This window comes from Phodopus roborovskii, unplaced genomic scaffold, assembly GCF_943737965.1.
Source record: "Phodopus roborovskii unplaced genomic scaffold, PHOROB, whole genome shotgun sequence".
Taxonomy (NCBI): domain Eukaryota; kingdom Metazoa; phylum Chordata; class Mammalia; order Rodentia; family Cricetidae; genus Phodopus; species Phodopus roborovskii.
This window is the reverse complement of record NW_026125538.1, coordinates 2108436-2170000: the sequence shown is the minus strand read 5'-3', so window position 1 is coordinate 2170000 and position 61565 is coordinate 2108436. Positions and strand designations below refer to the sequence as shown.

The 61565-nt window shown below is 39.8% G+C and overlaps 2 protein-coding genes across 2 annotated transcripts; one reads left to right on the top strand and one right to left on the bottom strand.

Moving 5' to 3' along the window:
* The first annotated feature begins 15541 nt into the window (after positions 1-15541).
* LOC127216263 (olfactory receptor 4E1) lies at positions 15542-16483 on the top strand. The gene has a single exon (XM_051176885.1). The coding sequence runs from the start codon at positions 15542-15544 to the stop codon at positions 16481-16483; it is 942 nt and encodes a 313-aa protein (XP_051032842.1).
* Positions 16484-35373: 18890 nt separating this feature from the next.
* On the bottom strand, positions 35374-36300 carry LOC127216262 (olfactory receptor 1509). Its single transcript, XM_051176884.1, has one exon. It carries the CDS (start codon positions 36298-36300, stop codon positions 35374-35376), a length of 927 nt encoding a protein of 308 aa, XP_051032841.1.
* Positions 36301-61565: the final 25265 nt, after the last annotated feature.

Here is a 61565-nt window from a genome sequence, read left to right as displayed (position 1 = left end):
CATCACTGGTGTTTCTAATTTTAGCCATTCTGGCAGGGGTAAGATGGTATCTCAAAGTTGTTTTGATTTGCATTTCCCTGATAGCTAAGGATGTGGAGCATTTTCTTAAGTGTCTTTCAGCCTTTTTGATTTCCTCCATTGAGAATTCTTTCTTCAGTTCTGTGCCCCATTTTTTAATAGGGTTATTTGGTGTTTTGTTGACTAGTTTCTTGAGTTCTTTGTATATTTTGGAGATCAGCCCTTTGTCGGATATAGGATTAGTGAAAATCTTTTCCCAGTCAGTGGGCTGCCGTTTGGTCTTGTCCACTGTGTCCTTTGCCTTACAGAAGCTTCTAAGTTTGAAGAGGTCCCATTTATTAATTGTTTCTTTCAGTGTCTGTGCCCCTGGAGTTATGTTCAAGAAGCGGTCTCCTATACCAATTTGTTCAAGGGTACCTCCTACTTTCTCTTCTAAGAGGTTCAATGTGGCTGGATTGATGTTGAGGTCTTTGATCCATTTGGACTTGAGTTTTGTGCATGGCGACAGACATGGGTCTATCTGCAGTCTTCTACACACCCTCATCCAATTGTGCCAGCACCATTTGTTGAAGATGCCGTCTTTGCCCCATTGTATAATTTTAGCTGTTTTGTCGAAAATCAGGTGTTCATAGGTGCGTGGATTAATATCAGGATTTTCAATTCGATTCCATTGGTCTACCTGTCTATTTTTATGCCAATACCAGGCTGTTTTCAGAACTATAGCTCTGTAGTAGAGCTTAAAGTCAGGAATGGTGATGCCTCCTGATGTTCTTTTATTGTATAGGGTTGTTTTGGCTATTCTGGGTCTTTTGTTTTTCCATATAAAGTTGATTATTATCCTTTCAAGGTCGGTGAAGAATTGTGGTGGGATTTTAATGGGGATTGCATTGAATCTGTAGATTGCTTTTGGTAAGATTGCCATTTTTACTATGTTTATCCTACCTATCCAAGAGCATGGGAGGTCTTTCCATTTTCTGGTATCTTCTTTAATTTCTTTCTTTAGAGTCACAAAGTTCTTATTATATAGATCTTTTACTTGTTTGGTAAGCGTTACACCAAGATACTTTATGTTGCTTGTGGCTATTGTAAAGGGTGATGTTTCTCTGATTTCTTTCTCTGCCTCTTTGTCGTCTGAAAAAAATAGGGCTACTGATTTTTTTGAGTTTATCTTGTATCCTGCTAGTTTGCTGAAGGTGTTTATCAGCTGTAGGAGTTCCCTGGTAGAGTTTATTGGGTCGCTTATGTAAACTATCATATCATCTGCAAATAGAGACAGTTTGACTTCTTCCTTTCCAATTTGGATGCCCTTGATCTCCTTTTGTTGTCTTATAGCATTAGCTAGAACTTCTAGTACGATATTGAAGAGGTATGGAGAGAGAGGACAGCCTTGTCTTGTTCCTGATTTTAGAGGAATTGGCTTAAGTTTCTCTCCATTCAGTTTGATGTTGGCAGTTGGTTTGCTGTATATTGCTCTTATTATGTTTAGGTATGTTCCTGTTATCCCTGACCTCTCTAATACCTTTATCATGAAAGGGTGTTGAATTTTATCGAAGGCTTTTTCTGCATCTAGGGAGATAATCATATGGTTTTTCTTTTTCAGTTTGTTTATATGGTGGATCACGTTGATAGATTTTCGAATGTTAAACCATCCCTGCAATCCAGGTATGAAGCCTACTTGATCATGGTGGATGATTTCTCTGATGTATTTTTGAATTCGGTTTGCCATTATTTTATTGAGTATTTTTGCATCGATGTTCATCAGGGATATTGGTCTGTAGTTTTCTTTCTTAGTTGTGTCTTTGTGAGGTTTGGGTACCAAAGTTATTGTGGCCTCATAAAAAGAGATTGGCAATAAACCTTCTGTTTCTATCTTGTGGAACAGTTTGAGGAGTAGTGGTATTAGTTCTTCCTTGAATGTCTGGTAGAATTCTGCACTGAATCCATCTGGCCCTGGACTTTTTTTCGTTGGAAGGCTTTCGATGACTGCTTCTATTTCATTGTGGGTTATAGGTCTATTTAAGTTGTTTGTCTGTTCTTCATTTAATTTTGGTAAGTGATAGTTATCCAGAAACTTGTCCATTTCCTTTGAATTTTCAATTTTTGTGGAATACAGATTTTCGAAGTATGACCTGAAAATTGTCTGGATTTCCTCTGTGTCTGTTGTTATGTTCCCCATTTCGTTTCTGATTTTGTTAATTTGCATGTTCTGTCTCTGCTTTTTCGTTAATTTGGATAAAGGTTTATCAATCTTGTTGATTTTCTCAAAAAACCAACTCTTTGTTGTATTGATTTTTTGTATTGTTTTCCTGGTTTCTATTTTGTTGATTTCAGCCCTCAAGTTGATTATTTCCTGGCGTCTGCTCCTGCGGGGTGAATTCGCTTCTCTCTGTTCTAAGGTTTTCAGTTGCGCTGTTAATTCATTTATGTGACTATCCTCTGTTTTCTTCATATGGGCACTTAGTGCAATGAACTTCCCTCGTAGCACTGCTTTCAAGGTGTCCCATAAGTTCGGGTATGTTGTATCCTCATTCTCGTTGAATATTAGAAAGTCTTTAATTTCTTTCTTTATTTCTTCTTTGACCCAGGAGTGGTGCAATTGCACATTGTTAAGTTTCCATGAGTTTGCAGGTTTTCTGCTATTTGTATTGTTGTTGAATTCCAATTTTTTAAAGCATGGTGGTCCGATAAGATACAGGGGACTATTTCTATTCTCTTGTATCTGTTGAGGTTTGTTATGTCTCCTAGTATGTGGTCGATTTTAGAGAAGGTTCCATGTGGAGCAGAGAAGAAGGTGTATTCTTTTGTCTTTGGATGGAATGTTCTATAGATGTCTGTTAGCCCCAGTTGAGACATAACTTCTGTTAATTCTTTTGTTTCTTTGTTGAGTTTCTGATTTGTGGTCCTGTCTAGTGTTGAGAGTGGTGTATTGAAGTCTCCCACTATAAGTGTGTGAGGTTTTATATGAGCTTTGAGTTTTAGTAGTGTTTCTTTTACGAATGTGGGTGGCTTTGTATTAGGGGCATAGATGTTCAGAATTGAGACTTTGTGTTGATGGATTTCTCCTGAGATGAATATGAAATGACCGTCTTCATCTCTTTTGACTAGTTTTTTTTTTTTTTTTTTATTTTTTTTTTTTTTTATGTGGGCAGGCCCGCCTTTTTTTTTTTTTTTTTTTTTTGATATTTTTTTTTTCAACCCTTTCCCCTGGGGTTATTTTTTTTTTTTGGGCTAAGGTGTTTTTTTTGTTTGCAGCAGAAGGGTGGATTCTGTCTTCGTATCCATTCTGTTAATCTGTGTCTTTTTATAGGTGAGTTAAGACCATTAATGTTGAGGGTGAGTAAGGACCATTGATTGTTGATGGTTGTTTGATTTAGGTTTGTTGTTGGCAGTGGTATTGTGAATATATTTGTTCTGCTTCACCCTAGGTTTCTGGTGTAGTTGGATTATCTGTTGCCTACATTTTTGTGGGCGTAGTTACCTTCCTTGGGTTGGAATTTTCCTTCCAATACTTTCTGTAGAGCTGGATTTGTAGATACATATTGGGAAAATCTGGTTTTGTCATTGAATATCTTGTTCTCTCCATCTATATTGACTGAGAGTTTTGCTGGATATAGTAGCCTAGGCTGGCATCCGTGTTCTCTTAATACTTTTAGAACATCTATCCAGGACCTTCTGGCCTTGAGGGTTTCCATGGAGAAGTCAGGTGTAATTTTGATAGGTCTGCCTTTATATGTTACCTGTCCTTTTTCCTTCGCTGCTCTTAATATTCTTTCTTTATTCTGTATGCTAGGTGTTTTGATTATTATATGTCGAGGGGTCTTTTTTCTTTGGTCCAGCCTATTTGGGGTTCGGTATGCTTCTTGTACTTTCATGGGCGTGTCCTTCTTCAGATTTGGAAAGTTTTCCTCGATGATTTTGTTGAATATGTTTTCAGCACCTTTGAGCTGGGCTTCCTCACCTTCCTCTATGCCTATTATTCTTAGGTTTGGCCTTTTCATGGTGTCCCACATTTCCTGGATATTGTGTGTTAAGGATTTGTTGGATTTATGGTTTTCTTTGGTCGATGAATCTATTTCTTCTAGTTTATCTTCTGTGCCTGAGATTCTCTCTTCCATCTCTTGAATTCTATTGGTTATGCTTGTGTCCGTGGTTTCCGATTTTTTGCCCAGCTTTTCAATTTCCAGCTTTCCTTCCATTTGTGTTGCCTTTATTTTCTCAATTTCGGTTTTCAAATCTTGAACCGTTTCCTTCACCTGGTTAATTGTTTTTTCTTGGCTTTCTGTACTTTCCTTAAGGAATTTGTTCATTTCTTCCACTTTTTTGTTTGTTTTTTCCTCTATTTCTTTAAGGGATTTTTCTCATATCTTCTTTGAGGGCCTCTATCATTTTTATGATGGTGATTTTTAAGTCGTACCCTTCTGCTTCCTCTGCTTTGTTGTTGTGTTCCATTCTAGTTGGTGTAGATTCCCTAGATTCTGGTGGTGTCATGTTTGTCTTTCTGTTGTTAGGTGTTCTCTTGTATTGCCTTCTTCCCATAGTTTCTTCCTGTAGGTGTTGGTGGTGTCTCTTCCCTCTCTCTATGGTCCTTCCCAGATGGGCTTATGTGGATCAAAGATTCAATGTCTGTATCTCTCTGTGGTCCAAGCTCTCTAGGAGGCTTCTCTCTGGCCAATAGCCGGCAGAAGAGGACGAGGGCTGGACTGGAACTTGAGAAGGTTTTGCAGGGTAGTGGGATCTCACTGGAAACTGGCGCTCTCCAGCTGAGACCTCGTTCTTTGGCAGGGGCCCGGATTTGGGGGTCAAAGATCTTGCCTGCAGGAACTCCAAGTGGACCCGCAGAGATAGGCGGATCTCTGGGAGGGGGCCTGGGACTCCAGCAGAGGACTGGAGGCGGGGTCAGGGACCAAGCTGGTGGAAATTACAGGTGGTCCCACGTGGATAGTCAGGTCTCCTTTGTTCGGAGTTGCTCGGAGAGGTCTCCGAAGTAGGGTGGACTGTTGGCTCCACCCTCTGTCCCAGTGCTCAACCTGAGCGGCAGGACCGTAGGTGGGGTAGGGCACAGGGTGGGGGGGGGGGGGTAGGCTGGAGGTTGGGATGGGTGGGGGTGTATCAGAGCTCCAAGGGTGCTCTCAAAGGGGACCCGAGACAGGAGCAGCAGGATCAGGGGCCAATCCAGGGAGTTCAGGCGGAGGAGGGGGGAAAAGAGGTTGAAGGGGACAGGCAGCCCCAATTGGGCCCAGACTCACCTCTGGCCAATAGCCGGCAGAAGAGGACGAGGGCTGGACTGGAACTTGAGAAGGTTTTGCAGGGTAGTGGGATCTCACTGGAAACTGGCGCTCTCCAGCTGAGACCTCGTTCTTTGGCAGGGGCCCGGATTTGGGGGTCAAGGATCTTGCCTGCAGGAACTCCAAGTGGACCCGCAGAGATAGGCCGAAAATTTTCTTTTATGGTTTTGTTGAATATATTCTCTGTGCCTTTGGGCTAGTATTTTTCTCCTTCTTCTACCCATATTATTTTTAGGTTTGGTCATTTCATGGTCTTCCAGATTTCCTGAACATTTTGTGTTATGACTTGGTTGACTTTAATGTTTTCTTTGACTGATGAATTGTTTTCTTTATTGTATCTTCAACTCCTGAGAGTCTCTCTTTTCCATTTCTTGAATCTGAAGCTCCTATCCATTTACCCAGGTTTTCCATTTCCAGAGTTCCCTCAGTTTGTGCTTTCTGTATTGCCTCCATTGGTTATACTTTCCTATTGGGTGTTTAAGACCTTGCCAGTGCCCAAAATTATTTTCAGTTGCTGGTGTTGATGTTGTTGCTAGTTGTTGATGACAATGTTGTTGTTCTCTTTCCTTTTCTTCTTCCTCCTCATCTTCTTCTTCTTCTTCTTCTTCTTCTTCTTCTTCTTCTTCTTCTTCTTCTTCTTCTTCTTCTTCTTCTTCTGCTTGCTGGGGACTAGAACCTTCAGCCCACCTCCACTGCCCTCACTCCCCACCTCTTGCTTACAGTTTTAGAGGGTTAGTCTATGATCTTCATGGAAAGAAGCAGACATATATGGAACTAAAGAAGTAACTGGGAGTTTTACATCCTGATCCATAGGCAGAGAGAGAGAGAGGGGGAGAGAGAGAGAGAGAGAGAGAGAGAGAGAGAGAGAGAGAGAGAGAGAGATTAGGCCTGCTATGGGCTTTTGAAACCTCCAATCCTCAAGCAGTGACACACCTTCTCTAACAAGACCAGTCCTACAACAAGGCTATACCTCCTAATTTTTCCCAAACAGTTCCACTCCCTGGTACTAAGCATGCAAATATATAAGCCTATAGGGGCCATTCTCATTCAAACTCCCACATTCGTGGTTACTTTTCTCCTCTGGTAGTGTGCATAGCACTATGAAAACTAGCAAGTAGGTATGTTCTATGATCAAGCATGTGATATCTTCAGCCATAGGATATTACCACCAAATTGTGGACAATAACCAAGAACATTGTCAATAGCCTATAATGGTTGAGGGTCTATGGACCCTCCCAACAACTTAGCAACATCTCCAAAAGGCTTAACCCATTTCTGGCACTCGATTTGTTTTTCTGTTTGTTTTGTTGTGTTTTTTATTTGTTATTCTGTCATGAGTAGCAGGGATATTGTTACCCCCATTAAAGGCCAAATCTGTTTAAATATTTGTATGTGTGTTTGTGTTTGTTTTAGGAAGTTTCTACAGTAGTTAATTTCCAATTGAGTATTTCAAAATATCTTTAGTGCTAGTAGTCCCTTCTCTACCCTACCCTACTATCCCCATCCCCATCCTCATGAAATTATCAAAGAATAAATAAAAACATTGTTAAAAAATAAGCCAAGTGGTAGTTTTTAATCCCAGCACTCAGGAGGCAGAGGCAGGCAAATCTCTGATTTAGAATTCAGCCTGTTACAACAAAGCAAGTTCTAGGACAGCCAGGACTGCACAGAAAAACCTTGCCTCTAAAAATCAAAAAATAAAATGTAAATATAAAATAAAACAAAAATAAGAAAAGAAACAAAACAAAAACTATGAAATCCTGTCTCGAGAGATTATTTCTAAATGCAAATAAAAGGTATTGTTATTACTACAGAAGGAAATAAGTTTTCTCTCCAGTGCCATATACACACATAAATAAATAAATAAATAAATGCTGGCAAAGATGTGGAGAAGCATTTGTGTGGTGGTTTGGAAAAAGAAATGGTCCTCAAAGAGAATGGCACTATTAGAAGATGTGGTCTTATTGGAGTAGGCATGGTCTTGTTGGAAAAATGTGTCACTGTGGAGGCAAGCTTTGAAGTCTTATATATGCTCAACATACTACCCATACTACCCAGTGTCACAGTTCACTTCCTGTTGCCTTTGGATCAAGATGTAGAATCCTTCAGCATCATGTCTACCTGCATACCATAATATCCCGCCATGATAATAATGACAAAACCTCTGAACTGGAGGCCACCCAATTAAATGCTATCCTTTATAAGAGTTGCTGGGAAGCCAGGTATTGGTGGCTCACACCTCTAATCCCAACACTTGGGGGCGGGGGCAGGTAGATCTCTGTGAGTTTAAGGCCAGCCTGGTCTACAGGGCTAGTTACAAGACAGGCTCCAAAGCAATACAGAGAAACCCCCGTCTCAAAAAAAAAAAAAAAAAAAAAAAAAAGAGTTGCTGTGGTCATCGTGTTTCTTCACAGCAATACAAAGGATGGAAGGGGAATTGCAGTTGGTATGTAAAATAAAATATAATTTTTTAAATAAAAATAATAAAAACTATAGTCCAGGCAATGGGGAAAAAAGCTTGTATAAATCATTTGTGTAAAATGTTCATAGTATTATTCATAACAGCCTGAAAGTCAAGACAACCCAAATGTTCATTACTTGATGAATAGATAAGTAAAATGAAGGTATATCCATACAATGGAATATTTTTAAATATTAATAAAACAATAATGATACAAAAAAGAAATGCTAACTAAGACAATTTGCATATTATTTTCTTAAGCCATTGTGGAAAACAGTTCCTCAACATTAAATATATAACAACCATATGATTTTTCAGTCATACGGTGGGTATATGAAATGAAACAAATCATTAAGTTAAAGAGACAATTGTCCTTACATGTTTACTACTCACTTTCATCAAAGCCAAGAAATGAAACAACCTAAGTGCCCATCAACTGACAAATATTTTTAATGTGGCATATGTATAAAAAGGAATACTCTGTCAGCCATTTTTGAAAAAAATGACATATTGTTGCTGAAGACAACATGGATGGAAATGAACATGATTGTGTTAAATAAAATCATACATGCACAGAAAAACAAATAATGTGTTATCTCACTCACAATTAGAATATTTCTTGCAATGTTTATCTAACAAGAATTGAGAATAATGGAACCTTCCAGAGGCTGGGAAAGAAAAAGGCTGAAGGGGTAGGGAGATAATGATCAACAGTAACTAGTGTGCATAGGAGAGCCGCAATCAGTAATTCTATGTATTTCTTAATTGCTAAGAGACAAAATTTTGAATCCTTTAACTGTAAGGAAAGGATAAATAATTGATGAGGATGTGGATATAATCTGACATAAACATTATGTAAAATACACATATCAAACATGGCACAGTAACATAGAACCTGTATAATTTGTGTGTGTCATGAAAAAGTTAAAAATTACTTTAAGGGGCTGGAGAGATTGCTCAATGCTTAAAAGCACTGGCTGCTCTTGCAGAGGGCTTGGGTTCAGTTCCCAGCACCCATATGGTTGCTCAGAACTGTCTGTAACTCCAGTTCCAGGAGATCTGATGCTCTTCTGGCCTCTGTGGGTCACAGGCCTGTATGTGGTGCACAGATATACAAGCACTCAAACACTTATATGTATATAATAAATAAATCTTCAAAAAATTGTCTCAGTTTTTAAAGATCAGTGCAATCTTCATCTCTCCAATTTTATTCTTCTTCATCAATTTAAGCACCAGCCTCATATAAATAAAACAAAGAGAAAGCAAAAGAAGAAGCAGGGCAAGAGGTTCTAATTTATATGTAAGATTTATTATTAACTAAAATAACAAATACTTGAGGACAAAAATATTGATAGTAGGTCAATATTGACTAGACAAGGGCTCTAGGATGGCATATGAGGTAATCATCAACCTCATTATCAAGAAAGGGCATTTAAGGTAGCTTCTCTAATACTGCTCAGATTGTTAGTTGGGGTCATCCTTGTAGGTCTCTGGACATTTATATAGTGTCAGTTTTCTCTTCAAATATGTAATGGCTCCCTCTATTATGGTATCTCTTTTCTTGCTCTCGTCTATTCTCCCCCGACTCAATCTTCCTGGTCCCTCATGTCCTCCTCTCCCCTCCTCTTCTTCCCTTCTCTTTCTCCTAACTCTCTCCATTCACTGCCTCCCCACCCCCACCCCTGGCTCCAAATATGCTCAGGAGATCTTGTTCCTTTCCCCTTCTGTGAGGGACCTTGTATGAATCTCTTAGGTTTCTCCTTGTATTCTAGCTTCTCTGGCTGTGTGAACTGTAGGCTGGTGCTCTTTAGCTCTATGTCTAAAATCCATATATGAGTGAGTATATACCATGCCCATCTTTTTGTGACTCCATTAACTCACTCAGGATGGTTTCTTCTAGTTCCATCCATTGGCCTGCAAATTTCAATATTCCATTGGTTTTTCCCAATGAGTGTACTCCATTGTGTAAATGTACCACATCTTTATCCATTCTTCAGTTGAGGTTGTTTTTGGGTTCTATCTATTATAAATAATGCTGCTATGAACATACTTGAACAGATGTCTTTGTTGCATGGATGTGCATCTTTTGGGTATATGCCTAAGAGTAGAATCCCTGAATCCTGTGGTAGACTGATTCCCATTTTCCTGAGAAACTGCCATACTGATCTCCAAAATGGCTGTACACGTTTGCACTCTCTCCAGCAGTGTAGGAGTGTTCCCCTCTCTCCACATCCTTTCCAGCAAAAACTGTCATTGCTGACAGGTGCAAGATGATATCTCAGAGTTGCCTTGATTTGCATTTCCCTAATGGCTAAGGATATTGAGAAATTTCTTAAGTGCCTTTCAGCCATTTCGGATTCCTCTATTGAGAGTTTTTTATTCAGTTCTGTACCCTAGTTTTTAATTGGATTATTTGGTGTTTTGGTGACTAGCTTCCTGAGTTCTTTGTATACTTTGGAGATCAGCCCTCTGTCAGATGTGGGATGCCAGAAAATGGAAAGATCTCCCATGTTCTTTGATAGGTAAGATCAACATAGTATAATTGGCAATCTTACCAAAAGCAATCTACAGATTCAATGCAATCCCCATCAAAATCCCAGCACAATTCTTCACTAACCTTGAAAGGATAATACTCAACTTTATATGGAAAAACAGTAGGCCCAGGATAGCCAAAACAACCCTTACAATAAAGGAACTTCAGGAGGCATCACCATCCCTGACTTCAAGCTCTATTATAGAGCTATAGTCCTAAAAACAACTTGTATTGGCACAAAATAGACTGATAGACCAATGGATTGAATCAAAAATTCTGATATTAACCCACACACATGTTTCTCTTATTGGTTGGCCAATTGGAAAGGAAGACAGGAGGGACAAGGAGACAAGGAGGAAAGAGGAAGTAGTAAGGAGGAGTCAACATGGAGAGACTGGAGAGAGCAGAACCACTATCCCCCTCTCTCTGGTAAGATAAGACCATGTGGAAATACTTAGATTAATAGAAATGGGTTAATACTTAAGACAGAGCTAGCCAATAAGAAACAAGTAACTGGCCAACAGAATTATATCAAATACAGAGTCTCTGTGTGTTATTTGGGGCTGGTGCCATGGTGGGTACAGACCAGCTGTTTTTGACAAAACAGCTAAATGTGTACAATGGAAGGAGGAAAGCATCTTCAACAAATGGTGCTGGCATAACTGGATGATGGTGTGTAGAAGACTGAAGATAGACCCATGTCAATCACCATGCGCAAAACCCAAGTCCAAATGGACCAAAGACCTCAACATAAATCCAGCCACACTGAACCTCTTAGAAGAGGTGCAAGAGACTGCTTCCTGAAATTAACACTAGTAGCACAGACACTGCGATCAACAATTAATAAATGGGACCTCCTGAAACTGAGAAGCTTTTGTAAGGCAAAGGACATAGTCAACAAGACAAAATAGCAGCCAACATACTGGGAAAATATCTTCACCAATCCCACATCTGACAGAGGGCGGTGTTGTTTTGCTTCAGGTTTTTTCCTGAAATGAATATTTTACATGTAACAGAAAATGCCAGTCACTTGGCAAATATCTCAAAAGCTTTTTTAAATTTGTATTCTATTCTTTTTTAATTTTGCTTCATTATTATGCATGTATATGATATGTGGTTGTATTACATGATATAACATACATAAGATTAGAGTGTTCCAACTTTGTGGAATTGGTTCTCTCCTTTCACCTTTAGATGTGTTCCATGGATGACATTCATGTAGCCAGCCTGGCACTTGAGAGCCAGAGGCAGGCAGATCTCTGTGAATTCAAGGCCAGCCTAGTCTACAAAGTAAATTCCAGGGCAGCCAAGGCTACACTGAAAAACCTTGTCTCAAAAAACCAAAAATAAATAAATAAATAAATAAATAAATAAATAAATAAATAAATAAAAATTCATGTAGCCAAGCTTATATGGCAAGCCTTTACCACACTAGTGTCCTGGCCCTACTCATTTTTATGGATAAAAGAAACTAAGGATTGGAGACATGACATATTTCCAGAAACTCATATATAGGACTTTTAAAACTGCACTCCAACTACACTTACACTTTCAGAGGGCTGACCAAACCTCACTTTGCTACACTTTTCATATCTCTGTCCACATGTGAATTCAAAAAGAAGATGCAGAACCACCCCCTAGTAATTAGCTCTTTGAGTAGGATCACTAAATACTACTAGTTAATTTAATTATATACAATATGCCCCAAAGAGTTAGGAGTTCAAGTCCTATTTTTCATTAAGCTCTCTTAACAACAGATGTCAAGACTATTACATCAGCAGTCACAGAATTAACTTTTCCTAACTATCACACTTGGCAAGCTGATGTCATTGTTGGGATGTTTCCTTGGAAATAAAGCCTGGATAGTCAGGTAGAACAACACAAATGCAACAGCTGCCAGCCACAGCTGTTTGCTTCCTTTATGATTCCCCTTCAGAACTTAAAAGTAGAATTAATGGTAAAACTTGCACCTAAAGTGTGCAATAAAGCAAACAAGATGATTGGGGCCACATTGTTGTACTGATTAAATTGGTGATGTTTGGTTTTTAAATTGTCCTGATAAACTGACAGAACTGTGAATCTGATTGCTCCTCACTCTCAATGCCTATTCATCGTTGGGTCTGACAGAACACAAGGCATACTGCTCTTACACCACATCTTCAGTCAATTGGAAGAACACCATCCTAGGAAATCTTACTGTAGAATTATTTGCACAGTGGGGAAAAAAGGACAATAGTATAGATACAAAAGTATGATGTTGGCAAAGATCCAGAAATAGTACCTTTCTGCCTTGACTTATGACCAACTGTGAAAAGGCTCTCCAAGGAATTTCAAGGGCTCTCATACTCTTCATACAAAAAAGTCAATACATACATGCTTCTCTGACTACCTAACTTCAAATAAGTCCTCCCTTCTGCTGGAAGGACATTATACTCAAACTACAGGACAGAAGATCCAAGTATTTCTGAAGGGACTGGGAGCATCAGAAAGCACTCAAGTGAGTTTTATAGATATTTTCATTTTATTCTTACTTTTCCCTTATTCATCATCTTCTACATTTTCCTGAAATGTGTACTTCTGCTTGCCATATATTTTTAGATTTAGTTTATCTTATGTGTGTGAGTGTTTTGTCTGCACATATGGATGTAGTTTGTGAATGCCTCTGGTGGCCTTGTAGGTCAGAAGGGGGTGTCAGATTGCCTAGAACTGAAGTTACAGGTGCTGGGGCCCAAGACCAGGTCCTCTTACAAGAGTGACAAATGCTCTTAACTGCTGATCTGTTTCTCCAGCCCATATTTTTGACACTATGCTTTCCAAAACCTTTTTTCCTGTGAGTTCACAGAAGTAAAAGGAAAATACTGATAGGAAGAAAAAGTTAGTTAAAAGTGTGTATCCCCATCCTATGAAGAGGGAGCAAAGTCTTCACTTCAGGAAAAATTTCACTTTATCAATTTAAAGTCAACCCCTGGCCCTTCAAGTTTCAATTTTAGAAGAAGGCAATAGCTGTAAGTCATTAACTAAACAATTGAAATAGTTTTCTGTAGCAAAAAACTGTGAAATGCATGTTCTAAAAAAAAATGACAAACTGTAAAATTAATCCATAGCTATGTAAAGATGATTCTGTAAATTCTAACAAAATACTAGTTTGTTTGAGTTTTTGTTTTTTTTTTTTGTTTTTGTTTTTGTTTTTTGGGTGTTAATAAAAAGACTTCTGTCCAAAAACTCAATTTTGTTAGTGCCTCAATTTGGCCTTACTGTTAATTTTTATTTTGACAGGGACAGCAGAAGTGATTATTATTTGCATAAGGCTGGCATGGTGAGTGACAGGGAATATTAGAAATTTCTGAGAGCAGAAGGGAAGTTTTCCATAAGCAGTATGGGGAAGGCTCATTTGTTCACAGAATGTAATTCTAAGGAACATTATAAGGCAGACAACACAGGATGAGGGAGCCCAGGGTACAAAGAGACAAGTTCCCAGGGTGAGACACTGCTAGAAATCTGTGTGCAAAGATGGCATGAGGGGGCAAGCTTGAGAAATGGGGTTCCATGATGATCACACCCCAAGCTGACTCAGGACACCTAAGGGAAGAAAGAGATCATAAAAACACCTCTGCTTAACTTCACCACAGATATTCAGTGTGATGATAAGGTGGGTGAAGCCAGGGCAGGGAGACAAGAACTCTAGACCCAGCGGTGACTCCAATTCTGTACAAGTTTGAGCCTAGTGCTTTACCTCTGTATGCCTCAATTTTGTCATTTGTAAAATGAAAAAAAAATTCAAACTCTCAGCTCCCTTCAAGAACTAAAATCCTGTGACTATTAAAACATCAAATCTTTATTTTTAAAAAAGAAACAGAAGTATGGGTGGAAAAAGGTCTCATCAAGTAAGAGTACTGATTGCTCTTGCAGAGGATCCAAGTTCTGTTTCTAGTACCCACATGAAAACTAACAACTATCTGTAACTCCAGTTCCAGAAGAACCTAAAGCCCACTTGTGGCTTCCACGGACACCAGGCATGCACAGAGTGCACATAAATGTGTGTAGGTAAAACACCCATGCATATGAGAGAGAGAGAGATGATAGATAGATAGATAGATAGATAGATAGATAGATAGATAGATAGATAGATAGATAGAGATGATAGATAATAGAAAGACAGATAGGATAGATAGATAGATATAGATGATAGATACATACATAGATGCATAGATAGATACATAGACAGAGGTTAGATATGTACATACATACAATCTTTTAAAATAGCAGTGATACATGCATCAGAGGAAAGCTAATGTAAAAGAAAACAAAACAGCTTCTTTGGATTATTTGTAGACCAGTAAATCAAGTGACAGAATAAGGATCTGAAGTACTGGAGATGATCTAGTCATCACAAAGATGTGGCTACATCTGGACCTTGACCTCCAGGTTAAGGGCAGGTTCTAGGTTTTGTGCAGCCTGCTCTAAAGAAGTGTTCAACAAACCTCACCACCAACTGTCCAGCAGCATGGTGAACTGCTGCAGCCTTCTGTAACTGAAAATTAAGCCCTCAGAACCTGGGAAAAAAACAGCAGAAGAGAAGTGACTTAGGCTTAGTGAAAAAACAAAGGAAACTGTATTCAAAGGCCAAGTTTATGGACCTTACACAAAGTAACTGTTTAGGGTATGGGAAACCTCAATCCATAACATAGCTGGATACAGTGACACATACAAACAAATTCAACACTTTGGAAGTAGAGGCAGAAGAATCAGGAGTTCAAGGACATTCTCAGCTGCATAGCAAGACTGGGATGTTTGAGATTCTGTCTCCAATACTGTACATTTAAACACTGATACATTGCTACAGTAAGGGAGAAATACCTTGTTTGGGCTCTCCACTCCCTTCTTCAAGGTGATCCTTAATTTCCTAGTAAATCAATGTCTACTGTTGCATTATTCTCAAAGTGTGGGTTTAGCATCTAGTGGAGATGCTGAAAGACAATATGTTTGTAAGAAACACAAGACATAGGTTGTAGCTCAGAGTTAAAGCAAGCACTTAGTATGTGTGAGCTGCCATCAAATCTCCAGCAGCAATGGAGGAGAGACAGGGAGAGAGAACAGAAAATAAACACAAAATATTTGACCCATGATTTCTAGATAAAGTCACAAATGACCAAGAAATTAAGTGACCAAATGGTTGATGCAAATGCTAAGTGTTTGGTTTCTTTCATGCTTTTTTTTCTTTAATTTTTACAGAGCACTGAAAGAATGGAAAAGGCTGTCCTTGTCAATCAGACTTCAGTGATATCTTTTCGTCTTCGAGGTTTATCTGTAAATCCAAAGGTGCAAATGGCTGTATTTTTCATGTTCCTCATTTTCTATATCCTGACACTGATTGGTAACATCCTCATTGTCATAACTATCATATATGACCGCCGGCTACATACACCCATGTACTTTTTCCTCAGCAATCTGTCCTTCATTGATGTCTGCCATTCCACAGTCACTGTTCCAAAGATGCTGAGAGACACCTTGTCAGAAGAAAAGCTCATCCCTTTTGATGCTTGTGTTGTCCAGATGTTCTTCCTGCACCTCTTTGCCTGCACAGAGATCTTCCTGCTTACTGTCATGGCTTATGATCGATATGTGGCCATTTGTAAACCCTTGCAGTATATGACCGTGATGAACTGGAAGGTGTGTATGCTACTAGCAGGGGCCCTTTGGACAGGGGGGACCATCCACTCTATCTCTCTTACCTCACTCACCATCAATCTACCCTATTGTGGTCCTGATGAGATTGACAACTTCTTCTGTGATGTACCTCAGGTGATCAAACTGGCTTGCACTGATACTCACATCATTGAGATTCTTATTGTTTCCAACAGTGGGCTGATCTCTGTGGTATGTTTTGTGGTTCTTGTAGTGTCCTATGCAGTTATTCTGGTGAGTCTGAGGCAACAGATCTCTGAGGGGAAGAGGAAAGCCCTGTCCACCTGTGCAGCCCACCTCACAGTAGTCATACTGTTCCTGGGACACTGTATCTTCATCTACTCACGCCCATCAACCAGCCTTCCAGAAGACAAGGTTGTGTCTGTGTTTTTCACTGCTGTCACCCCTCTGCTGAACCCTATAATCTATACCCTTAGAAATGAGGACATGAAGAATGCCTTGAACAAGTTAATCAGACGGAAGGAAATAAAAGAAAAGTGAAAATATTAAGCCCTGAGGATTCTTGGTGATTCAAATCAAAGAAGCAACTATATATTTTATTTACCAGATGATATATGACTGGCAACATTTTCTTCTGACCATATATGTAACAAACATAGTAACAGCTGTGATTGGTAACATCTTCCACATTCTAGAAATTGTCATAGGCACTGGGCACTTGCTTAACTCTCTCAACAGCAGTAGACTACATGCTCATCTAATGACAATGGAACAAAAGCTCACACTGAGCAAATAGCATGCTGAAAGTCACCCTGCTGAAAAATCATGAAGACAGGACTCAGAGGGCCTGAATGTAGCTTAGTATAGAATGTGAGCTGGGCATACAGGACACCCTGGTCAATTCCCTAATTCATAAAAGAGAGTCACAAGACTGAATTTCAAATTGAATCCCTCAACCCACTATTGCTCCAAAAACTGGGAGAAAATACCAACTTGAATTCATTATCTCATTCTGCTGGCCCTGCTTCTCAATTAACCAGCAATGTAATCTATATTATTCATTCTGGTGTTTGCCTAATTGACTTACCAAATTCAGGTAAATGAAACAAAGGACATTTGAGTATGACTGGTGACTTTGAACCACTGAGGTTACTAATCCTCTTGAGAGTTCATCTAAATTTGCCATCCAAGTAAGGAAATGGGAATATTTTATTGTTTCTTTAAATACTTCCTGAGCACCAAATTTGAGCTGAATTTATAGTTGAAAGTAGAACTAATATATAGACACTCCTATATAGAGTATACAGTCTACTACAAAGAAAAAGCAAAAATCTGAACAACTAAATGTAGTTATCGATGCAGCAAATGCTTTCAAAAAATAGAGCACATGAACATGCAGCGCGGGGTTGGGGGGCTACACCAAGCATTCCAGAGGAACCTTTTTGAGGAAGTCACATTTCTCCAAGGTGTGAAATATAAAAAGGAGCCAACCACAAAAAAAGGAAGCAGCAGCAGCAGCAAACACCCCAGGCAGAGGAAATGGAAGGCACAAAGATCTCTGATGGGAGAGATAGCTTGTTCCAAGAAGTGACAACCACTATGGTTGCAAATTAGAGAATTTTTGTACAAAATAGACAACAATGGGACTGAATATTAGTGCATGTAAATGTACACAATATAAGATAGATTACTCTTCAAAATTCTTTTTTTTTTATTACTATTTTTTGTATTTTTTTTTACATTCCAATCCCAGGTCCCCTTCCCTTCTTTCTTCCCATTTCACCCCCACAATTCCCCTCCCCACCTCCTATCTGCTCCTCAGGAGGATAAGGCCTCCCCTAGGAAGTCTACTAAGTCTGTCCCATCATCTCATTGAGGCAGGACAAAACCATCTCTCCAAGGCCTCCCCTAGGAAGTCTACTAAGTCTGTCCCATCATCTCATTGAGGCAGGACAAAACCATCTCTCCACCCTTACACTCCTGTGTCTAGGCTGAGCAAGGTATCTCTCCATATAAAGTGGACTCCACTGAGTCAGTTTGTGCATTAGAGTTAGATCTTGAACCCACTGCTAGTAACCACATGTGTTGTCTCAGTCACACCATTGTCATATTAAGAGAGTCTAGTTCGGTCTTATGCAGGTTCCCCATTTGTCAGACTGGAGTCAGTAATCTCTCACTAGCTCAGGACAGCTGATTCTGTGGGTTTCCTCATAATAGCCTTAACTCCTTTTTTCATATTATAACTCCTCCCTCACTTAAATTGTACTCCAAGAGCTTGGCACAATGATTGCTTAAACATGAGTTTAGAAGTGATATCTAGACTTTTTTTTTCCTCATCCTATTTCATATAAGACTTATTTTGACTTGAGTTTTATAAGAGGATTAAGGGGTGGACACTATTTTGTACATTCTCATCAACTAGAGAATAATGGTTTTCATATTTTAATACTTTTGTGAAAAGCTCCTCGTTGACTTAGACTATATCTTTGCTCTCTCACTTCAATCACTGTTTGCTTTTTGGTTGCATCTGGTCAGTCTGTATCATGTGTATCTGTGGTGTACCTATACATCACATACCTAATGCACCACACTGTCTGGTGTCTAATTCTCTAGAGTATAGTTGTGTATTATATCTACAAGTTAACAGAATGTCAGTTAATATCATTGAATCCTAAATTCCTTTCAAAATAAGCAAAACCCTCCATGGGAGCCTCAAATTTCTGGTCTTGTATCTCAAACTGCATCATTAAGCCTATTCTATACAGATCAACAAGTTCAAGAAGTCAGACTCTGAAACAGTACAAATCTAAGCTCTCCTTTTAACTACTTTTATTGATTGACTTTTCCCAATCAAACTTTAAACTGTTACTAGAAATGTTATCCAAAACGCTGTTTGTGTTCTTATGTTAATTACCAGCCCTAGCATTTGTACTGGTGCTACAATCAACTACTACAACCTAGTGCTTTATACACCTTAAACATCGCTTTGTAGTTCTGTGGTTCAGACATTCAACATACACCACCCCAGCCTAGCACCAGATGTTAGTAGGATAGCATGTTTTCTGCAAGTTCAGGTTCTGCAATTTCTAGAGCCCATTTGCATTTCAGGTTGGTGATCTCTTCATCTTCAAAGCAGACAGTGTTGATCCTCCTTGTATCTGTCCTGGTTGCATCACACTCTGAAGTCTTCTTTCTTCCCCCAGCCAAGAGCACATGTGCTCTTGTGGAAGACCTAGATTCAGTTGCCAGCCTCCACATGGTGGCTCACAGCCATCTGTAACTCCAGTTCAAAGGGACCCAGCAACCTCTTCTGGTCTCCACAAGCACCAGGCACTTGGGGCACATATACATTTGTGTAGATAATGACATGCTTATGTAAAAATAAATAAATCTTTCTAAAATAACTAGAAATGGAATTTAAATATGACACTTCTGTAAAACTCTTGGGCATATACCCAAAGGACTTTACTACAGAGACACTTGCACATTGATGTTCATCAAGGCTCAACTCAAAAAAAAAAAACAAAAACAAAAAACAAAACAAAAAAGGAATCAAAATAAATGTTCAACAACTGAATTGATAAGAAAAAATATAGATAGATAGATAGATAGATGATAGATAGATAGATAGATAGATAGATGATAGATATTGCTCAGCTGTAAAGAAAATGAAATAATGAATTTCTTTTGTAAATGGGTGAGACACAATTATACAAAGTGAGTGAATCAAGTCTTGTAAGACAGATATCTCATATTCTCTCTCATATGTGAGTCTTAGTTTCAAATCTTTTGTTCTTTGTGTTTGGAGCACAAATTGACCCTTGAGGAGGAAGACACAGTAAGGGAAGGGGAGTATTAGATTATAAGTTAAAAGATGAAGGGATAGAACACTGGATATGGGAAAGCTTTTAAACATTTGATGGTTTGAATAAGAATGGCCCCCATAAGTTGATATGTTTTAATGATTAGTCATCAGGGAGTGTCACTACAAGGAGGTGTGGCCTTGTTGGAGTTTGATCTTGTTGGAGGAAGTGTGTTATTAAGGGTGTGCTTTGAGGTTTCAAAAGCCCATTCCAGGCCCATTAGCTCTCCTTTTTTCCTGCTGTCTGTGGATCCAGAGGTTCAGCTTTCAGCTACTTTACCCGCACCATGTCTGCCTGCATGGTGCTATGGTTCCCACCATTCTAAAAATGAACTAAACCTCTGAAACTATAAACAAGATCCAATTAAATGTTTTCCCTTATAAGAGTTACCATGTGGTGGGAGATGTCATTCTGTAAATATGTTTCTTGTATCAGTTAATGAATAAAGCACTGTTGGCTAATAGGAAAGCAAGATAGGCAGGACTAGGAGACAAGGAGGATTCAGGAAGTAGTAGTAAGGAGTTTCAAGATGTAGGACCAATAAGGTAGTATGCTGGGCCCTCTCTCCAGTGAGATAAGACCACGTGGAAATACTTAGATTAATAGAAATGGGTTAATATTTAAGACAGAGCTAGCCAATAAGAAATGCTAGTAACAGGCCAACAGAATTATATCAAATACAGCGTCTCTGTGTATTATTTGGGGCTGGCACAGCCATGGAACCAGGCAGGCGGGAAAACAGCTCATAACAACCATGGTTATGTTGTCTCTTCACAGCTATAAAAGACTGACTAAGACAGAAGTTGGTACTAGAAGTACCAAAAAATGAATTATTGCTATGACAGGCCTGACCATGCATCTTGGTGGAATGTAGACTCTTGAACTTTGGATTAGGAAAGAAGTTGGATGATTTAAGCAGGGCTTAATGGCCCATATGCTGAGAGCAATATATATTATGACAGTCCCGCTCAAGGGGTTTCAGAGGAGAAGAATATTAGTAAGTTATCTAGATCCCATGATTGTGAAGTTTTGATGAAGAATGTGGATTCTTTCTGCCCTTGTCCAGAAAAAATAATCTGTCTGAGGCTAAACTGAAGAGTTTTTTATTAAGAACATAGGCAGAAGAGATTTCAAGACAGTCCAGTATTGACTGTGTTACTTGGTTATTAGTGACCACTCTTATGGAGATCTATAATGAAAAGGAGCAAACTGAGCAAGGAAAAATACAAAAACTACTGTTTGAAAAGAAAAGAAACACCAAGAAGTGTAATGAAGCTTAGTTCAGGTCTCAAGGAGTTAAAAAGCTTAAACTTGAAGCTAAATGGAATAAAGGAAGTGATAGTCTCAGAGCAAGACCCCACTCAGATAAGCTCCCAACTTATGAAAAGGAAATAAAAGTTTAAGCAGTGAAAGAAACAATTGAAGACAGGTACATGCTAAAAAATGTATTTGAATGAAGAGGCCATGTTCCAGCCCCAGCAAACATCAGAACTTGGCATCTTTGGCCCTATGGTTCTATATTTAGGGGCAAGGATACAAGAAAGGGGTTGTAGAATCCCACCTCCGCCCCCCCAAGTTAAAGAAAGCTCCTGGGACCACAAATGTGTCAGGGGTGTCCCTTCATGAAGGTCCAGAAAGGTTATTGTGTGAAGCTGTGAAGGTGAAACCTGGATTGTATTGAATTCCCCAAAATGTTGGAGACTCCAGAGTTGTGGGATACTGGCCAAGGGAAGCTACAGACTAAGTGTGGAACCAGCCCAAGAGAGAGAAGTGTGCTGCAGCCAACAAAGCTGAAAGAAATTGGAGATCTGAAGAGCACTTTGACATCAGACATGAAGATGCAGAATTTAGAATTTGTCCTATTAGTTGTAAGTCTTGCTTTGGTCCAGCACTTCCTCACTATGCACACATTCCTCCCTTTTGGAGCACGAGTATATATTCTGTGTCACTGTATGTTAGAAGCACATGATGTGCTTTATAATTTTGATTTTAAAGGAGGTTACTGTTAAGATTTTTCCATGAATATTAGAGACTTTGAACTTTGGACTTTTGAGCAGTGTTGAGAATCTTATAGTGTTATATAGACTGTGGGAACTTTTTTTTAATCATTTTATTTAAAAAAAGATTTATTTATTATGTATACAGAGTTCTGACTGCGTGTATGCCCAGAAGAGGGCACCATATCTCATTACAGATAGCTGTGAGCCACCATGTGGTTGCTGGGAATTGAACTCAGGACCTCTGGAAGAACAGTCATTGCTGTTAACCTCTGAGCCATTTCTCCAGCCCCTGTGGGGACTTTTGAAGTTAGACTGAATGCATTTTTTAATTATGATATGGCTACAAGCCTTTAGGAGCTATGGAATAGAATGTGGTGGTTCAAATAAGAATGGCCCCCATAGGCTCTTATATTTGAATAATAAGTCATCATGAAGTGTCAGTACTTGGGAGGGATTAAGAAGTGTGACCTTGGTGGAGTACTGATGGGAGATGTCATTCTATAAATATGTTTCTCTTACTGGTTAATGAATAAAGCACTGTTGGCCAATAGGAAAGCAAGATAGGTGGGACTAGGTGACAAGAAGAAAAGAGGAAGTAGTAAGGAGGAGATAGCACGTAGAGACTTGAGAGAGCAGAATGCCGGGCACCCTCTCCGGTAAGATGAGACCACGGGGAAATACTTAGATTAATACAAATGGGTTAATATTTAAAACAGAGCAAGCCAATAAGAAACTACTAACTGGCCAACAGCATTATATCAAATATAGCTTCTGTGTGTCTTATTTGGGGCTGGGGCAGTGGTAGGCCCAGACCAGGTGACAGAAAAACCTTACTCATAACAGAGTACATATTGCCTTTTTGTAACGAGTACGGTTTTTCTGCCTGCTGCCGCTGGTCTTGTCCCGCTGCCATGCCGCCAGCCCCAAATAATACACAGAGACTTTGTATTTGGTACAATACTGTTGGCCCGGTTACTTGTTTCTTATCGGCTAGCTCTGCCTTTAATTATGAACCCATTTCTGCTGATCTATGTATTTTCACATGGCCTTCTCTTACCGGGGAGGCGGCTGGCGTCCAGCACTCTCCAGACTCTCCATCTCGACTCCTGCTTCCTCCTTCCTATTTCCTCCTTGTCTCCTAGTCCCTCCTATCTTCCTTTCCTATTGGCCAACAGAGCTTTATTCATTAACCAGTATGAGAAACATATACAGAATGACATCTCCCATCAGTGTGTCACTGAGGGATCGGTTTTGAGATTTCAGATACTCAAGCCAGGCCCAGTGGCTGTCTCTTCCTACTGCCTACCAATCCTGATGTAGAGCTATCAGCTTCTCTCCAGCACTGTGTCTGTCTGAATGCTGCCATGCTTCCCACCACGCTGATAATTAACTAAACTTCTGAAACTGTAAGCAAGCCCCAATTAAATGTTTTCCTTTACAAAGAGTTACCATAGTCATGGTGTATCTTCACAGAAATAGAACATTAACTAAGATAATGATTTTTTTTATTTTACATATTAATCTCAGTTCCCTCTCAATCCCTCCCTTCTTCCCGTCCCCCTCCCTCCCTTTACCCCTCTCTCCCCCCTTATATGCACCCCGACCACCCTCCCCTCCCATTCCCCATGTAGGGTGATGCCATCCAGTAGGGGTCATCTAAATCTGTCAAGTCATTTGAAGTAGGGACTAGGACTTCTCTCCTGTCCCTACGTTAAGGGATTATCCCTCCATGGAGGATGTGCCTGCAAGGTCCTTTTGTGCACCAGGAATACATCCTGGTTCTACTATCTGAGGTCCCTTAGACTGCTCAGGCTTTCTAGCTGAGACCCATGTTCAGGGGTTCTGAGTCAGTCCCATGCTGGATTCCCAGCTATCAGTCTGGGGGACCGTTAGTCCTCCTTGTTCAGGTCAGATGGCTCTATGTGTTTTTGCAGCATGGTCTTGTCCTCCCTCCCTACATCTGGATTCTAGTTCAGCTCAGTGTTTAGTTGAGGGTGTTTGCTTCTGTTTCTAATAGGTACTAAATGAGGGCTCCATAGTGGTGGATAAGTTAGTGGTTGATCTCATTATCAGGGAAGGACATTTATGGTAGCCTTTCAACTGTTGCTCAAATTGTTAGTTGGAGTCAGTATTGTAGGTCTCAGGACATTTCTTTAAGTTCAGTTTTCCCTTCAATCCTATAATGGCTCCCTATTTTATGTTCTCTCTATATATCTATCTATCTATCTATCTATCTATCTATCTATCTATCTGTCTCTTTCTTCTCTCTTCTATTCCATCCCTGACTCAATCTCCCTAGTCCCACGTGCTTTCCTCTCCTTTCCTTCTCTTTCTCCTAATTCCCTCTCAACTCACTGCCCCCCCACTCCCCATGTGCTCTGGAGAACTTCTCCCTTCCCCCTTCTGTGAGCCACCTTATATGAATCTCTTAGAATCCACCTTGTGAATTATAGGCTGGTGATCCTTTGCTCTAGGTCTAAAATCCATATATGAGCAAGTACATACTATGTTCCCCTTTTTGTGACTGGGTTACCTCATTCAGGATGGTATCTTCAAGTTCCATCCATTTGCCTGTGAATTTCAAGATTCCATTGTTTTTTTTTTCCACAGAGTAATATTCCATTGTGTAGATGTGCCACATCTTCATTATCCATTCTTCAGTTGAGGGACATCTAGGTTGCTGCCAGGTTCTTGCTATTACAAATAATGCTGCTATGAACATAATTGAGCACATGTCTTTGTTGCATGGATGTGGATCATTTGGGTGTATGCCTAAGAGTGGGATTGCCAGATCCTGTGGTAAACTAATTCCCATTTTCCTGAGGAACCGCCATACTGATCTCCAAAATGGCTGTACAAGTTTGCACTCCCACCAGCAGTGGAGGAGTGTTGCCCTTCCTCCACATCCTCTCCAGCATGAGTTGTCATTGGTGTTTCTAATTTTAGCCATTCTGTCAGGAGTAAAATCTTATCTCAAAGTTGTTTTGCATTTCCCTGATAGCTAAGGATGTGGAGCACTTTCTTAAGTGTCTTTCAGCCTTTTTGATTTCCTCTATTGAGAATTCTCTCTTCAGTTCCGTACCCCATTTTTTAATAGGGTTATTTGGTGATTTGTTGACTAGTTTCTTGAGTTCTTTGTATATTTTGGAGATCAGCCCTTTGTCAGATGTAGGATTAGTGAAAATCTTTCCCGGTCTGTGGGGTGCCATATTTGGGGCATAGATGTTCAGAATTGGGACTTTGTCTTGATGGATATCTCCTGTGATGAATAAGAAATGACCACCTTCATCTCTTTTGATTAATTTTGGTTTGAAGTCTAACTTATTAGATATTAGGATAGCCACACCTGCTTGCTTCTTGGGTTCATTTGATTGGAAGATCTTTTCCCAATCCTTTTCCTTGAGGTAATGTCTATCTTTGAAGCTTAGATGTATTTCTTGTATGCAGCAAAAGGATGAATTCTGTCTTCATATCCATTCTGTTAGCCTGTGTCTTTTTATAGGTGAGTTAAGACCATTAATGTTGAGGGAAAGTAAGGACCATTGATTGTTAATGCTTGTTTGTTTTAGATTTGTTGTAGGCAATGGTATTGTGAATATATTTGTCCTGCTTTACCCTTGGGTTCTGGTGAAGTGGGATTATCTGTTGCCTGCATCTTTGTGAGCATAGTTAACTTCCTTGGGTTGGAGTTTGGGCTGGATTTGTAGATACGTATTGTGAAAATCTGGCTTTGTCATTAAATATCTTGTTTTCTCCATCTATAGTGATTGAGAGTTTTGCTGGGTATAGTAGCCTGGGCTGGCATCCGTGGACTCTTAGTACTTGTAGAACATCTATCAAGGACCTTCTGGCCTTGAGAGTTTTCATGGAGAAGTCAGGTGTAATTTTGATAGGTCTGCCTTTATATGTTATCTGGCCTTTTTCCTTCACTACTCTTAATATTCTTTCTTTATTCTGTATGTTAGGTGTTTTGATTATTATGTGTTGAGGGGTCTTTTTTCTTTGGTCCAGTCTATTTGGTGTTTGGTATGCTTCTTGTACTTTCATAGGCATGTCCTTCTTCAGATTGGGAAAGTTTTCCTCAATGATTTTGTTGAATATGTTTTCTGCACCTTTGAGCTGAGCTTCTTCGCCTTCCTCTATGCCTATTATTCTTAGGTTTGGCCTTTTCACGGTGTCCCACATTTCCTGGATGTTGTGTGTTAAGGATTTGTTGGATTTACTATATCTTCAGCGCCTGAGATTCTCTCTTCCATCTCTTATATACTATTGGTTATGCTTGTGTCTGTAGTTCCTGATCGTTTGCCCAGTTTTTCTATCTCCAGCATTCCTTCAGTTTGTGTTTTCTTTATTGTCTCTATTTCAGTTTTCAATTATTGAACAGTTTCCTTCACCTGTTTAATTGTTTTTTTTTTCTTGGCTTTCTGTACTTTCTTTAAGAAATTTGTTCATTTCTTCCAAATTTTTGCTTGTTTTTTCTTCCATTTCTTTAAGGGATTTTCTCACATCGTCTTTGAGGGCCTCTATCATTTTTATGATGATAATTTTTAAGTTATTCTCTTCTGTTTCATCTGCTTTGGGGTGTTCAGGTTTAGTTGGTATAGAGTCCCTAGATTCTGGTGGTGTTATGCTTGTCTTTTTATTGTTTGGTGTTTTCTTGTATTGCCGTCTTCCCATTGCTTCTTCCAGTAGGTGCAGGTGGGCAGGTGGGGTCTGTCTCTCTCTCTCTCTTTCTCTCTCTCTCTCTCTCTCTCTCTCTCTCTCTCTCTCTCTCTCTCTCTCTCTCTCTCTCTCTCTCTCTCTCTCTCTCTCTCTCTCATACTCCCTAAGTGGGCTTAGGCGAGTCAGAAGTTCGATGTTGATAGCTCTGGGTGGTCCAGGCTATCTAGGAGGTCTCTCCTCACTCAGGGGCCCAGCGATGGGGGTCAAATTTCAGGCTCCAGCAGAAGACTGGCGATGGGGGTCAAAGATCCCGAAGCCTGGGACTCAGGATATTTCTGCACCAATAGGCAAATCTTGCCTGGGCCTGGCATTCTCCAGCAGAGGCCTCTTGAGCAGAGGCCAGGTAATAGGGGTCAAGGATCCAGCCCACAGGAGCTCAGGATGGCCCAGAGGGGATAGGCAGATCTCTTAGAGGTGCCTGGAACTCCAGTAGAGGACCAGCGATGGGGGTCAGAGACCAGGCAGGTGGGGATTCTGGGTGATCCCGGGTGGATAGGCAGGTCTAGTGTACTCAGAACAGCTCCAGAAGTTCCTCAAAGGTGGCAGGATTCAAGATAATGATTGACAGGTACAGAAAAGGCTTTGACCAAACCAAAAAAAAAAAAAAAAAAAAAAAAAAAAAAACTGAAGAGGCAGAGGCAGAAACAGAAAGGACATACCTTAACATAATAAATGATTTTACACAATTAACCTATAGCCAACATTATACCTAATACAAAAAAAAAAAAGAGGAACAAAACAAGATTGCCTATTCTCTTTACTTCTCTTCAACATAGTGATCAGTGAAGTCTTAGCCAAATCCTAAGTAGGAAATGAAGTCAAATTTTCTTTATTTGCAGTTGATGTGATTCTATACATTAGGGACCCTGAAGACCCCACCAGAAAACTTTCGTAACTAATTAAAAATTTCAGCGAAGTGGCAAGATACAAAATTAAGATGCAAAAATTAGTAAACTCAATCATAAATACACTTGTAAAGAAAAAGAAAAAATGCATACACAATTGCATTAGAATAAACCTAATCAAGGAAATGAAACATTTCTACAATGAAAACATTAAAGCACAAGAAATAAATTGAAGAACATGCTAGAAGGTAAAAAGATCACACTCATATTTATGGACTGAAGGAATTAATAATGTAAAATTGCTATTTTACCAAAAGCAGTCTACAGACTCAGTATATTCTCAACAAAAATCTCAATGCCATTCTTCATAGAAATAGAAAATATAGACCTGCAGATGGCACTGTCCCCTGTCACACCTGGCTGCAGCCACAGTCAAGCCCACCGTGTTCTTTGATATTTCAGCCAGTTCGAGCTCTTGAGTCATGTCTCCTTTGAGCTGTTTGTAGACAAAGTTCCAAAGATATTAGAAGACATTCATTCTCTGAACACGGGAAAGAAAGGATTTGGCTATAAGGATTTGTACAGAATTATTACAGGATTCATGTGCCAGGGTGGTGATTTCACACGCCATAATGGCACTGGCAATGGGTTCATCAACAGGAAAAATTTAAGTATGAGAATTCATCCTGAAGCATACAGTTCCTGGCATCTTGTCCATGGCAAATGCTGGACCAGATACAAATGGCTCCCAGTTTTTTGTTTGTTTGTTTGTTTGTTTGTGGTTTTTTGTTTTTGTTTTTTTTTTTAATCTGCACTGCCAAGACTGAGTGTCTAGATGACAAACATGTGGTCTTTAGGAAGGTGAAGGAAGGCATGAGCATTGTGGAAGCCATGGGGTGTTTTGGATCCAGGAATGGCAAGACTAGCAAAATCATCATTTCTGACTGTGGAAAACTCTAATTCTTTTGACTTGCAAGCATCTCACCCACTAAACCATTCCAACTGTAGCTCAGCAGAGCATCTCCACTCCATCTGCTTGCAATACACTGTAATCTCTGCTCTCACTTAAGTTCTTGGGGTTCCATGCTTTCTTCATTCCCTTTCAAGTCTAGCTGGATTGCACAGTCATGTTTATGATTATGGATAAAAACTAAATAAGAAAAGAAATACAATCTTAACTTTTCATATGGAAGTACAAACTATACCAAATAGTCAAAGCAAGCATGAATAAAAACAATAATGCTGCCAATGTCACATAACTGAGGTCAAGTTTATTACAGAGCTATAAGTAACAAAAACAGCTTGGTATAAAAAATAACTAGACATGTAGATGGATGGAGCAGAACAGAAGACCCAAATAGAAGTGCACATATCAACAAACACCTGACATTTTAGCGAAGATTGCAGAAATATACATTGAAGGGAAGATAGTCTCTTCAGTAGATGATGCTACTAACTGCATATCCATACATTGAAGAATTAAGTTGGGTACCTATATCTCATCAAATACAAACAAAAACAATAACTAATGGACCGAACCCCTTAGTGTAAGACCTGAAAGTCTAAAACTGTTAGATGAAAAAGTAAACACTTGGAAATGTAAGGATTAAAAAAAAAAAAGATTTTCTGAATAGGACTCCTCTAGTCACTCAGAAAATGATCCTAATAACTGATGATGAATTCTTTTGAAGTTAAACATCCTGCACAGCAAGGAAACAGTTATGTAAACAGGGACAGCCTACAAAATGAAAGAAACTGTTGCCAGCTTTGCATTAATCAGAGAGGGTTTATATCTAGAATACCCAAAACTCAAAAAACCAAAGGAAAAAAATCAAACAGGCCAATCAACTAATGGGATAATGAAATGAACAAGCCATTCTCAGAAGTGTTGTACAAATAGCCAATAAACATTTGAAAAATGGGCCACATCAGTAGTCATCAAAGAAATGAAAATTAAAGATACATTGGGATTCCATCTCTCCCCAGTGAAAATGGCAGTCATTAGCAAAATAACAATAAATGTTTGTAAGTATGTAGACAAAGAGGAACCCTTATACCCTGGTAGTGGGGATGTAAACTAGCCCATTCAGTATGGAAATCAGTATGGACATACACATACACACACACACACACACACACAAAAGAACACCATTCCTGGGTGTTTACACAAAGCACTCCAAGTCAACAAGTCAACATTTCAGAGATACCTGCACATCAATGCTTATAGAAGCATTATGCACAATAGCTGTTATAGAACAAAAACAGAGGAATGGGTAAATGAATGTGTGTGTGTGTATGCAATTGCCATTTCTGATTGCCCACCTAAACCACATGGTAAGACCATATTACAGAAGACACCAAACATTCTGGTCATAGGATCTAGAAAAAAACAAGCTGGAACTGGTCTAGAAGCTTCCTCCCTGTTGCCTAGGCAGAAGAAGGAGTGAGACAAGAGTGAAATGCTGATTTCTATGACATGACATTGTATTCTTAAACTCATAGCAACCATGATTATTTATACGAGATCACCACAAGATTGGGACTGTCAACATCTCATCATGAAAAATGAAGGGGGACCTGTCTAGTGTTGAGAGTGGGGTGTTGAAATCTCCCACTGTAAGTGTGTGAGGTGACCACCTTATATGCCATCCTAGAGCCTTCATCTAGCAGCTGATGGAAGTAGAAGCAGACACTCACAGCTAAACATGAGCCAAACTCCTGGAATCCAGTTACAGAGAGGGAAGACTGATGAGCAAAGGGCTCAAGACCAGGCTGGAGAAACCCACAGATACAGCAAACCTGAACAAGGGCAAGCTCATGTACCCCAGTCTGATAGCTGGGAAACCAGCATAGGACCTACCCAGACCCCCTGAATGTGGTGTTAGTTGGGAGGACTGGGCAGTCTATGGGTCCTCTAGTAATGGATCAGTATTTATGCCTAGTTTATGAATAGATGTGGGAGCCCATTCCACATAGAGGGAATCTTTCTCAGCCTAGACACATGGGGGAGGGTCTAGGCCCTGCTCCAAATGATAGGACAGACTTTGAAGCCTCCCCATGGAAGGCCTCACCCTCCCTAGGGAGCAGAAAGGGGATGGGCTGGGGTTTAGTGAGGGTGATAAGAGAGGATCTAAGGGTAAGGGAACTGGGATTGACATGTAAAACAACCTTGTTTCAAATTTAAAAAAAGAAAAAGAAAAAGAAAAATGAAGGGGTTCATGACCACCACCCTCCCTTAGGATTTATAGGCAGATAACAGTTGATGATGCTCCTGAAAACAAACTCGCTCCCACTCTCCAGAAAAAAAAAAAACAAGGAAACTCATTGGACCACACACCCAAAAAGACATAAAGTAGAGGTATAATTGAGAAAAGGGAATTGGCAAGAGTAATTATATACAGTTATTTTAAAATAAAGTAAAACACAAAGTATTGGAACTAAAAATTTTTCAAAAATAAGAAAATTGAGTGTATTAGGTCAACCTAAACAAAATGCTACAATAAAAAAAATCAGCTCAATAACCTCTATGACTGTAGATTCAAACACCCTTAAGTAAATATTAACTGGTTAAAGTCAACAGTATGTGAAAAGAACTACAACCAAGTTGACTTATTCTAACAAGGCAGGGTTAGGTGACACCTAAAGTCAATGTGATTTAACGCATGACTTCATGCCTTTGCACTGCTGAAAAAAAACAAAAACAAAAATAAAAAATAAAACATCACACGCTTTAGCTATCCACAAACCACAGGAGCTGATTCTTCAACGTTCTGAAGGTTGAGAAGTTCAAATTCAATATCAGGTCCAGCATCTGTGGCCCCATTCCATCCTTCCAAATTGCTGGCTGGCTGCTGTGTCCTCTGCAGAGAACTGTGACTATCCATAAGTCAGAGAGGATGGATGGAGAGTGCAGAGAACTGTGACTATATCCATAGGTCAGAAAGGGTGGATGAAGAGTCGGTGTGAGCACTTTCCATCAAGCCCTCTTGTAAGGACGCCCAAGTCCAGCCTTGCTTAATCACCTTCTATAAGCCATGCCTCTGTTTTATTTACTTGTTTATTGTTTGTTTGATCATTCATTCACTTACTAATTGACAGAAACTGGCTGTGTAACCCGAGCTGACTCAAACCCCTACCCCAGGGAGCCAAGTGCTTGGCCAGACTCACAAAAGCAACACCTTTTGTTTTGGATATGTGATTCCAGGGCCTTGTGAATGCCAAGCATATCTTTTCATAATAGCAAGCACACTTTTTCATACAGTCATAGTGCACACTTGGGAAATTGAGGCAGAAGAACTGCAGTTTTTCAAGTTTTGAAAATAAAAATCGTTGCTTTGGCAATTAATTTTCAATATGAAAGCCTGGGATGTGGCTCAGTGGTAGAGCTATAACATGCCTCCAGTCCTTACTGGCATCATGGTAGAGGCACCATTCTGACCTTAAAACCCACCATATAGTTCCCCAACACCTACCATAATGGGTCAAAGACCTAAGTGAAAAGTCCCTAAATGTGCCAGCCTTCCTTTTGGGTTTCTAAAGTTCCACTTCTTACTAACTGAAGTGTGCCTTCCAGTGTATGGTTTTTGTATATTAAAGAAAAAGAGCTATAAGACTCAGGTTTGCATGGCTTGGGCACATTCCCCATGCAGCCACCAGCTAGCAATAAAGGCTTTTTTTTTTTTTTCTGGCTTTCAGAGTGTCTACGCGACGGTCTCTGGTGAGCTGACCTCACAACTGAGCATTTTTCTAGCATACATGAGATTATGAGTTCAATCCTCAGCCTGAAAAGGGAGAAAGGACTGCTGCATGAATTATGTTAACCAACTTAATAAGAAAAAATATATAACTAATATATAATCATCACAGCCTGTGCCAAAAATATATATCTACCAAATTCAGAAATGGCATTTGACAAAACTCTGCACTTGTTCATGTTAAAAATTCACAGAAGCTACATAGAGGAGGAGATTGCTTCACATTTAGAAAGAACATCTGGGTACAAGCTGATCCTACATTCAAAACAGCTGGACAAAACAGCCCTACAGACTACAGCTAGGATATCTGAATCTTCTTCGAATCCCCCAAGACAGCGCCCCTTACCAGCAGGAAGTAGTTTGGAAAGAATGACACTCAAATTCCCAAATATTGTGTATAAATGTTTGTTTTCATTTAATTGGACTTTGTTATATAAAATTAAATAAAAAATAATAAAAAAAAAAAAAAGAAAGAAAAGAAAGAACATCTGGGAAAATCCCTGAAATTAACATACTTGACGTGTGTATGTGTTCCTGGATGTGTACATGTGTATTTTGTGTATACAGAAGCCCATTGAGTCAGAAAAGGATGTCAGACCCCTTGGAATGAGTTACAGGTGGCTGTGAGCCATTGTGTGGTGCTGGGAACTAAACCCAGGTCCTCTGCAAGAACAGCAGTACTCTTAACTTCTGAGCCATCTCTCTGGCCCCAACTTTATATGTTATGAACCACTGAAAGCTTCCTCCTCAGTTGAAAGCAAAGCTGCCTATACTACAAAACCCCTGTTCTATACTATCTTATAGGAACTAGTCAGAACAGTAAGACAGAAAGGAAAGCAAACATGACACAGACCAGAAAGAAGCAAAACATTCATAATGATGCTGTTATCTGGGTGAAAGACTGAAGGCTCTACAGAAGGTCTAAAACACAGCAACTCGATAGCAGAATGCTTGCCACCATTGGCCTTGCATTCCATCTCTATAAAAAAGAGGAATGGTAGCAGAGAGGAAGGAAAAGAAGGATGTGGACAGTGAAGAAAAAGGAAAGAGAAGAATTTGTCTAGAGTAACTTGTGATTGAATTTAGCAATGTCCATGGCATAAAGATAACATATGTAATTTTATTTCTGCAAAACACTAGCTCCTGCCTGCTTTTGCTGCTTCTCTAAATCTGGGCATCTACCGATGCTAACATCAGACTCCATTATCTTTGGCCCTCTAGGGTAATCTCAATACCAATGACTTTCCAGGGATCTTCCTGGCTTTTCAGCACTGACTTGGTGCTGCTGAGGCATCAGCTTTATGCACTGAACCTACCTGGTTCTCTGCCTGTCTGATGTTCAGACAACCACTGTTAGAATATCCAACCTCAGTGATGGGAAAAAAGAAGCAATGGCCCCCAAAAGGCTTGAAAATTAAGTCTATAAAATAAAGAGATGGTAGACACGTTAAGAGAATGTTTGATTTTATTTTTTATAATTTTAATGTGCAAAATGGTTTTTCATAAATTTGTGCCATTGTATTTTACTTCCAGAATTGCCTTTTCTTATTCCCACTTCTCATTCCTGATAAATACAGATAGCGATGTCTCTTCTCCCTTTGCCTTACTTGTTCCCATCATTCCATTCTTCCTACAATGCTTTTTTTCAATGTGGTCCTCATCCTGCTATCATGTCTTATTTGTACTGTGTTTTTTTTTCCTACAGGAGTCCATGTATGAGTAAAAATATATGACTGTTATTTCAAATCTATCTTGGTTTTTGTTGTTTTGTTGGTTGATTTTTTTGTTTTGTTTTGTGTTTTGTTTTGTTTTGAGGCAAGGCCTCATGAAACCCAAGCTGACTTCAAACTCACAATATTTCCATGGCTGGCCTTGAACTCCTGATATTCCTGCCTCCCCGTGCCAAATGCTGAAGTTACAGGCATGCAACACCACCCCTACTTAAGGCTTGTGTCAGTTAATATAGTCATCTCCAGCTTCATCCATGCTCCTGCAACTGCCATAATTTCATTTTTCCTTATAGGAGTGAAATGCATTGTTTATATTTTTTTAAGTAACAAGATATTTGGAGATGGATTTAGTTAATTGTGTTTTATCACAAATTTAAATTATAGTATTAATAAAGAAAAGATAAGTTGATTTTTTTTCCTTCTCTCTCTTTTTTCTTTATTTTTTTTTCCATTTAATTTTATTTTATCTTACTGCAGGGGGAGGTTTCAAGGGCAGAGGGTGGATATGAAAGGACTGGGAAATGAATGAAATGGAGATACATGATATGAAAGACACAAATAATAAATAAGAATAATATTTATCATAAAACACAAGGAAATGATAGGCTCATTCAAATTAATGGATTGAGATTGAATATTGTTCAGTTTTGCTCTCTCCCGAGTTGCCTCTGGAGATGATGTGACCCCAGTCTAGATTCCAGCACTCTCCTCTGTAGACCGACTTTTCCCAAGATGCATGTGGAAATGCATAACAATTTTAAGAAAGAACAATGAGGGAAGACTCACATAACGTCTCTTCAAGCCCCTTATAGAACTAAAATAGCCAAAACAGTGTATTTATTGTAAATATAGGCAGGTAAGTCAATGTGGCAGAGTAAGGAATTACAAATAAATCCATACTTGAAAGATCAAGTCATTTCCAGTAAAAGTAATTTAATAGTAAAACAGCCATCTTGAACTGTGCCAAATCAAGGCAATGGATGAATAAAAATGAATCTCAAATTTATTTCATGTAAAAACTAAACCCCAGAGAAATCATACACCTAGAACATAAAGATAAAACTATAAAATTTGTAAAACAACAAAATAGGCAAAAATCTTTGAGACGTTGAGGTAGACAAGATTCCAGTGTGAAAGGGTCAACCACAAAAATAAAAAAGTTAGAATCAATTTTATCCAAATGCTTAACTTTTGATCCAAGTATTTTATTAAGGAAATAGAGTTGGTCAGTGGTGGCACACACCTTTAATCCCGGCACTCAGGAGGCAAAGGCAGGTAGATCTTAGTAAGTTTGAGGCCAGCCTGGTCTACAGAATTAGACCCTGGACAGCTAAGGCTGTTACAGAGAAGCCCTGTCTCAGAGAGAGAGAGAGAGAGAGAGAGAGAGAGAGAGAGAGAGAGAAGAAAAGAAACATTCATGGCTGTAGAGACAGCTCAGTGCTTCAGAGTCACTTGTTACTTCCACGTTAAGGATGCAGCCACAACTGTTGCTGTTTCTTATAATGCTCCCCACACTTCATGAACAAATTCGTCTCTGCCTGAGTTGCTTCATGGCATTTTTCACCTCCTCATTCCTCAAGGTGTAAATGAGAGGATTCAACAAAGGGGTGACCACAGTGTAGAAGACAGAGACCACCTTGTCAATGGAGAAGCTGGTGTCTGGCCGAGTGTAGATGAAGATACATGGCCCAAAGAACAGGGCAACCACCATGAAGTGGGAGGAGCAGGTGGACAGGGCTTTCCGACGACCTTCTGCTGACTGTTTTCGGAGAGAAAACAGGATTACTGTGTAGGAAGTAACCAAGGCTAGAAAACAGGTGAGGGAGATGGTTCCACTATTTGACACGATCAGAATCCCTGTGAGGTATGTATCTGTGCAGGCCAGCTTGATGACAGGAGGCACATCACAGAAGTAGCTGTCGATAATGTTCGGACCACAGTAGGGTAGACGAATAGTCAAGAAGGTCTGCACAAGTGAATGAACAGTGCCCCCCACCCACAGTGCAAAGACAAGCTGTATACAGACCCTCATGTTCATCACATTAGAGTAGTGCAAAGGGATGCAGATAGCCACATAACGGTCATATGCCATAATTGTCAGCAGAAAGATCTCAGCACAAGCAAAAAGATGTAGGAAGAAGAGTTGTGCAATGCAGTTGTCAAAAGAGATGGTCTTCCTCTCCAAAAGCAAATCCTCCAGCATCTTGGGCACGGTGACAGATGAGTGACAGATATCAATGAAGGACAGGTTGCTCAGAAAGAAGTACATAGGAGTGTGGAGACGTGGACTAAAGACTATGGTAACAACAATGATTGTGTTCCCCAGAAGAGTTAGCACATAAGTGACTGTAAATGGTATGAAAAACAGAATCTCCAACACCCAGTTGTCAGTGAGGCCCAGGAAGACAAACTCAGTCACTCTTGTTTGGTTTAGAGCTCCCATCTAATGAGTGTTCCAGAGGATCTGAGGAGGGCATAAATTTTAAATTATCCTGAGTATGGAGTGTTGAAATGAATGTTTTCCTATGAGGCTTAGCATGAATATGTAAATTATCCAAAATCCTTACCAGTTATTTACCTGGCTATTTATTTTAGAATAATCAGATTAGAATTCTAAAATCATGAAACTCTAGCTAAAACCACTCATTACTCGTTGTCTGCTATTAAGATAAGTGACCTTCAAAACCTTGACAGTCTTTTGTATTGTCCAATGTCCTTTTACAGTCATTAAAATACAATGTATCTTTTACTTGATTTTTTTTTATTATCCCAAAACACTGACTTTAGGAAAATTGTCCTGATTCAATAAAAAAACCTGCTTCTCTTTCATAACTGTCTTATTATACTGAACTATAATAGAAAGTATGAAATTTAGTTTTTATTTTCATTAACTAAACTTTTCTTCAAAAGTACAGAAGTAACAGAAAGATTGTAAGAGCCAGAGGACCTGGAAAACCTGCTGTGAGATAGTGTCTCCTAGAAATGACAGGGAAGCTTCACCCGTGATACTTCAATATGGCTGTCTAAGCAAGATCTGAACAAGTACAATACCAGTAGGCACACTAACATGGAAGGGAGGAACCTCACCGGGCCCAGCCCTAAACGAAGAACTACAGGCAACTAAGGAATACTGAGATTGGAAGAGATAGTCTTCCCCAGGGCTGAGACCCCTATTTGGTTATCCAGTACCAAGTGGTCAGTAATTAAAGAAAAAGAGGCCATGAATTTGAGAGGGAACAAGGGAGGATATGTGGGAGGGACTGGGAAGAGAAAAAGGAAGAGGAAAAATAACATAATTAGATTTTAGTTGTACAAAATTTTTAATTTTCCAAAATGTAGTAACCACACAATTTACCTCTTGCAGCACTTTTCAGGTGCCTTGTACACTGAAGGTTTCCTAAACCATTTTTTTTTTTGGTACTAAACTAACTTCTTAGACATTGATAAACCAATCATTCCTTCACAATAAAACTAATAAGCCACAAATTATAATTCTTGAAATTCTGCAATATGATTTTCTTCCAGGAAATATGGTGTACAAATATTATCACATTGATCCTAATTGTTCATGCTGGTTAGTCAATCATAAGCTATAAGATAACCAGCACAAATCACCAAAAAAATGAAGCTTTGATCCAATTATTTCACTTAGAGTAAGGTAATCTCTTACAGTGTGCAAACTACAAAGAAAGCTAACGGCAGAGGGATAGTAAACCTAGCACTATCTGAAGCAACCTCACAGTCATATGATTGGGGCTGGGGAAGTCTGAATGAACACAGTAAGACGTGACGAGGCTTGTATTGAGCCATTAGCAAATATGGTGACAAAATTACCAACATGACAACTATGGAAACAGCACATAAGGATGACATTTAATAGTATATTCTCAACATCTTATTAGATGGTAGTGTTATATAAGTTATCAAGACAAAGAGAAGTCAGAGGGGGAAAATGACAGAGCATATTGCAGAAAAGGAGAATGTTCTTTCATTCTAAAACCCTTACAATTTGATAAAGACAAATGATCAAATTGAAAATGAGCAAAAAATATAAACACAAAGGCCACAGGAAAGAATCGCAAATGAGAAGTACGTCTAAGTGAAAGTTGTTCACCTGCAGTGGAAGTCCGAGACTAAAGCCAAATGCATTTGTTTTGTCACATTGATAAATTCATGAAAAACTGATCATTGTTTACATAGTATCACTGAAAGTCAGTCTTCTTAAAACCTTTTGTGGGAGATAAGTTGGCAGTGCCAATGACAATTTTAATGTCTGTACTTCTAGACCCAAGAAATCTCATTTTCAAGACTATATTTCTTTTCTTAAGACTGTATTTCATAGAACTATGGGACTAGTAACTAAAGATACCTGCTTACTAAAATACCTTTTTGTAGGAGCCCGAGGAGTCAAGGGCATCACAAGAAAATGCACAGAATCAACTAACCTGGGCTCATAGGGGCTCACAGAGACTGAACCAACAACCAGGGACCCTGCAAAGGTATTTTGCATATATGTTACAGTTGTGTAGCTTGGTCCTCTAGTGAGACTCCTAACAGTGGGAGCAGGGGCTGCCTCCTCTTTTACTATCTTTTGAGACCCTACTCCTCCTACTGGATTGCCTTGCCCTCCCTTAATACATGGGGAAGTATTTAGTCTTACTGCAACTTGATATGCCATGCTAATACTCATGGAAGACCTGCCCTTTCCTGAACCGAAACAGAGGAGGATTGGATTGGAAGATGGGAACAGAGTGGTGGGGGTCAGGAGTAATGGGAGGAGAGGAGAGAGGGGAAACTGTGGCCAAGATGTAAAACTAATTAATTTGTTAAAAGGAATACTTTTTAGTAAAGCAGGGCATTGTAAACAAATAACACTTATCAATAAAGAAATATATTTCTTAAGTTTTGTATTATTATTCTAGCAGTATCCATGTTTTACCTAAATGTATACATATGCAACATGTATGTGCCTGGTGTTGGTGGTGATTGAAAAGAATTCAGATCCCCTGGAACTGAAGTTACAGACAGTTGTGAGCTGCCATGTGGGTGCTAGGAATTGAATGTGGCTTCTATGGAAGAGTAGCCAGTGCTTTTAACTGCTGATCCCTATAAATAAACAACTTTTGTTGTACAGGCACAATATGGAATTCTGTGGAACAATTAATGAATTGAATTTATGTGTGGTAACCTAAGGCAGTGGTTCTCAACATGGCTACCGATCAGAATGTAGTTGTCCCTGTCCCTCACCAGCTGCAGCACTTAGGAGAGTGGCATTTGTACCTTGCCTGGATAGAGCTACCCCTGATGGTCCAGATGTGGGAGTGCCAACCCTGAGGGTGTGAAAGCAGGAAAACTGGCCTCAACCCTTTCTTGTTGCTGCTAGGGGTGAACTAGCCAGGGCAGAGCTGGAGAGCTCATCCTGGTGATGAAAACAGAGGAGAACTGGTGGGCTGACCAACCCTGCAACTACCCAGGCCCAGAACCAGGGTTATGAGTTGGCCCACCCCAGTATCCACCCCATCTGTGATCTGCTGGAGTGCATGAAGGGGCCGGTCCTGCAGACCCAAAGCTGCAGGATTTCCATGACACAGGGCAAAAGCAGGATAATTAAGAGGAGTTCCAGTGAGGGCCCAGCATCCATAGTGTGACAGAAACAGGAAGCCTCAAACCCGGCCAATGACTCTTTGGAATGAACACTTGCAAATAAAGATGTATGGATAAAAGTGTTTACTGTGTGACTCACTGTGTCACACTACAACTGCCATAACAAGGTTGATTTTTTTTTTCTCTTAAATTTTATTTATTTTATTTGGGAGAGCAGATACAAAGGGAAAAGGAAATAAATAGCATTGAGATTATGATGTGAAAGGTACAAAGAATAAATAAAAATAAAGCTTTTTAAAAAGCCTGTACTGCAGTGTAGCCCTGTGGTCAAGTACTCACTTGACATACACAAGGCAGAAAAAAATAGAAAGATAAAGAGGGAAGGATCCTCTTTCATTGACTTAGTAATAGATATTTTAAAATAAAGAAATTATTATCTGGGTGTTGTAGCACTTTGGAGGCTGAGGAGGAGGAATCAAACTTCCCAAAGCCTGCGTGCTGAAACACAGTGCCATGCTGCTTAAAACACACTAAATGAACAAGAAGCAAGCAAACACGTGAGGACTTTAAAGAACAGTAGGTCCTAACCATGCACCCCTTGAAGAAAGGGAAACATTTTATTTTTCTATCCATATAACAAAGTACTTGTCCCAAAAATAAGGAACTCACGAAATACTTCTTAGCTGGAAAAACATTAAGTAGCATTACAGGTAGAAAACAATGAAATGAAAAGATCAAATCTGGGGAGCAAGATGGCCTACACAGCAGTAGACGTGTGTTCTGTAATGGGGCAGGAGAACCAAAGGGCCAGAGCCCCACTGGGCACGAGGGCCAAGGTGTGCACAGTGAGGCAGTGAAAGCCAGCTGCCAGCTCTCTTCAGCTTTTCCTAGAGTTCCAGAATTCCTCAGCATTTCCCCATCACAGACAGTAATGACTTCCCTGTTGCTGATCACTCCTCTGTAGAGGTTACTGCATTGCCAGAGATCAAAGCCTTTTTGCTTCCAGACGCCCCAGTTTAAGCCTACTGCTGTCTGTCATTGTATCAGAAATCCCCAAACTGTATTTGCCTGTCATCTACTGTATGTTTCTAAATGGCCTCTATTTGAGAACTGCAGGGTGGAAGCTCAGTGAAGACACACGTAGAAGGGGCTCCTTTGGCAAAGGGAAGCCTCAGTGTCCATCACAGTAGCCTACCATTTTAGCTTCAGGTGTATCTATAAAATGCTGGGTTACCAAGATCTTGCTTGAATAAATCCAGTATGAGAAAGTATCCTACACCAATAGAATGTGGGGATGAGGTAGAAAGAGGCACAGAGGTGTTCACAGAAACACTTTAAACTTTCCACAACTTCACATTCCTAGTAAAATTAAGTGCAATAGGTTTTAGGCCTGGTTTCATCATGTCAAGATTAGAACTCCATCCTAGCACCCACAATAGGTCTCCTCTGTTTAGTGATTTGTTACAAATAAATAAGTTAAATTAATTCTTGGATCTTTTATCAGATTGGGTTTAATTTCTTTGTTTTCTTTTCTTTCTTTTTTGTCTTTCAAATAGGATGCATTGTGTTTTATTTTAAGACTTGACTCTTTACAACATAAATGAGATCACCTGCCTGATGGCCAAACAACACAGAAAACAAAGCACTCAAAGAAACACAGGAAAGCCTTCCACACTGCACACAGAAAAATGCCTCAACTTCACATCCCACATGTGTGAGCGCAGTCGTGATAAGGCCCAGAGAGCCACCATAACAGGGAAGCCCATGCAGCTAGTCCTGCACATCTCTGGAACATCCCAAAGCTGGTCTTTGAGCTGACTTTCAGAGCACAGGTGATGAGACAAATAAGCAAAGACTAGATGACCGCATAATCTTCTTTGGAAGATTATGTCAAGCTCAGGGATCATTAGGAACTGTGCTAGACATTCAAACACGAGGAAGCAGAGGGAAGGGAGAGCGTTGATCCCACCATACCCCAAACCTCACAGTCTAGTGAGTCTTTCAGTAATCAGAAAAAGAAACACATGCCTCAGTGAAACAGAAAAGGCCTCAAATATCTTGAGGTGCCTTGGTGTGTGTGTGTGTGTGTGTGTGTGTGTGTGTGTGTGTGTGTGTGAATACATGCATGTATGTATGTAGGGGAGTGAGAAGTGTGTGTGTGTGTAAGAGAGAGAGAGAGACTGCATGTGCACACATGTGCATGCTAGCTATGTGTGTGCATACAAACACACTTGTAGACTGTCACCTTTACAGAAAGGAGCACATTTAAAAAATGAGGTCAACCCTGAATATAGAAGAGGGGTTAAAGTCAATCTAAGTTAATAGTACTCCTGTTAAGCTTCTAAACCACATAAATACAATCTATCAGATAAATACCTGGAAAAGAATCTTGTTCAGTGCCGTGTCACGGTGTAGCCAGGTGCAGACCCACAAAAGGACGGGAAGGAGTGTCAATGAAGAGTGCTGACACTTACCAATGTTCCCCAGCTGTCCAGAAATGATCTGGCTGATTATTATAGTGGAATTATGTTCTCTCATTCATTTTTCTCATAATTCCTTCACGAAATAAAACACAAACAGTGAAATGTTTTAAATAAATAACTCTCTCTGATTTAGGTAACTGGTCTTCTGAGTGAATAATTATATCATTGTAATATTGGTCCTTTGGGTTAGTTTTAAAGATTTTTCTTTCTCTGAAAATTTTGACTTGTCCTTTCAAATTACTTTTTCTGTCTTTCTGGCTAAGAAAAGAAGAATTCAGCCTCACTTTTCCAGTATCACTTCAAACAGTCACTAAGTATGACCACCACTAGAACTTACATTAATACCTCCTCAGATTTGTCACTCAAAGGGAAGACATTAATTCTGCATGTTTTGAATACAAGAAGTGTATTTAGCCTAGGTAACATAAATATATGGCATACTTGAGGAGATATGACCTGATACTAACATTAAGTTTAAAATTGTGTTCTAGGAAAGTGTGAGCTGTTATGGACTCTATGTCAAATCAAATCTACTTAATCTTAGGTTCTTCTGTTGTCTGCATGACTTCATAAACATCAAGTGAAGACCTTTTTGTGAACTGATATATTTAAAGAATACTCTTGAGCAAGTTACTGCACTTTATTCTCATTAAGAAAGTAGGTAAAATGAACACTTTAATTACTATGACAGTTAACATTATGCATCAATTCAGCTATGCTGTGGAACCCAGATGTCTGGCTAGTGACCTAGCTATTGCTGTGATGGTAATATGATACATGCTCAAAACTTAAATCAGTAGACTTTGGAAAAAGCAGATGATCCTTAACAATTTGGACAGGCCTTAGCCACTCACTAGAAAGCCCTAAAGACAGTTTCCCAGAAAAAAAAAAAAGCAAGATTCCAGCTCCAGTTTATTCCCTCCATATGTCTTTCTGTCTCTCCACACACACACCTCTGTGTGTGTGTGTGTGTGTGTGTGTGTGTGTGTGTGTGTGTGTGTGTGTGTGTATGAATGTATGTCTCTACCTCTCTGGAGAACTTTCTTGCAATGCTTGCAATGGCCTTAAAGATGGCAATGGAGTGAAGGATAGAAAGACCACCACTCTGTTCACCCTTTAGAGCAAACAGTCCCTGGAAGATGACTTGATCTCCTTTCAGCCCTGATCAACATCCCTTTTAAATAAATAACAATACACTCTTTATAAAGATGAGGTAGGAAAAAGATAGAAAGACTTGTAATCAGTCAATCCAGTGGCTCTATTAAACTCTCTGTAAGGCACAAAGCAATGAGTAATTAATGCATCTTTACATATAAATTCTACCCATCTTACCTGTTTAAAATAAATTCCCCCAAGTTGACAACAGAAACCATCTATTCCATTCTTCCACTAATGATTCTGTTCTCCTACACTTTAGACACCTAGGATACGAAATCACAGAAAACAAAATCCTGCACTGGGAATATCTCAGGCTTGCAAACTCAGGGGTTTTTATCCATCAAACACACAATCTTGAAGTGATTGTTGAATAGCTCTAGTTGACCTTGCCATCAGTGAATACCCAGGGGCATTATTAAAAGTTTCATGACTCAATACATTTCCTGTTATTAGTCTTACTCATTTAGCAATTTAATAAATGGACACTAAAACCACTTGCCTCTAAATAAGGAAGAGTTCCAAAACTTTTGCAGTTTCCATGACATCAGCTTGTGTGGACATGGAAACATTGCACTATACACCAGGGATATGAAGGCAAGTAGAACAGTACCCTTGAATTGGAAGACATTTTATAGAATTCCAGGTATATGAAATATTTCAGAATAAGCAAATCTGTAAATATTGAAAGTACATAAATGTTTTCCAGGGACTGAAATAATAGAGAAATGAAGTAGATAGCAACTGTTCCTTTTTGAGATGTTGAAACTGTTCAAAACTCAAGTTTGACTTTATGATTCCATTAGTATAGGGAAAAAAACATTGTATTGTGAGTTATAACAGTAAGGTTAGTACTCAACCCACCTTCTCTCAATACATCCTCTTTTTGGTGCACACCCAACTTTGGGTTCTTTTTTTTTTTTTTTTAACTCATTGAATGCAATAATTGCTGTCTATACATTTCTGAGTATGTGGCCATCAATGATGTGTGTTGGACCTCCAAGGGACCACACCTATAAAGTAAACTAACACTCCCTCTCTGGCATCTAGCAATTACAAATAGCTCATTATCTAGAAGTTTGATTACATGCCTGCCTCCTTTCTTTATGTTGGGATTTGGACCAGCTTGAGTTTGTACAGGCTTATGCATGTAGTCAAAACCACTGTAAGTTCATATGTGAAGCTTCTCTACTGTGTCTGGAAAACACTGATTCCTTGTATGCACCACTTTTGGCTCTTAAACCTTTCTGCTTTGCTTCTGCAATGACCCCTGAACCCTAAGAGGAATATATGTGACATGGATGTCTCAAATTGGGCTGAACATCTCCAGTTACTTATTCTCCACAGCTTGACCAGGTGTGCATCTCTGCTTTAATAGTTATCTGCTGCAAAATGAAGCTTCTGTGATGAAGGCCTATGGGTATAATGGCAAGTTGTTGGGGGTTGGTTTACTATTATATACCATTAGCAGAGTAACTTGACTGAAGTAGGTTCTTCCCTAGGCCCTATGATTTGTATAGCCATAGGTTCTTAGCACCAGTAACTGTTCTAGGTATAAGTTCCATCTTTTGGAGTGAACCTTAAATCCATTCAGAAAGTAGATGATTATTCCCATGACATTTATGTCACTATTGCAGCAATGGGTATATCTTGCCAGGCTGGTCACCAGGTTCACATCTGACAAGACTAATGGTTCATTTCCTTCTCCAGTGTTGTGAATAGCATCTTCCAACCATATGAAAACCAGCCAGTACAAGCCTTCCAAGTCAGTAGCAATTTGACATGTCCTATTATTTCTCAAGTATGTGGTGTTTTCAGCAATAAGGTTTTGCCATCAAGTTCTGGAGAGCAATGGAATTAGTCTATACTATTTGGGGTTCTGTGTGACCTCACCAGCCAGCAACTCCATTAGATACAACCAATTCCTGGCATTGGGCTTTATATTTGTTATCTTGAGTTATCTAGTAGGATCACTGTTGCCCCTGTGTTGGATCACCCCATTTAAATTTTCTATATAGGCTTGTGGATATTTTGTTTGTTTGTTTGTTTGTTTGTTTGGTTGGTTGGTTGGTTGGTTGGTTGGTTTGGTTTGGTTTGTTTCTTGGTTTTTCAAGACAGGGTTTCTCTGTGGCAGGCTGTCTTGGAATTAGCTCTTATAGACCAGGCTGGTCTCAAATTCAGAGTTCAACCTACCACTGTCTCCTGAGTGCTGGGATTAGAGGCATGTGCCACCACTGCCTGGCTATGTGTTTATATTTTAGTAAACTTCTGTGATGTTACTTTTTTATAAGACTTTTTTCAGAAGGTCTTTAGTGTTAGTTACTCCTCTCCATATCTCCTCCTCTCCCTGGCTCTCCCATTATCCACCCCATTTAATCCTTCCCATACCATTATTCCCTTTCCCCCTTTATAGCACTGAGTTCTATTTTCCCTCCCTTTAAAGACCCCCTCCATGACCTCTTACTAATTTCCTGGTTTGGAAGGGTTTCCAAATGAAAGATGTACATCTAAAGCTTCAGAAAAATCATCCACAAATGAGAGAACACTTGTGATGCTTGTCTTTGTGGGCCTGGGTTACCTTACACAGAACGACTGTTGTCAACTACATCCTTTACCTGAAAATCAATTTCATGATTCCATTTTTCCTTTTGAGGGGAAGGGTTGGATGATTGGTTGGTTGATTGGTTGGTCGGTTGGTTTGGTTTTGGTTTTTAGAAACAAGAGTTTTTCTGTAAAACAGGTTGGCTGTCCCAGAACTCACTTTGTAGACCAGGCTTTCCTCTAACTCATAGATCACCCTGCCTCTGCCTCTGCCTCTGCCTCTGCCTCTGCCTCTGCCTCTGCCTCTGCCTCTGCCTCTGCCTCTGCCTCTGCCTCTGCCTCTGCCTCTGCCTCTGCCTCTGCCTCTGCCTCTGCCTCTGCCTCTGCCTCTGCCTCTGCCTCTGCCTCTGCCTCTGCCTCTGCCTCTGTCTGCCTCTGCTTCTGCCTCCCAAGTGCTGGGATTAAAAGAGGGTGATTCCACTTTTCTTAACAGCTGAATAATATTCCATTGTGTACATGCACTACATTTTTATTAACCATTCATCTATTGATGGACATCTAGACTGTTTCCATTTTTCTCTATCATGAATAGAGCAGCAATCAGCATGGATGAGCAGGTATCTCTGTCATGTGATACAGTCTTTGGGGTATATACAGAAGAGTGATATAGTTGAATCATGTGATGGATAGCTTCTTGAGGAAATCCCATGCCTATTTTAAGTTTGAACTCCCACTAACAGTAAATGAATGTTCCCACTCCCCACATCCACATCAGCATTTGTAGTCTTTTTCTTTACTAAACATTTTGACCAAGGTAAGATGAACTCTCAAAGTGGCTTTAATTTGTATTCCCCAGTGACTCATGATGTTAAACATATATTAGAAATATTTCTCAGCTATTTGTGTATCTTCTGAGAACTCTTTTTTCCATGCCCTATTTTTTTAATTGGGTTGTTTGTTTCCTTGATATTTAGTTTTATTCAATCTTTATAGCTGGTAAACATTTTTGCTCTTTCCGTAGGCTGACTCCTCTGAGGATGGGCATGGTGACAAGTGCCTTTAATCGCAGCACTTGGAAATCAGGGGCCTTTGGATCTCTATGAGTTCAAGGCCAACCTGGTGTGCATACTAAGTTTCAGGACTGTCAGAGCTATATAATACAGAGACCCTGCCTAAAACAATCCACTATACAAGAAAGAGTAGGCCTTCTTCTGCAGAGGACCAGAGTTCAGTTGCTAGCATGCACACCAGGCTGCTCACAGCCACCTGTATGTCCAGCTCCAGAGAGAAACATCCCCTCTAGTCTCCCAGAGCACCTACATTCATGTACATGTATCCATATAGAAAGACACACATGCACATAAGTAAAAATAACATAAATCCAAAACATCCATTGAAGCCATCTTGAGGAGGCAGTGACAAGACAGAATGACTATAATGCTGGGAGTCTGTGTGAAAGTAAACTGCAACTGTCTTCCAAATCTAAACTGTGTCTTGTGTTAGCCAAGCAGCCCAAACCCCAGCGGTCAGCACCTGCAACCCTTGCCTCACACTGCTTTCAGGCAAGTGGAGTTTCATTCACCCTCTGCAGTGAACCTAAAATGTAGAAAATCAATATGCTTGATGAGAAATACCAACAAATTATTGACGTGAGTTGGTAAGTCATATGGGAAATATTAACAAAATGTGCTAGGATTTTTCCCATTAAAGAGTTAAATGACACAGAGAAAGTTCAGTCTTTTAAAAAAAAAATGTAAAGAATCACCCTAGAACTTTGCAAACATATCCCCCATGGAGGGATAACTGCCTTATTCTAGAGACAGGAGAGAAGCCCTAGTCCCTACTTCACAGGACCTGTCAGATCTACATGACCCCAACTGGATGGCATTCCCCTACATATGGAATTGTGGTGGGGGGATGGGAGGGGAGGGTGTTTAGAGTGCATGTGAGAGGGCAGAGAGGGTAAAAGGGAGGGAAGGAAGGAGGGAGGGCTGGAGGGGAGGGAGGGAGGGAGGGAGGGAGGGAGGGAGGGAGGGCTGGAGGGGAGGGAGGGAGGGAAAGGGAACTGGGATCGACATGTAAAATAATAAATTAAAAAAAATGCTTTGACTCCAAAATTTAACTTGAAGAACAAGTTACTGGGGAAAAGGATTTCTATTTTTGTTTCCACAGAAAATGAAAAGATGTGGATTCCTTCCAGACTAATGTGGTTTGATCACACCAGACCGCCTGAAACAGAGTACAAGCTGATCCTACATTCAAAACAGCTGGACAAAACAGCCCTACAGACTACAGCTAGGATATCTGAATCTTCTTCGAATCCCCCCAAGACAGCGCCCCTTACCAGCAGGAAGTAGTTTGGAAAGAACGACGCCCAAATTCCCAAATATTGTGTATAAATGTTTGTTTTCATTTAAATGGACTTTGTTATATAAAATTAAATTAAAAAAAAAAGAATCGCCCTAGAAAAAAGCCTCCTCTGAATCAGCATTCTTCCAAGATCAGAGATGTGTTCAAAGTTGCATCCTGGTTCAAAAGCTGTCCCCTTTGCCAAGTCAAGACCAGGATGGAGAAACCCATAGAAACAGCTGACCTGAACAAGCGGAACCTTATGGACCTCAGTCTGATAGCTGGGAAAACAGCATAGGACTAACCTAGACCCTCTGAGCATGGGTGTTAGTTAGGAGAACTGAGCACTCTATGGGGCCTCTGGTAGTGGATCAGTATTTATCTCTAGTGTATGAATGGATTTTGAGACCATCCCAATAGAGGGATACTATCTCAACCTAGACACATGGGGGAGGGCCTAGACCCTGCTCCAAATGATATGACAGACTTTAAAGATCCCCCATGGAAAGCCTCACCCTCCCTGGGGAGCAGAAAGGGATGGAATGAGGGTTGGGGAGATGGGGAGGAAGGGAAGGTGAAGGAACTGGGATTGACATGTAAAGCAAGCTTGTTGCAAATTTTAAATTTTAAAAAAAGGAAATACTCATAAAACAAAATGGAAGAATTCATAACAGTGTTAAATCAAAAAATAAATTTCCACAGAGCATTAAAAAAAAAAGTTGCCCCCTTTGCCAATCAGCTGTGCTGTTCTGAATTAGCAAGCCTGGTAAGAACACGAAGCCAACATCTGACTCTCGAAATAAAGCACAAGGCTCCTTTGCATTCAGAATAAAAACGCAGTACAACCCCATTTGATGTACTTGCCCATTTGATTTGACTTGGCTACACACTGTTGGACACCTGTAAAACTGTTTGCCTTGCTGAAATACTTTGGACTGTGTGGTAGTTTTCTTGGGACTGTGGGTAGTTTTCTAACAGAAGCCAAGCTCAAGGGTACACATCTGTAGTGCCAACTGACTGAGCTGAGAGTAAAAGGATCACGTAGGCCTATGAGTCTGAGACAAAATCACACACACACACACACACACACACACACACACACACACACACACACACACACGGAGCACGGGTCTAGTAGATGGTAGCCAATCAACGAGATGATTACAAAGATCTCAAGCAACCCTGTGCAATCCCCTGCTATACAGTGTGTCAACCTGTGTGACCTATAAATACAACAGCAGTGATGGTATGACACTTCTGAGGCTCATTTATAAAGACTTTGGTCCCTCTTCTCCTCCTTACCTCCCTTGCTCTCCTAGTCTCTGCTTCCTCCCTATAGGAATAGACTGCCTTGGATATGCATCCTCCTACTCAAACCTTTAGATAACTTCAACTTTACAAATAACTAAAACTTTTTAAAATATTCTGCATTAAGGCTAAGGACTAAACCCCAGATGTGTCACAGCTGTGCTCCTGTGGAGTGGGGGTGACAATGCATCCTTCATCACCCCATCCCCCAGACTGCATCAACTGACTCACTGAATGAACTTCACCTAGATGCCTCTCAGGGAAAGCATGAACAGGAATTTGCCAGCCTGAGAAAGCAACTGTCCCTCCCTCATGTCTATAAAGGAACCCAGCACTGCCTGGCACGAAGTTATCCAAGTGAGCAGTTCTGCCACATTCCTCCAGAGCCAGTACCATAATAAACATTGCCTGAGGAAATTTTAATTCCCTTACATGCCAGGGAATGAATTCTATCTGGCTAGGGGGCAGGGAGTCCCAGGCTAGGATACTCCAAATGAAAGATCATGCAACTTAATTTGATCTGTGTAGCACCAGCTCTGCCAGCTCTGGAAACTGATTCAAACCATGATCCTGTGGTAGAACAAATCACATCCTCCTATTGAAGGCGAAACTTACTCAGACCAATGCATACTATTTCCGGTTACTGTCTGTTTTCTTTTGTTTTTCTTTTTCTGTTTTTTTTTAACATACAGACATTTTATTAAGTTTTTCCTATAAGACAATTTGTAACACCAAATTGTTTAGCAGAAATCTGTTTAGCTGAGAGGCCAAGTGGATCCAAGGAAGATGAAAAATTAAATACTTAAAGTAATCAAAAGGCACTATGACACCACCTAAAACCTACTACCACAGTGGTAGTAGGCTAAGGAAGAATTGCGCTACAGCAAGAGTTATTTAATATGAATGTTAGAAATTACACAGCAAGAAGCAGTCTGTCTTATAGAAGATTATGGTACAATGATCACTGAGACCAAGGTATTTGGCCAGGAAAAGACCAAGACAGCTGAAGGTAATGCCAAATGGAAAGAACAGGTGTAGAGAATCCAAGCTATAGAGTTAAACAGATGGCAATGGATCAGGCTTCTTCCTCCCAAAAAGTAATTACTGCATTGAGCTACCCTCCCCCTCCACCACCACCACCACCACCACCACCACCCGCCTAACAGGGTGCTCAACTACTAGAATTATGCTTAAGAATGCTCAGGGTTCTTGTTATAGTATAGCACAAACCTGAAAATGTATCACATATAGGCTGGCATTGTTGTTAGTTATTCTGAATGAAGAAAACCCCAAAGCAGTCACATGCAATGGAGTGTGAGCTTCGTCAATCACATCCTATGGACCTTGTGGAATACTCTCAATAGTCTATACATCTTTCAGCAGCTGAGATGGAGTTAAAGCTTCAAGGCTCACAAAATAGACAAGAAAGCCAGGATGAAACAATGCAAGTAGGACATCCTAGAAGTTAATTACAATGTCTTTTTCCAATTTAGGCTAAATTCTAATGTATCTAATATGGGATGTAAAAAGCTACACTGGAGCAAGCTGGGTCTTCTGATGAACTCACCAAATACCAAGAAAAACGAGGGGTGGGCGTGGTTTTATTTTCAAAATGCTTCAGAAATTATTCTGTTATAAAGAAACATGGCTGAACAGGTAGGAGACAGACTCTCCATTGTGGGTTCTCCTGATAGCTTCTGCAAGGGTCATTGAGATGTCTATCACCTGTATTTTGGAGCAGTATTTCATCTTATTCTCCTAAGGTATGGTATTGGTGACTACTACTGCTTCAAAACATGCTTTGTTGATGTGGGAAATGGCTGGGCCAGAAAAGATTCCATGAGTCAAGATAGCATACACGCTAGAAGCTTCAGCTGAAAGAAGTTTGTCAGCAGCATGACAGATTGTACCACAAGTACCAGCCATGTCATCCACAAGGATAGCCACCCAATTCTTCACATCTCCTACTAGCACCATGCAATCCACTTCGTTGACCTTCTTCCGTTCCTTGTGAATCAAGGCAAAATCCACATTCATCGGTCTGCAATGGATAAGTCCTGGTGGAAGCTCCCACTGAAGATTTTGATGTTAGGCATCTTGGGCAACTATACAAATGTGCCCTTTGCTCAGTGGTCACCGCCACTGCAGAGACTGGATCCGAAGTCAGTCAGTAGCCTTTACACTTACAGCACCACGTTGCTACTCTGCCATCTTCCTGTTTTCTTTTCATTATTTTATTTGGTGGAAGTGTTGTTGTTGTTTGTTGTTGTTGTAAGTGTCCTATGCCAGAAACATAGGCAATATGTTTGTATATTTCCACAATGTCAGAATTTATTGAATTTCAGTAAATTCAGAAGATTGACTGGTTTCAATGGCATTGATTAGCCAGATGGTCCTGCCTACCATGGTAATATAACCATGTAAGATGCAGGTTCTTTTATTATAATCTTAATCACTAATTTTAACTTTCTTACCACATAGAACACAGTAAGTAGATCTATATGTTTATATATACAGTTTATTGGATGAATACAAGTCAAAGAGACTACAGAAGAATTCAAGAGGTTTCAGAAATGGAGTGAAAGGCCCACTGTAAGGAAGCTGTTGGTATAGTGGTCAGACTGCAGGAGAGTCAGATTTGAGTGAATGCACAGTCAGTGGTAGACATGAGAAGCATTAACTGGATCAACATAGGAAATAATGGGTTCAGATCTACAGACAAGCAGGTAGATAGACAGACATGTCAAGTGGGGAACCAAGCCAAGTTGAAGGCCCAGGAACAATAGAAAGTTCTCTACATGTGGTTGTTAGTGAGCACACCAGGTCTCAGATTATATACTGGTGAGGGGCCATTGCCATCACAATGCTAGACATCCATCACTTTGTGGCATCCAGGTAAAAGAGTTATATTATACCCTTCCTTTGGACTGATATGTCTGAAAGTTCTTGGTCTTGGTTTCCCTGATACAATCTTAATCTGTTCATATGTCCTGACAGTCACAATTCACCTAATAAACTCATAGTCTAGCACCCTTCCTACTCCCAAGTATGAGCCATTTTTCAGTCTGTTCTGCATGAAGGGTGTTGGAATATTGGTAGTGTTTGCTGTTCTGCCCAGGGACATCATTCTTCACCATCACAATGGAGTCAAAGGTGACTTATAAAATGGAGTCTCTCCAGGCCAGGCCTGGAAAACACTGCTTTATACAACTTAAATGAAAAAGCGTTACTACTTCTTCAAAAGACTTGGTTGCACCACAGTTAACATCTGTATGCATCATGTGACTGACTACACCTGGTGCTAACTTGAGGCATACCTACTTTTCATGCCAAACATAACCTGCTATCTGAGCTTGCACAATCTGATTTAGTTCAAGCTCAGTATACAATAATCATGTTTCTCTGGATCTAACTGAAAGGAGGCTAGGATAGTCAACAAATTTTATTAAAGGATTTAAAGATGTCACAAGAAATTCAAATCAGGAAAGGCAAATCTTTAAATTAACTGTAAATTGCTTCTATTCCTGATTCCAGGGATCCCTGGTGGCTTTTCCATTCTCACCATTTCCTCGTGTTGCTTATGCCCATGCTTCTCTCTGTTTTCCACAATTCTCTGAGTTGTGTGAATACTCTTCAAGTATAATGCCATGGAACTTAGTGTCTATCCTGCCACACCTTCTGTGTCTGAAGAATATACCTTATAGAAGGCCAGGCATGGTAATACACACATTTAACCCCACCACTCAAGAGTTAAAGGCAGATGCAGGCAGATCTCTGTGAGTTGAGGCCAGTCTGATCTACATTTCAAGCTTCGGGCCAGCCAGGGATACATAATGAGACCCTATCTCAAAACCCACAAAAGAAAAAAAGGATATACATAATGAAATAGCCCTATATAATTACTCAGTATACTTAACATCTTATCCTGAAACGCTCGCATTTGGATTTTCAAAGTTCAGTGTTTCTCTAGATAGAAAAAAAATATCCCTGCCTCCTGAGTTGCTATCTGGCAACTTTAGATTCAGAAGATATAAGCATTTTCAGCATTTAACTTCCCACAATAGATAGAGAAATTCTGGGTCAAATCCCAGCACCTTTGCCATGTGACCCTAAGTGAGAACTCAAGATGGCAAATGAAATGACAAGCTTGCTATGAGCCAGCGCCACTCTATGAAGACATAAAGACTTGGCTCCCAGCAGCCCTGTGAGGTAGGCACTATGACTAGCCCTATTTTACACATGAGAAAACCCAACTAATGACAAACAAAAATCAATCAACAAGTGTAAAAAGTATTTTAAGTTGAAGTGGCTAAAGACTACCCAGCTAGAAAGTGGCAGACTCACATTCAGGCTATTTCCAAGGGGCCTGGATTTAATTCACAGCCAGGACACACTAAGGAATCATAACCCCGCCCCTGCTGTGGCCGTCTGTGAATTTTTGTGCAGCTGCAGAGGCATCACAGTCAATGTGTCCCTCACAGCACAGAGGTAAGAGGCAGAGTCTTTGACCTGGAGCTCTGTCAGAAGGAGATAACTGTGCCCATCCCAGCGGCTCAGGAATGTGGAAAAACTCCCACTGTCCTTCAAACCGTCCAAAATGTCATAAGAAAGAAATACAGGTGCTTGGCCTTCATGTTGCTGGTACCAAGATAGCCCACCCTGATGTGCTGTATGTGCAATTGACCTGAACAGAGGTCCCCTCCACAGACATCTGCATGGCAGGTTGCTCCATGCCTTGTCCTGCAACTCCTATGAGACACGGGGGGAAAGTGAGAAAGGAGAGGGAGGGTGGGAATGCTGCAAATAGATTATTCATGCATGGTATTCTAAAAATAATTTTAATTTCAAAAAAAAATGATGTTTCCATAATGGTCCTGAAAAACTTCCAGCTGGCCTCTAACAGCAGTGCTTGAGAGGCCCAGGAGCATCCTTTGCTCAAGGCTAGCCTGGATACCTAACAAAACTGTCTTCAGAAGAACAAGGAAAAATCAAACAAGTGAGACCGAAATACAAGAGCAGAAATGATCAATTGCCGCAAGTTTCTTTTCCCAAAAGAAGATAACAAAACACAGTGTGTTAAAGGCTGTAGATTATGCACACAGTGTGGGTATGATGCTGTCATCAGCATTGTTGTTTGTGCAGTAAATAAATGAAGGATATATCTGTCTGTGCATAAATATATGTGACAACACAGGAAGTGGGAAATTTAAATACTACTGTTTATTATTTCAGAAACCTAGAATTAACAAAAAAAGAATAAAATAAATATTAACACTTTCTTAAATAATCTCCGCTTTGTTATTTAATATTTTTGTTCAACAATGTGAAACCTTAAAAAAAAAGAAACAGAAGACAACAAGTGGAAGACTGGGCTTTAAAAAATGTTAGGTGTGGTCAGTCAGGAAGAAATCTGCATTTCAACCAACTTCCTGAGTGTTAAATGCTCAAATTAAAGTTTTTCCATGTGGTATCTTTTCTTCTATCATAGGATTTTTTTTTTTTTTGGTCTGTTTAGTTTTGTCTAGTTGTGGTTTGGTTTGGTCTGAGTTGGTTTGGTTTGGTTTTCCTTGCCTTTTTTCTTTTTTTCTATTTTTCTTTTGAATTGGATGGCTTGCCCTGGCTTTGTTTTGCTTTATTTTAATTTGGCTTGGCTTGGTTTGGCTTGGTTTGTTTTTTCCTTTGGTTTGGTACTGAAACAAACCTAGCTGTATAGCCCAGGCTGATCTCAGAATCATGCCCTCCCAAGCTCTGGTATTACAAATGTTTGTCTCCATGTCTGGCTCAATGTGAGGTATTCTTACTATTATGACTGTTCTCATCATGAATCATTTGGATTCATTTCTGTGTACTCACTCCATAAAGTAGAATTAATACATGACTTTATTAAAGATGGTGATGGGTTGTGAACCTTGTATGCTACTATTCTGGCCCATCAGGAAATATTCGCCCACTGGAACATAGTTTCATGTCTACTATGAGCTAATCAACCATTTTTTATTGGATTTGAGGCCCACTCCAGGAGAATGAACACATGCCCAGTACTATAAATCTGGCCAAAAGCCTGTCACTGAGGAGGTCACAGGCCCTCAGGGAAAATGTACTACTGATATTTTGCTAACTGGAGATATAGACAAACTGTGTTGATTTGAATGAAAATGACCTCCATAGGCCTTTAGAGAATGACATTGTTAGGAGGTATGGCCCTGATGGAGGAAGTGTGTCACTGGGGGCGGGCTTTGAGGTCTCAGATGCTCCAGTCAGGCCTTGTGTCTCTGTGTTCCTGCTGCCTGCCAACCAGACATGGAACTCTCAGCTACCTCTCTAGCACCTTATCTGCCTTCATGTCACCATGCTTCCCGCCACGATGACAATGGACTAAACCTCTGTAAGCAAGACCCAATTTTAAAAGTTTTATTTTATAAGAGTTTCTGTAGTCAGTCAATAGAATTCTAAGAAACAAACTATCTCCTAAACATTTATGCCCACAGACTAAAGCTGCTCTCCTTCTAAGTTAGGGAAGTTTCTTTCTGCAGAGGTTAATACAAAAAGTCACAACTGGTAATAGTGTTGGAAATAACAACCCTAAACAACACATCTATGTCACCCGTGTCCAGGCCCAGAGAATATCACAGAAGAGAAGGAAGACTGATTGTAGAGGCAGAGGATGGAGAGGAGCATCCAAAACACTGTCTTCTGGTTATGGCAGGGCTATTGCAATCATGAACACACAGTGGATGTGGTTGCCTGAATGAGGCCTCCATAAAGCTGGGGTGGGGGCTCACTGGAAAGAAAGGAGTCAGAGAGAGTGGAAAAAGGATAAAAGAGGGTGCTTGGAGATGAATATGATCACAATACATTCTATACATATATGTAATTGTTGATCAACAATAGATAAATGGGGGAAAGAATTTAAAAATAAAGACAATGCTGGCATCTTTGGGTGATAGGTAGATAGATAGAAAGAATATAGATAGATAGATAGGTAGATAGACAGATAGATAGATAGATATCACCACCACCACCACCACCACTTCAAACTTTATGCATTTTATTCCTAATTTAGAATTGAAAGACCCATGGGCTAAAGAGATGGCTTAGCAGTTAAGAGCACTGGCTGGCTGCTCTTTCAGAGGTTCTGAGTTCAATTCCCAGTGATTGTTAATGGTGGCTCACAAGCATCTATAATAGGATCTGGTGCCCTCTTCTGGCATGCAGAGCACTCATACATAAAATATAAATAAGTAATTTTTAAAGTCATTTTAAAAAAGAATTGAAAGACCCTTTAGAAGCCATCCAGCTTTTTGTAGACAACCATTACTTTATAGCGGAAACTCCTACAACTAATACCACATTCCAAGAATTATTTCTTCATTTCCAACCAAGTCCCCAGTATTACTCATAGCATTAACTTGTTTTTCAAATTTTTATTTTATTTTACAAAATAATAGGTTTACAAAATAATAGGTTTCCTTGTTGCATTTTTGTACATACTTTTGTTGAATCCCTGACTCTCCCTACATCTTGCTTCTCTCTGTCCCTGCTTATACACTTCTACCCACAGTTTTCCATCTTTTTGTTTGTTGTTAAATATGTTCTATTGCCCTCTCCACATGCCTCCTTTAAATCCTCTTATCTCCACTCTCACAGACCCCTTTCTAGTTCCCTAGACTCTATACACATGGATAAATAAGTAGGTACTTAGGAAGATAGGTAGGCAAGCAGGTAGATAGACAGACAAGCAGATAGATACATTAGAATTAAGGATACACATATAATAACAAACATGCAATAATGCAGTATTTGTCTTTTCTGGACCTCAATTATCTCAATAAATATATAACCTTTCCATTTGTATCCATTTTTTAAGTAAATTGCATATCATTTTTCTTAACTTCTGAATAAAAGTCCATTGGGTACATATACCATGCTTTCACTATCCCTTCATCTGTTAATAGGCTAATTCCATTAGTTGTTACTGTCTATAAAATAATTAACATGGCTATACAAGTATCTCTTTGGTAGCATATAGACTACTTTAGGCATAAACACAAAACTTACTTAGCTAGGTCATATGGAAATTCTCTAATTAGTTTTTTAAGGAACCTCTATATTGGTTTTCTTATTCACTGCACAAATACACATTACCATAGGCAGTGAATAGGTTTCCTCTTTCTTCACATCCTTGCCAATATTTGTCATTTGTTTTCTTAATGCTAGTCTCACTGACTGGGATGAGATTAAATCTCAAAGGAGTTTTAATTGCCATTTCCCTAATGACTAAGAATGCTGGACACACTTACAAATACTTAGTGGCCATTTGTATTTCTCCTTTGAGAGCTGTCTGTTCAGCTCATTAACCAATATGGTTTGGTTGATATCCATGTTTCACTTTTTCCTCTGTATGCCTTTATATTAATCCTTTGTCAGATTATATAACTGGCAAAAATTTCTTCCCATTTTATAGGTTGTCTCTTCACTCAATTTTTCCCTTTTTTACAGAATCCTTTTTTATTTCATAAGGCACTATTTTTTTAATTGTCGAAATTAAGAGATAGAGAGATGGTTTAGTAATTAAGGGGCCTTTTTCAGGTTATATTTAGGAATGTTAGCAATTAGTGAAAAGAGAAGCCACAAATTTGAATAAAAGTGGGAAGAGGCATATGTGAGAGAGTGGAGGAGGAAAAGGAAAGGGAAAATGCTGTGATCAAATTACAATCTTTGAGAGAAAAAAAGAATACTTATTGCTCTTTCAGAGGATCTGGGTTCACTTCCCAGCATACACATGGTGGTTCACAACCATCAATAACTCCAGTTCTAGGGAATATGAAATAATTGTCTGATTTTCACATGTATAGACATACACATTAAACATACATACATTTAGGCAAACACTTATATACATAAACTTTAAAAAGTAGAAATCATCTTTAATCCCAGCACTCGGAGGCAGAGGCAGGTAGATCTCTGTGAGTTTGAGATCAACCTGGTCTTCAAGAGCTAGTTCCAGGACAGCCTCGAAAGCCACAGAGAAACCCTGTCTTAAAAATAAAAAAAAAAAAATGTAAAAATCAATCACTAAATTAAGTAAGTAAAGTATTGGGATTATTGCCTGAACAACTGGAGTTCCACTGAGAAAGCCCTTGCCTATGTCTGTGCCTTGAAGTGTTTTCCTTTTTCTTCTAGTAATTGCAGAGTTTCAGGTCTTCCCTTAAGGTCATAAAGATGTATTTGTAACTTACTTTTTAAACATATTTGCTTATTTATTAAATTTCATCTTACATTCCAACCATAGTTCTCCCTCTAAATCCCCATCACCTCTCCCCAACCCACCCACCCTCTCCCACTCCTCCCAAAGGGTAAGGGCTTCCATGAGAAGTCAACAAAGCCTGGAACATTAACTTGAGTAAAGACCAAACACCTCCCTGCTGTGTTAAGACTTATCATGGCATTCCCTCATAGGGAATTGGCTCCCACAAGCTAGCTTATGTACCTACTGTTAGGTACCCCTCTGATAGTTCTAGACCCCGGCTGTGGGTCTAGAATTCATGAGTTTCCACAAACTTGGTTCAGTTGTCTCTGTAGATTTCCCCTTCATGATCTTGACCTCCCTTGCTCATATATTTCCTCCTCCCTCTCTTCAACTGGATTCCAGGAGCTTGGTCTGGTATTTGGTTGTAGATCTCTACATCTGATTCCACTGATGAAGGCTGCCAACATGTAGAAAATGCAAATAGATCCATATCTACACCCATGCACAAAACTCAAGTCCAAGTGGATCAAAGACCTCAACATAATAACCTCTTCAGCCACACTGAACCTCTTAGAAGAAAAAGTGAAAAGTAGCCTTGAACACATTGGCACAGGAGACCACTTCCTAACTGCAATACCAGTAGCACAGACACTAAAAGAAATAATAAATGGGACCTCCTGAAACTGAAAAGCTTCTGTAAGGCAAAGGACACTATCAATAAGGCAAAACAACAGCCTAGAGAATGAGAAAAAATCTTTACCATCCTCACATCTGAATATATTTTTTTAAAAAACTCAAAAACCTAGACATCAAAATACAAAATGATCCAATTAAAAAACAGGGTACAAAGCTAGAATAAACTCAAATGGCTGAAAGACATTTAAGGAATTGTTTAACATCCTTACCAAGGAAATGCAAGTCAAAATGACTCTGAGATGCCATCTTATACCTGTCAGAATGGCTAAGATCAAAAACTGTGATGACAGTTTATTTTGGAGAGGATGTGGAGCAAGGGGAACACTCCTCCACTGCTGATGGGAATGCAAACTTGTACAGCCACTTTGGAAATCAGTATTGTGGTTTCTAAGAATATTAGGAATCAATCTACCTCAGGACTCAGTGATATCATTCTTGGGCATAAACCCAAAGGATGTTCAACCATACCAAAAGGACATTTGCTCAACTATATTCATAGCAGCATTATTCATAATAGCCAGAACCTGGAAACAACTTAAAAATGGATAAAGAAAATGTGGTACATTTACCCAATGGAGTATTACTCACCTATAAGAAAATTTGATGTGATGAAATTTGTAGGTTACTAGAAGAAAAACATCCTGAGTGAGGTAACCCAGACTCAAAAAGACAAACACAGTATGTACTCACTCATAACTGGATACTAGATGCAAAGCAAGGGATAAGACAAACACAGTATGTACTCACTCATAAGTGGATACTAGATGCAAAGCAAAGGATAACTAGACTACTATCCAGAGCTCCAGAATAGCTAGGCAACAAAGAGGACTGTAAGATGGACTCATGAATCACTCTGGGAAGGGGCATTAGATGAGATCTCCTGGGTAGACTTTGGGTGGGTGGTAAAGGGAAGTGGATGGGGAAGAAGAACATGAGGGAATGGGATGGCCAAGTTAGAGGAGAGATGGAGTGGGAGAGCAATGAAAACGAAAGGCTCAACAGCCTATAATTCACACCAGCAGAGGAACTAGGATACAAGGTGGATTCTAAGAGATTAATATAAGGTCCCTCACAGAAGGGGGAAGTTCTCCAGATCACATGGTGAGGGGGGCACTGAGGAGAGAGGGAACTAGGAGAAAGAGAAGGGAAGGAGAGGAAAGCACGTGGGATTAGGAAGATTGAGTCAGGGGAGGAATAGAAGACAGAAGAGAGAGAGAGAGAGAGAGAGAGAGAGAGAGAGAGAGAGAGAGAGAGAGAGAGAGAACATAAAAGAGGGCCATTATAGGTTTGAAGAGAAAACTGAACCTAAAGAAATGTCCAGAGACCTACAAGACTGACTCCAACTAACAATTTGAGCAACAGTGGAAAGGCTACCATAAATGTCCTTCCCTGATAATGAGATCAACCACTAACTTATCCACCATCATGGAGCCCTCATCTAGTACCTGTTGGAAACAAAAGCAAACACCCACAACTAAACACTAAGAAGAACTAGAATCCAGATGCAAAGAGAGAGGACAAGACCAGGTTGCAGAAACACATAGACAGCTGACCTGAACAAGACTGATAGCTGGGAATCCAGCATGGGACTGACTCAGACCCCCTGAACATGGGTCTCAGCTAGAAAGCCTGAGCAGTCTAAGGGACCTCAGACAGTATTCCCGGTGCACAAAAGGACCTTGCGGGCACATCCCCCATGGAGGGATACTCCCTTAACCCAGAGACAGGAGAGAAGTCCTAGTACCTACTTCAAATGACTTGACAGATTTAGATGACCCCCTCCTGGAGGGCATCACCCTACATGTGGAGTTGGGAGGGGGTGGGAGGGGAGGGTGGTCTGGGTGCATGTGAGAGGGGGGAGAAAAGGGAGGGAGGAAGGGAGGAAGGGAGGAAGAGGGAACTGGGATCGATATGTAAAATAAAAAAAAAAAAAAAGAAAGAAAACCAGAGAAAAAAGAAAAAGATGTCTTGATAGAGAGAGCCATCGTGGGGTTAGGGAGAAATTCCAATTGGTGCTAGGGAAATTCCAAGAAATCCACAAAGATAACTCCATCTAAGATTCCTAGAAATAGTAGGACTTATTTTTGACAGGGTGAGAGATGGGGATCTAGCTTCATTTTTCTACATATAGATAGTCAGAGTTTCCTGGTCATTTCCAGGTTGATTTCTTTATGTCTTGTGTCCAAAGAGAGTGGTATCTTCAGCAATAAGGCCTTAACCATCTAGATATGGTGGGCAACCAAAATCAATGACAGTATCCTGTGTTGTTTGAGGGCTTCTCTGATCTTTCATTCATAGGAGGTGTCCTATGTAAACCATATC

Coding starts and splice junctions, on each gene's coding strand:
- LOC127216263 (XM_051176885.1), top strand. CDS start 15,542: ATGGAAAAGGCTGTCCTTGTCAATCAGACTTCAGTGATATCTTTTCGT.
- LOC127216262 (XM_051176884.1), bottom strand. CDS start 36,300: ATGGGAGCTCTAAACCAAACAAGAGTGACTGAGTTTGTCTTCCTGGGC.